The 72089-nt window shown below is 42.0% G+C and overlaps 5 protein-coding genes and 1 non-coding gene across 6 annotated transcripts; 2 read left to right on the plus strand and 4 right to left on the minus strand.

Annotated features, from left to right (window-relative positions):
- Window positions 1-5244: 5244 nt before the first annotated feature.
- LOC145937939 (uncharacterized) lies at window positions 5245-6258 on the minus strand. The gene has a single exon (XM_083041286.1). It carries the CDS (start codon window positions 6256-6258, stop codon window positions 5245-5247), a length of 1014 nt encoding a protein of 337 aa, XP_082897412.1.
- A 23206-nt stretch (window positions 6259-29464) lies between these two features.
- LOC145937940 (uncharacterized) lies at window positions 29465-31588 on the minus strand. Its single transcript, XM_083041287.1, has one exon. It carries the CDS (start codon window positions 31586-31588, stop codon window positions 29465-29467), a length of 2124 nt encoding a protein of 707 aa, XP_082897413.1.
- A 7803-nt stretch (window positions 31589-39391) lies between these two features.
- On the plus strand, window positions 39392-42476 carry LOC145937941 (uncharacterized). Its single transcript, XM_083041288.1, has 4 exons — window positions 39392-40360; window positions 40462-40578; window positions 40856-41169; window positions 41720-42476. The coding sequence occupies exons 1-4, from the start codon at window positions 39392-39394 to the stop codon at window positions 42474-42476; spliced, it is 2157 nt and encodes a 718-aa protein (XP_082897414.1).
- Window positions 42477-43679: 1203 nt separating this feature from the next.
- Trnaa-agc (transfer RNA alanine (anticodon AGC)) lies at window positions 43680-43751 on the plus strand. Its single transcript has one exon. It is a non-coding gene; the product is annotated as a tRNA-Ala (tRNA).
- Window positions 43752-44885: 1134 nt separating this feature from the next.
- LOC145937942 (uncharacterized) lies at window positions 44886-45635 on the minus strand. The gene has a single exon (XM_083041289.1). It carries the CDS (start codon window positions 45588-45590, stop codon window positions 44886-44888), a length of 705 nt encoding a protein of 234 aa, XP_082897415.1. The 5' UTR covers window positions 45591-45635.
- Window positions 45636-65312: 19677 nt separating this feature from the next.
- Window positions 65313-65893, minus strand: LOC145937943 (uncharacterized). The gene is made up of 2 exons (XM_083041290.1): window positions 65559-65893; window positions 65313-65484 (listed from the first exon to the last, which is right to left on the minus strand). Exons 1-2 carry the CDS (start codon window positions 65891-65893, stop codon window positions 65313-65315), a joined length of 507 nt encoding a protein of 168 aa, XP_082897416.1.
- Window positions 65894-72089: the final 6196 nt, after the last annotated feature.

Raw genomic sequence — 72089 nt, forward strand, 5'->3', positions numbered from 1 at the left:
TCTTCCAAGTGAGTTCCCGGACCGCAAAATTGATAACCGGGAATATGTAATTCGATAGGAAGTACGTTTATCGCACGATTAAAGAAACCACTACCTATTTTCGTTGACATTCGCCGCAATCTTTTATTAACGGTAGCGGACCGTCGATGTGCGTTTGCTGCCACGGTTGATTGTAATGTTTGTAACAGCAGCGTTATGTCCGAATCAGCTTTTATATGTTCGGGAAGCTTGTCCCACAATAGTTCCACGTAATTACCAAAGTTTTGCAATAAAATAATCTTGGGTATAAACTGTAACTGCTGGGCAGTAAGTTTGAGAATATCGCTCTTTACCGACAGATAGATTAACATTTTCAATACTGAGCTGTTTTCACCCAATGCACTGCTATAAATAGGCCCTCCATGACTCATTCATCTGATTCGAGATTTGCGAGTGAAAACATGCGGTTCGTTCTGCAAGCGACAATAATCAAAGTTACAAATTTCGACGATAAAACACGGTTAATGTCGGAGAAAGAAATAGGCAGACGTGGGGACATGTTACCGAATACTATATGCGGTATCATCTGCGGTCCTTCGAATTGTGGTAAAACTAACGTGTTGATTAGTTTGATAGAAAGCCCGCACGGCGTCCGCTTCGAGAACGTGTACGTATACTCGAAATCGCTTCAACAACCGAAATATCGATATTTGGAAAATTTGTTATCACAGATAGAGGAAATTGGTTATTTTACATTCTCTAATAATAGCGATGTAATTCCACCGAGCGAGGCGCTTCCGAATTCCATTTTTATCTTTGATGACGTGGCGTGCGATAAGCAATATACGATAAGTGAGTACTTTGCAATGGGGCGACACTCGAGCGTCGACTGTTTCTATCTGTCTAACGTACGCCAAGATATCCAAACATCTTATACGCGACAATGCAAATTTATTAATTTTATTTAAACAAGACGGGACAAACTTGAAACACGTGTACAACGATCATGTAAATACAGACATGTGTGACGTCCCGCCATTTTCGCGAAACCATATTTTTGCGCGCTACAATTTTTCCTGCGCCGATACTTGGAATTTAAGGATAACTAACAATTTTTCTCTTTGCACACGATTGTTTAGAGTAGAATCGAGCATTTATATTATTAATTACTAACTATACTAAATCTAGGGTCTTCCGTTATCTAGTTCTAATTAGTCACTACCAGGAACTAGCGATCCGACCAATCAAACGTCGTCCGAGACCCTTGAGCGTATACTTCAAAACTAACCAGCCGCTATTATATGGAACTAACTCTTAGCAATAAGAATAAATATTTTAATCATGACTAACCCACCCATATATAAATATCCAATATTAATGTTCAAAATTAAGCAATATAATAATACAATTTATGGAATCAAAACATAATAACTTGTCGAATTTCACTTAAAAATTTAATACTTACAGTAAGTTTTAGAAGCATTTTTAATCACTGACAGAATTATTATGAAGAAGGTTCCATAAATCTTTATCTTGCGATGCATTGTAATACCAAACTTGCGACAAGCATTTGATGAATTACTAAATATGTTCAAGCACTTAATATTTTAAAATTTTATCTGCAATTATATTTACGAAGCCTTATTTTCAGTCATTAAATGATTTCAATAACGAACCCAAGTTCATTAAGATTTATTGTGTAAATTATTAAATGAAGAGATTTACAAATGAGGCTCACGTAGATATAATTAAGGAGAATATTTTACTAGAATTAAGTCATCCGAGAACAAGAAAATTCTCGATATTACGTTGTGGAATCATAATTCTATAATTTAGAAATAATTTGATCTTATTCTATTGCATTTAAACTTAACCTTAACTATAAATTATCAAACCTTAAGAATTTTGATTAAATAACAAAATAAATTACACCTATAAAAATTGATTCCATAAGCGTATAAATGAATATTTAGCGAACTGTAAGAAACTTTAACATGTATCTATGCGCGGACCCCTCTAAAATCAGCTCACGAAAACAGCAAGTAATTAAAAACCGAAAAACTCTCTTTGATCATAGGCGACAATCTGCATCCGTTCGCTATCTCCCTTGCGCCATCGGATGCTAGCGTTTAAACCGCAAAAGAATTATAATAAAATCAGACGCTTCTTAGAATCGTCGCTTCTCATCTCAAGCGCACCGCCGAACTTCGATATCCTGTTCAGATTATCTAACGCTCGTAGATTGATAACTGACACCTAGAGCGCTTGCTCTTGCGGGTCATCGCATCGTTACCTCTTAAAGGGACATGTCATAACTGTCCGGAACCGATTTGATTCTTCTTCAAATCTGTTGTTAAATACACAAATCTAAAAGACACGTATTTTTTTATATGTGCGGATATTGAGTTTTAAGGGGTGAAACACCCCTTTAAAGAAAAACGGTATTTTTCTTTAGGATCGAATATCTTTTTTTTTTTTTTTGTGACGGTGGAGAATGCATTTACGCACACCCTGGTCCTCGAGGGAGGATTTAAACCAGGGTAGTGTGGGACTCGGGGACAGAAGGTCCTCCATACCGCACTAAACTCCACCGGTAGCCATTCCCCGCGCGTTAGAAGGTGCTCCCGGGAACCGCGTAAGCATCTCATCCGGGAGTTCCCGCGTTTGCATATGTCGCTCTCCCACGTGTTCCTTACCGCATTAGAGAGGGCCAGCGGCTACTCTGACCCTCTCTCTTTGTACTCGCCCGCTTTCCAGAGGCCCTTTCTCAGAGGGAAGCAGAATCCGTGTCAAGCGGGGCGGGCAGGAGGAACTGGCCCCCCTACCTCGCTCCCCCGTGGTCATCCCGGCAGTTTTGTCACCGATTATCGGGGGCGTCTTTCAGCTTCCCGTTCAGTGGCCCATTCCTATGGCGACGATTATAGGGTCCATTTTCTGGGTCCATTCAACGCCCATACCTTCAGGGTTGCCTCCACACCGGCCCCCCACGCGCGTCAGGGGAGCCCATTGCGAAATGCGCCCCCCCCCCACACCCCCGGGGCGCCGGCGCAGATAGTGGCCCTGTACATTCACTTACACAAACATACGTATTTGGGAAGTGACCATATAGGGGATGCTAAGGGTCAGGGTTTACCGTGACCCCCTGCCGCCCCGCCTTCTCTTTCTTCTTCCTCCCCCTTCGTCTCTTTCCTCCTCCCTCGCTCTCTCCGCCTCCTCCTTGCGGGAGAGTACCCTCTCGCAGTATACAAGTACCGCATCCCATCCCTTACGATCGCGAACCATCTCCCGCACCACGGCTGGTAGAGAGAGGTCCCCACCGATCGCGTCCGCCATTTTCACGCGCTCTTCCGCCCATGCAGCACACTCTGCAAGTGTGTGTTGTGCCGTGTCGCGCGCCGCGCCGCAATGGTGGCATCGCGCCTCCTCCTCCCTTCCGATTCGGCACAGGTACTCTCCGAAGCACCCATGCCCGGAGAGCACCTGTGTCGCCCGAAAGGAGAGTTCGCCACCCCCTCTGTCTATCCATTCATACAGGACCGGACGGATAGCCTCCACAATACCCCGGCCATCCGCTCTGGCCTTTCGCAGGTTTTCCCCCCATCTAACGACCGTTTCTCTTTGTAATCGAAGTCTCAATAGCTCTACGCCCCGTTTTGTGAGTTGTAGTCCGGTCTCCCTTAGTCTTACGCGTTCGTCATACATTTGAGCATATGACATTGCAACCATCTCGTACGGCGGCGTCCCGGCCAGCACCCCCGCCGCCTCAAATGATATAGTCCGATACCCCCTTATTGTCCTTATCGCCATTCTGCCGGCCATCCTCCGTAGCAGCGCTACAGCGCGTCGCGATCGGGCAAGGTCATTCGCCCATATCGGGGCCCCGTATAGGATAACCGATCCCACCACTCCCTGGAACAGTCGCCTAATCCTTCTCCCCGGGCCACCGAGATTAGGGAGCAGTCGGCTTAGCGCCGCAGCCACTCTACCGACCCTGAGCGCCAGTTGGCCAAAGTGTGCCTCGAATTTCCACGAGCTGTCCAGTATGAGCCCCAGATATTTCATCTGAGACCCCACATCGACCAGCCCGCGGCCCACCTTAAGTTGGAGAGGCGGCGGTCTCCTCCGGCCCCGGTAAAACCATATGGCCTCCGTTTTGCTATATGCCACCCTTAACCCCAGGGACTCTATCCTTCTAATTACAAGCGCGAGCCCTACTTCCGCCCTTATGCGTGTCTCCACCCATTCCTCCCCTCTTACGGTTAAGAGGGTGTCATCCGCGTAGCATGTGACGCCCAGGCCCGTCGGAAGGGCAGCCCTGAGCGCCACATCATACGCGATATTCCACAGAGTCGGCCCAAGGACCGAACCCTGCGGAACCCCCCTATCTATTTCTCTACGTCCGATGCCGCCCCCCTGTGTTGGGAACTCTACCCATCTATCCGCGAGATATGCGTGTATAACTCTTTGCAAGTACCCCGGCAGCTGAAAGTATTCTAGTGCTCTCCTTATGCAGTCCCATGGGAGGGAGTTGAACGCGTTGCTAATATCTAACGACACAGCCAACACTATCCCTCCCCTCCTCGTTGTCTCTTCCGCTATTGTTCTTACTCGTTTGGCGTTTATCGTCGAGCGTCCTTCCCTGAAACCGTATTGCGATTCGGAGAGTCCGCGCCCTCCCATATTTAAGTGTCCTTGTATTCGGCGGACAATTATCCTCTCGAATATCTTACTAACCTCTCCCAATAAGCAGATCGGCCTGTAGGCGGATGGAGTTTTCTCTGCTTTCCCCTCTTTCCTGAGCAGCACCAATTTGGCCCTCTTCCAGTTCTTCGGGAAGACGCCATCCTTCAGGCACTGGTCAAAGAGCTCTCTCAGCTCATTTTCCATCACCTCGCAGGCTAGTGACCAGGGTTTGCCGGGAACTCCATCTGGTCCCGGGGCCGCCCGTCTGGCGACCATCCTCTTCACCGCCCACCTTATTTCTTCTACCGTGATCTTATCTTTTGGTTGCCAGCCCCTATCGAGTGTCCTATGGGGCGTGCTCTGGTTTCCCTCAGCGGGTGGGAATAACCCGTCCAATATCCGATTCAGGTCCTCCTCGTCAAGTGTCTGTGTTATTGGTTCGCTGCCTGTAGCCAAGCACCATCTTGTATGGCCTTCCCCATGGATTTTCGTTGAGGGATGTCAGCAGTTCTTCCCATGCGTTAGCCTTGGCCACCTGGATCCCTTGCCGTAATATCTTCCGGGCTTCCTGGAGGATATTCTTTAGTTCTTCCTCATCCCTCGGTGAGCCACCCTGTCTTCGCCTTCGAGCCCTGGTAAGGTGCCTACGTGCGGCCACGCACTCCTTTCTTTGTGCCCCAAGTTCGCTGGACCACCAGTATACTCTTCTTCTGGGGGGGGGGGTTTCCCCACTCGCGGCATGGATGCATCACAGGCACTTCTCATAACTTTCTCGAGCCATTCCGCCTTTTCCCCCGCTCTCGTGTTGTTTGTGGGTGTCCATATTGCTGTTATAATTGCTGCCTTGAATTGTTCTTCGTCCAGAAGCTTAAGGGCCCACCTCGGGAAGCTTCCTTCTCCCTTTGCACCTCCAGAAGCGGAGGAGGAGATCTCGATACGGATGTATCTATGATCGGAGAGCGTCTCCTCCTCCCTTTCAACCCTCCAGCCTGCGATCTTTTTCAGTGCTGTCGCGGTGGCCAGCGTTATATCCACGATAGAGCCACCATTATGCCGCACGCAGGTGTACTCATTGCCCCTGTTAACTACCCTCAGTCCTGTTGTGGCAGCCCAGTCCTCCAGCAGTTCTCCTCTAGCATCAGTCCTAGGGGAGCCCCATGCTGCCGACTTTGCGTTGAAGTCCCCCAGTACTATCAACTTCTTATGGAGACACATTCTAGCCATGCGTTCCAGCTTCCCAATGTACTCTTCGTACTGCTCGATGCTACAATTGGGGGAGATATAACAGCCTATTATATGGAATTCCCCCCAGGATATTAGCACGCATCCTTCTCCTTGTTTCAGCATTTGGCTTGTCGGTGAGCTTGTTCCTCCCACGCGGATGATGGCCACCTGTCCCAGGCTGTCGCCTATCCAATCCGAGTGTTTCTGTGGTATTCTATAGGGCTCGGCGGCGACTATCAGGCCCGCTCCCCATTCTGCCGCACTCTGGAGGACTAGATCTTGTGCCCTTCGACAGTGGTTTAGGTTTGTCTGAATATGTATCTCATGCGTTGATCTGTATCTCCATCTCGACTTCCTCCGTCGTCGCTTCATTCTTCCCTTCTGCTCTTCCTTTTGACTCTTTATTTGGCGCTGGACTGCACACCAGATTCTCTTTTCTCGCCTCTGAGGACGCCTTAGGCGAACTCTTGCCTTGTTGCTTTCCACCTTGTGGCATTCCTCTGCTTATCTTCCCCTCTGTTGGAGGTACGCATCTCTCACTTCCAAGGCGGTGCTGGTGCGGTCTTCCTAGATCCTGGCACTGCGACCGACAGGCGCTCACAGCTCGAATATTCCCGTTTCAGCAGCAGAGCCGAGACCTGGATCTTCCAAGGAGTAAAGCCAAGGTACCTGTAAATAAAAAGAGAGAAATGTATATAGTTAGTTATAAGTTTATTTAAAATAATAATTATAAAGTTTAAAAGGAAAAAAGAATTATAATTAAAATTATAATTGGAAAAGGAATAAAAAGTTAAATAAAGTTAAAATGTAAAATAATATAAATATTTAAAGATAGAGTTTTGAATAAAAGAATAAGTTGTTTTTATTTTGTTTAGCAAACTTTAAGTTTAATAAGATTTTAATTATAGAATGCGCTAGAGTAAAAGTTAATTGAAATTATAAGAGCGCAGAAGGAATAGTTAATTTTGATTTATAATTAAAAGGAAAGATAAATCCTAGAGTTATTCTGAGTTGAAACATTAATTATAATATACGCACGATAGAGCGTACGAACAGAGGTTCGTAATATAATTAATAATAATCTTTTAATAATTAGAATAAGTTTGTAACGTTGGAAGAAAATGGAATATATGAAAACAAAATAAAAAAGAAAAGAATTAGAGAACGATCCGTATGATCAGTGCGAGGTCAATAAACGAAAGTTGACGAATCGTTATAAAACTCTAATGATGTAACCTTATAAATATTTGAGACACATTCCAATCATTAATTCAGTTAGGAAATTATTTTGAGTTAACGTAATGCAAAATCAATCATAAACAGGTGTTGAAAAATAAAGACACTGATTGGAAATTATTTTATAATTTAAAACAAGCAGACAGATGCTATTTATTTTTAGTTTTATTAAAATTATTAATTGACGTTATTTTTAGTTGTGAAAAATAATCACGGTTTGTAGTCAATTAATAATATTATTTTATCAGCATTATGTTCAAGGGATGAATGATTGAAGTGTGTAACTATGTAAATATATATGTACAGTTAGTTTTAAGCATTGTAATATACGCGAAGCGTCCGCTAAGAACGCGAAAAGGGAAATGACACGATTGGCTAGCGCGAGCGTGGTGGGGATAACTAGGTAACTACCAAGCGGCGAGCGCGGACCATAACGAGACGCCTGACGCGCGATTGGCGCTGAACGTAGAAAAAACACGTTCAAACTCGTTGACGCGAACGCGAAATAACTTGTAACGAAACGTGACGTGATATAAGTGCGAGAATTGTAACCGCGTTATTACCTGCCATAGTAAAACAGCGCGAGTTAATTTAATTGAGATTCCCTGTAATAAATCATAATTTCATTAAATATATATAACGTATTAGTGACAATAAAAATCAAGTGTTACTTACCTGTGATACTTACCCAATCCTAATCGGTTGAGTGACCATCCTTGTGAATGGTTGTCCTGTCGATGAATCCGGATCCTACGGGCGGTGCATCGATGTCCAACGGCGACCTGAAACAGAAAAAGAAGGAAGTCTAAATCGAGGAAATAGGGAAATTGGCCCGAAGAAGGATCTTTGGCCAAAGTTGTCCATCGTTACTTATTAAACAACCAAACCTTGGTATTTCCATTGGTTAAAATACCTGGCGACCGATGAAACTTGGCGAAAGCGTTGCAACCTGGGGACTGGTGAGTGATACGTACCACGCGTTACTCTCTAAAGACCGGTCACAGCACAACGGGCAGTTCACCGGGGCCAGGCAGTCTCTTGCCATGTGTCCTAGTGCTCCGCATCTATAACACTTGCCACTCCTATCCACCGTCTCCCTGCAGTTGCTTCTCACATGTCCAGTTTGCAGGCATTTGAAGCACTGCAGGGGTCTTGCCTCTAGGCGCTCGATCGTGGCCTTGGTCCAACCGATCCGCATAGGCCCTTTGTCCAACACCTTGGCTGCCATAGGCATCGGGCAGGACATCCACAAGGAATTCATTCCACTATTTGCTCGATTGATCTTGCCCACTCTTACGTCGTTGTGGCGTCCTTCACCCACTTTGGCTATTGCTACTGCCACTTCCTCCGCCGTTATCGAGTCTTCGAACCCTTTAACTCGGAGCTCGGCTCTCTTCATGGGCCTTGCCACCCTTATCCCTCTATTGTTGAATACCTCTTCTAGTTTGTTCGCCAGTAGGTCTGCTTTTCCCTCTCTCTCACTTCCATCTATTTCAAGGATAATGGCTCCTGTGATTCCTCTCTTATATTTAATATTTTCTATCCCCAGGTCCTCCAGGCATATGTTCCTCCTTGCCTCCGCCATAATCTCGGCGTTGTTCATACCATCCTCCTTGGTGGTCGTGATTGTGATCGCCGCCGTGTTAGGTGGTCGTACAGGCGGTCGTGCCGGTTGCCTCATGACCAGCGGAGCCCTTTCCCTCGGATTGTTTTTGGAGGGAGTGCCTTTGGCTCTCCTGCCAACTACGTGTCCATGGCTGATCCTCTCCAGCCACATCCTTTCTTCTCTCTTCCCTCGGCGTTCCCGTTTCATCTCTTCTTCTTCCCCGCTCAGTTTCCTTGATCTTCAACGCTGGGATCTTCACTGTTATGTTCTTCTTCTTCTCCTTCTTTTTATCCGTCACTGGGGTCTGCATTCCTTCCCCCTTGCTCCTTCCCCCGACCTCCAATCGCAACCCTGAGATTTTGGAGTCAATCATTTCTTCGATCCTTTTCAGGAATGCCTCCATGACGTCCTTGATCTTCTTTCTCGGTGGCCGGTCCTCTTCTTCGGGTGAAGGCAGATTTGGCCATGCGAGTTCCGCCGCTATCTCTTGCTTGCTAATTTCAGCGCGGCTTCGTCCTCCTCCGCCCAATGGCCTTTGCGGTAAGGGGCTTGATATACGCACTGTTCTTTTTAAGGCTTCAACTTCTGCTCGTAATTTCTCAACTTCTCTACTCAGTTCTCCATTTCTCCTCTCCAGGTCTTGGCTTTTCTTCGCTATTACGTCATTACCGATACTTCCCGCTGTTTGCGATCCAATTCGGTTAATGATCTCATTCGCTGCTAATCGTACTGTCTTCGTTGCCTTCCATATTGGCTTCTTGCTCTTTAAGCCCTCTGACTTTTTCGTAAGCCAGAGCACCTCATTCATCTCCCTTGTAATCCTTTTCTTTATTTCTTCCGTTGTCCAAGTAGGGAGCGTTGCCTCTAACTCTTTTCTTATCTCTTCCTCTGCTTCTGCCTGAGACCTGGTGACTGAGGGCTCTACTCCATCCCTCATGCTCTGAAGGAGCTCCTGGTCAGCCCTGATCTCCATTTCTTCTCTCTGCGCTTTTATCAGCATTTGTTTAGCTGCCGCCAATCCTACGTACTCCCCAGTGGTCGGGGGTCTTCCTTGTTTGAGCTTTCTCCTTCTTGTTTCTCCTACGTTCAGGGACTGTGTTGACCTTGCTGTAGAGTCCGATGATCCTCCGTCATCTTCCTCAGAACGTGTGAGGTCCGCCGAGAATTCAGTCGGGGCCCTAGCTCCCATCTTTCTTTTCCCCGTCTTCTCCACCACCTTCATCTTCATCGGTTGGGCCAGTTGTTCGATCCTTGTTATCTGTATAGCCGGAACTTTACTGTACTTCTCTTGGCTGTTCTCTTCCCTGTTGGACTCTCGCGCTTCCGCTTTCCTGATCTCCATAGGAGATCTCTTCACTGAGCCCCTTCTTTCAAAGGGGTTCTGCATTCCTTCATCCTGTTGTGTCTTCGTCGGAGGACTGAACTTTTTCTTTAGTCCCTGCCAGATAGATTGTTCCTTCTCTCTATTCTCATTAACTGGTGGAATGCCTGGTCCGTTTTCTGCCTTGTCAAGTGCGTAGTTTAAAGTGTATTCCATTGTTAGTTGCTCCCGGGTGTATTGCGGCTCCGTCCACCAGGATATACCCTCACCGGTCAGGATCTGCCCCGAAACGTGACCGGCCACAGATCCCTTCCGGGCCCCAAGTTCCCCCGGGGAGTGGACAAATGACTTGAGCCGGGGGGAATACGCGCACCCCGTCCCTGTCTCCGGCCCCTTACTGATCCGTGCGGGGTTTTACTTCCGCACGGGCTTTCAGGGGTCCCGCGCCTCCGACAACGCGGGCACCGCAATACAGCTCGCCAGGCTTGGTTATCCCGGGAGTGGCCCCATGGACGGTTGGGATGAGGTCGCCGCTCCCCGGCCCCATCTTGCCCGCCATGGCGACCAGCCTTCCTCGACGTCTTCTGGAGATGTCTTCATTGGCAGCGGTCCTACCTCCAGTCTGCTTCTGTAAAGAGGAAGCAGAGTTCTGTTCCCAGAAGGGGAACGGTGTGCTCTTGGTCCAGCGACAGTTTACCCGTCTGGCTTGGGAGACCCTACCAGAGACCGAGATCCCCGCCGGTATGGCTCCCCGGGATCATCACTGTCGCCTTCAAGCCCTCTCGCCACGACAAGGCGTCACACCACGAGAGAGAGGATCGAATATCTGGTAAACTATAAGAGGTAGAAAAAAAAGACGTACAACAAATTTTAATGGCTTGAAGAGTACTTTAAAGTTATATGAACAAAATTTTTTTATTTTTATTTATTTTTAAATACCCCCACCACCTAATTTTTTTTTTTCAAAATTATAAAATTTTTTTACCTAATTTAAAGCTTATTTTTTCCAAATTCAACCATGTGTAATAAAGTTATGTTACGAAATATCATTTTCGAAAATTAATTATAAACGCTCCCGTATATACACTCATCCGTGCTATGTGCGTAAATAATTACCGTCGAACAATAAGATATATAAAAAATGTTTATGTATAATTTTTATTTATGGTTTCTATGTATTTATAACTGCGTATTGTGTATATTTAGATTTAAAAAAATATATATTTGCATTTTATATTATTCACTCATTATATACATTACAATAATGATATTCGACAAAAAAATGTTTCAAGCATAATGACTTCTTGCACCAAGAACATTTTACTACAGCTATATTATTGCAACCTTCGATTTCACATTTTGTTGACGTTTCGTCTAAACTAAAGTGTACTGGATTTTCAAATTCGTCTGGTCTTTCATTCGTATAACCACTTTTAAACCACGAATATTTAAATAAGTTTTGATATCGTGGGGATGACAATTGATTATGTATCAAAGATTGCAATTTTATTATATTATTTCATTCATGTAAATTTATATTACTTTCCAACAGTAAAACCGTATCTGAAAATCTTTTAGCAAAATTTTTCCAAATTCTGAATCCATAAACATCTAATGGTTGTATTTTCCCTGTAGTTCCTTTCGGTATTATCATAGTAGTAATATGTGTTCCTGGAGGTGCTAATTTTTATAGAAGAAATTAAATATTAAAGAAATAATAAAAGAACTGGGGGTATATTTAAAATAATTCTTATTAATTATATTTAAAAATGTTTTTAAAAATTTAAATATACACAATACGCAGTTATAAATACATAGAAAACATAAATAAAAATTATACATAAACATTTTTTATATATCTTATTGTTCGACGGTAATTACTTACGCACATAGCACGGATGAGCGTATGTACGGGAGCGTTTATAATTAATTTTCGAAAATGATATTTCGTAACATAACTTTATTACACATGGTTGAATTTGGAAAAAAATAAGCTTTAAATTAGGTAAAAAAATTTTTTAAATTTTGAAAAAAAAAAATTAAGTGGTGGGGGTATTTAAAAAAAATAAAAATAAAAAAATTTTGTTCATATAACTTTAAAGTACTCTTCAAGCCATTAAAATTTGTTGTACGTCTTTTTTTTCTACCTCTTATAGTTTACCAGATATTCGATCCAAAAGAAAAATACCGGTTTTCTTAGGAGTGTTTCACCCCTTAAAACTCAATATCCGCACATATAAAAAAATACGTGTCTTTTAGATTTGTGTATTTAACAACATATTTGAAGAAGAATCAAATCGGTTCCGGATAGTTGTGACATGTCCCTTTAGTACAATTTATTGCGACATATTCCAAGAAAGCGTTTTTCTTAGAAACCTTCACCAAAAGGAAACTGCACACGACACTAAGACTTTTCTCGATTTTGATGGGTATATGAACCATTAATTCTTAGCTTCATCATTAGGGAGCGTCCCATTTGACCACGTTGATATTGACCACAGACTCTTTTGGCCACGTTGCTGCGCAGCGGGAGGGAACGAGCGGTAACCGAACCGCTGTCGTTTAAACGCTTGTGTCGCGCGAGCAAACAACGAGGAAAACAAACGGCTTTGTCCCCCGACTTTCGAGAGGTCCCTCTTTTGTTTGTCGTAAGACCAAAAAGCGATGATCTCACGTTTGGAACTCCCTCGAAGGTCGGAAGGATAAGGCCGTCTGTCCGATGCCGAAACCACTACGGTACTTGTCTCGCGACTACCGATACAGAGCAATCACAGAATTATATAGTAAACTTGCAAGCGCCTCCGACGGGCCGGTTGAATTCGCGTACTAGCCGATGCGTATACACTGTAAGATTTGACCAATACACTGTTGACTTGGAAGCGCAATTTTTCTTCTTTCACCTTTCTGACGTTCTGTTCACGCTTCCTTATATGGCACAAATTTTATTGATACATAATATATGTATATAAGTCGTTAATCGTATTTATATATTACATATGATAAATCAAATATACTAATGTATAATAAAAAATAAAAACGTAGTCAAGATTAATAAAAATGAATATAAAATATAATGTATATCAATTGTGTCTTTTATATTTTTTACTGTTCTTCGATTGTAAGAAGTAGGAATAACATTCTTTCTTTAAGTGCTGTTAGTTTGGGCAGTCCCGATGTGATATCAAGTCCGTGATAGAATTTTATGCAGTTTGCTGTGACCGCGAAAAAAATATCCAAATAGGATATCTGAAAAGAGAAATATGTGAGAATCTTTCACAAAAGCCAAACTGATCAATTCTACTTTAGTATATTTCTCAATTTTACAATTAGTACCAGAAAACATTATATTAATGAATTGATACTAAAATTAAGAAATTTATAAAAATGGAATTGATAATATTATGTGCGTATATATGTGTGTGTGTGTGTGTGTGTGTGTGTAGTTATTAAAGTTTGTAAATATTTTTTACGATTATTTTTGAAAGTATCTCTTAAAAAATCTATATTCTGGTAAAAGCGCGCGTCTCTACATAAGCAAACATTTTTTCCACAATTTCTGACAATATGTTTTTTTACAAATTTATTTTTTTTAACTATTCGCGTGTTAGTTAAGTAATTTTAACGTATGTTTTCTTTTATATTTATTATATATATACGTTTTACCTTTGAAAAATCATTTCTGAAGGGATATATACATATATATCGATCTTGTGCAAGATTAAATCATATTATTATAATCATATTATTCAACAGCTTACCTGTCCGAAAAAAAATCTCCATTTAGTTGCAAAAATGTTTCTAAAAAAAAGAACACCATTCTGTGATATATGTCAAGCGTGTAATATCCACAAGAGCATTGAAAATTGTCGTTCTCGATGTAATTCATTGATAACTCTGAAATAGTACATTAAACATAAAGTTATATTCAAACATAAAGTTATATTCAAAAGATAGAAGATTAAAAGATAGGAGATAATTACGTCGTCTGAATTCATGGAGAAGGGTGACCGTTTTTATAATACATGATTTATCTATTTCATTATCTCCTAATAAATTTAATTGATTTGCCAACTGATATCCTATTTGTAATGTATCATAATTTGTGTTGTTAATCTGTATAATGGGAATCCGATAAGACGGGTAAGCTGTAAAAGAAAGATAAATTAGATGCGTTAAATATACATATAATACTTTATTTATATACACCCCAATATGTATTATATACATATATTATATACTTACCCCAGTGATTGTAGTACCAGTAAGTAGATATATCATCTACATAATCTTCTTCATATTTAATATTACCATATTGTAATATAAATATGATACGGGTTCACCACCCATATCTGGTAGATTGTTATAAATAATTCTTTGTTGATTGTGTGTCATTTTAAGCAAATAGTCTGAAATAGTATAATAGATTTATATTAAAATATATATGCAAAAAAATGAGAGAGAGAGAGAGAGAGAGAAAGCTTCATTTATTTTGCGCTCTGGAATTTCTCCCCTCAAGCGCCCGCAAAACAATACATTACAGATATAAAAAGTAAAAAATACACTACAAAATATAAAGTAAAAGAGAAATACTATATACAAAAATACAAAGAAAATGAGAAATAAAGTAGATCACATAACGTTAATGAATTATAAGAAACAGAGAAGGAAAAATTTTGCATAGCTATCCATTGCACCTATAGTACGTGTGTATGTATGTGTGTGCAAGTGTGTGTGTGTGCGTGTGCGTGTGTGTGTGTGTGTGTGTGAGTGTGCATGTACAACCATATATATACCGGGTGTTAAATTTCAAACGTAACAGGTGGAATATCTCGTAAACAATGCATTTTAGAAAAAAATGTTTCCTACAAAAGTTGTAGGGTTTCGAGAGGGACATACCATAGTAATATTCATATGACCTTGGGCGGCGTCTCCAAGATCAAGTGGAGGTAAGAATACATTTTTTAAATGGAAATCTATATTTTTTATTATAACATCTTTTTCTACTAATTAACTTAAACAACTTTTATCTGAAGCATTTTTTTATTTACCTAATATTTTTTAAGATATTCAAGAAAAACTTGGTAATTCTTTCAACATGTTTTTCTATGTAAAAATTCCGTCTTTTTTATTTAAAGATTTATTAATAAAGCATTTTTTTTCTGAATCTTTTCCTTCTGTCATTTGACTTTCAATCAGATGTATTGTAGTCGATCAGAAAAAACACATAACAGATAGACTGAGCACTCAGTGTGTTTACATTTTTTGTTGTATCGTCAACGCCAATCCACGGACTTTCATATTTACGGAAGAAGGTGGGAATGTGTAACTTTTTAAATCAGTTGCAGTAGTGCGACTAATGTGGTCATTAGAGTAAATTGTGTTTCCATTTTCTATTCTTTTTCACTTGCCGTTATGGTGCGTTATACTGATGTGGAATATCGTGACATGCTTTTAATTTATGGTGAATGTAGACGAAATGCTAGAGGAGCTGCTAGAGTTTACCGTCAATAATACTATAATAGGCTCTATTATCCATCTCCCATGGTCTTCATTCGTGTATTTTATCGTTCAGGAGAGCACGGAACTTTTACCGCTCACCACAATATAAATCGGCCTCGTCCAGTTTGTAATGAGGGAATGACAATAAACGTTTTAGCAGCAATTACTGTGAACTCTCATTACAGTACACGACAATTGTCACGGGAACTTGGAATATCCAACGTAAATGTTTGGAATATTTTGTGTCGTCAACACCAACATCCATATCATATCCACTTACACCAAGCATTAACGCAGGAAGATTATAATAGAAGATTAGAATTTTGCCGATGGGCCTTACAGCGCTATGAAGAAGATGAAATGTTCTTTTCTAAAATATTATGGAGCGATGAAGCTACATTTCATAACAGTGGCCATGTGAATCGTCATAATCTTCATTATTGGAGCGACCAAAATCCTAGATGGGTAAGACAAATTGATCATCAACATGTATGGTCGTTGAATGTGTGGTGTGCCATTATTGGTGACACAATTATCGGCCCATTTTTCTTCGATAATATCGTTAACGGACGAATTTTTTTGAACTTTCTGGTTGAGGAACTACCTCCTCTTCTGGAAGATTTGCCTCTAAACCTTCGACAGAACATGTGGATGCAACTTGACGAAGCACCTTGCCACTTTAGTGTAATCGTCAGACAACACATGAATGTTATTTTTCCTGACCGATGGATAGGTCGGGGAGGTCCAGTGTCTTGGCCTCCCAGATCACCTGATCTGACTTGCCTAGATTATTATTTGTGGGGTAGAATCCGGGAAATTGTTTATGTTAATCCTCCAACTACAAGAGAAAATATGATAGAACGAATACGCGAAGCGTGCGGAAGAATTTCAAGAGACGAATTACAAAGTGTGCATAATGGTTTCCAACGAAAATTACAAGCTTGCATAGATGCAAGAGGACAACATTTTGAACACTTAGATTAATGAAATTTTCTTTAAAAAAAAAAAAGAATTTGGTTGATTTCGATACTCTTTCTAAAAATTCTTTTTGTAAAAATTCTTTTATTTTTAAATGTGAAGATTTATGAATAAAGTTTATTTCTTATTTGCTTCATTAATTATTTTCTTTTTTCTTTTTTGAGTCCTTTTGTTCCATCATTTGATCTTCAATATTGTACCGGATAAATATGAACAATTAAATGGACTGTATTTCAGTGAGATATAATTTGAGAGTAGTGAATGATCATAAATCTAGACAACATAAGATATACATATAAATATACATAACGACGCATAAAAATCATAAAATGAAATGTCACAATAAAATATACATATATGCGATAAACAATATTATAATATGGTTCATATCCTCTTTTTTTTTAAGAAAAGAAAAGAAACAGAATAGTTGAACTGAAGCGCAAATTAAACCACATAAATATAAAATATAAACTTAAAGCGCAATTTAAACTATATAGATATAAAATAGAAACTTAAAGCGCAATTTAAACCATATAGATATAAAATAGAAACTTAAAGCGCAATTTAAACAATATAAATGTGAAATAGAAACTCAAAGTATTAAAGCTCAAGTAAGACAAGGTAACTCTTGAAAATGCATTTTCAATATTGAATAAAACATTAGATCACCTTTTTTTAAAAAGGTAATGAATCAATATAAATAAGACATACATAAAATAACGCTGAATAATATAAATAACATGAATAGATGTGTTACCATAAAAGAACATTAAACATCATAATAATAAACCATACATAAGATGACGCAATTAATAAATCAAATATTATATGATAAAAGAATTTTGAACTTGAACAAATGTTATCATTAGAAGTGTAACGCAACCAAATATCAAATTAAAACCAATTTACATATTAGAATAAGAAATAATTAAACTCTTCTAAACAATAAGAATTTAAAATATTAAATGCGGAGCTCTCAAACAATGAATATTTATATTAGTATTTAAAGTGTGGGTTGCGAAACCACAATTAAGCATTTCTAGTATGGATACAATAACTGTGAAAACATGCAATAATTAAACATTAAAGTAAATTATAAGTACTCGTGATTGTAAGTCACGGAGCACCGAGAAATACCTGGATTCAACAGTCTTTAAGAATTTGACTGATTCAAGCCTGTATTATCAGATAAGTAATACTCGCATAATAGTTCCTGTCTCAGAGATCATCCGATGTGACTGTCTCATTAATATGGTTTTGAGCATTTTTCCTTGGGATGATGCAGCCTTTATAAACTTGAGAACGGACTGATTCCACCGTAAAAGTTCCTTTGGTATATAGAAAGGGCTTAGAGAACGGCACAAGACCGCTTGTATATTGCACAGCCCAGAGAACGGCACAAGACCGCCTGTTTATAGCACAGCCCAGAGAACGGCACAAGACCGCCTGTGTATGACAAGGGCCTTGAGAACGGCACAAGACCGCCTATGGATGGGCCCAGAGAACGGCACAAGACCGCCTTTTTATGAATGGGCTCAGAGAACGGCACAAGACCGCCTATTAATGGGCCCAGAGAACGGCACAAGACCGCCTATGGATGGATCCAGAGAACGGCACAAGACCGCCTTTGTATAATGAGCTCAAAGAACGGCACAAGACCGCCTTTGTATAGTGAGCTCAGAGAACGGCACAAGACCGCCTTTGTATAGTGAGCTCAGAGAACGGCACAAGACCGCCTATGTAATCTGTCAATCTATTGTTGTCGACACACCACTCGTATAACCTGCTCTCTTTCTTTATATTTTCTCAACGAGAGAAACCTTTAGAACATACTAGAATATTTCTTAAGAGGAGCAATTACTGGATCAAACCACTTAATAAGACGAAGAAGAAGAAGTGAACGAGAGCCGATCGCCAAACACACTATGACGACGACAGACAAAAGACGAACGTTAGAGCCTCTGCTGTTATGTGTTTGGAGGGAAATCTCTCGCTTCGCCCAGCAACCAGCGCCATACGTACGACTCGCCACTTTGAGATTGCGCGCGAGTTTTGAATCCATGATTTTGAATCTTTGATTTTTTAACAAATATCGTAAGCTGAATGTTGAAAGAGTTACCAAGTTTTTCTTGAATATCTTAAAAAATATAAGGTAAATAAAAAAATGCTTCAGATAAAAGTTATTCAAGTTAATTATTAGAAAAAGATGTTATAATAAAAAATATAGGTTGCGACGCCGTTGCCTCTCTCGAGAACGCCGCTCTCGAGAAAGCGCGGTGCAATATATATCGGGAGCGATATCTATCGAAAAGTAGGTAGGCGATACGGTAACGAGATAGGTAGTCAACGGTAATGCGGTACTTTACAATATAAATTCTATGCTAATAAATGGGCGCCAGGCGCGATTTCTCGCGCCACGGTAACGAGAAGATCTTAAGAAATTGGATAGAAAGGTCCGGCTGCGCCTAGCCCAGTATATGGTCGTGGGGCGCGGTTCTTTGGTAACGCAAGTGAGAGATTCTGGAGAGGAGGGGGGAAATTATTTGACACTCAATATTCAATAATTAGTTAACAAATATATTTAACACATAACATTAGAAGGACATATACAATTGAGACGGTAATAATCTCGAAGTTACAGGAAACGATTACCTTACGGTGGGAACCCACGTTCGATGTAATCGATACACGCGGTATATGAACGTATTTGAATCGAAACTAGCTACGGTAGCGAACAATAGGTGCGAGAAGGTAAGCGCGGTATACAAAAACTCCGGAATGTGGTCGCAGCACGCGCGCGAGACTACAGTCTTCACAATCGATATCTCGAAATGTCGGAATATTGAGGAACGGTAATTACGGTATTTACGAGGAGTTCCCAATGGCTCACCACGATTATATATAACGTTATTTGCCACGAAGGTCACTCGAACGGACAGGACGAGACGATATTTACGGAATCTTTACGAAATGTAACAAACGGTAATTTCGCGCTATATGTACGACTCTCGCCGAGTTCCTCGCAATAGATACGGTAACGGTAACTCGCAGAGAGCGACCACGCACAAATTCCGATGTTATTTAACGCGATCTTATAATTCCATCAAAAGCAACGATACGATACGATACAATACAATATAATTTTCGAGTCTTAACTTATGACGACTGTCGGCGGCAACTTTCCTGAGAGAGACACTTTCGCGGTACCCGGTATGAACCAGTATCGCGGTAACAATTTTCTGGAGCAACTATGCTCCGCTAAACGGAAACGGTAATTCGGTATAAAGCTATCGATTTTACTCGACAGACTTTAACCCACGGCACGGTAATACACGACACTAGCTGGACCGGGAACAATTTCTACTCACGAACTACCCGAGTGGTGGCTTACAATAAGTTCGCAAGGCTGATCGGTTGTCGTCCTGGAGTCCCTCTCACTCGTTCGGTACGCCAGACAGAAGTGACTCTCCGAGAGAGAGTCCTTAGGTCCCTCGAGCTCCGCGCCGATTTCCCGCGCATCCTATCGATATTCGGTCGCCGTGGGGCTGCCGGGATCCGCCCATCGATCCCTCGGCGCCCTCGTCCTTGTAACCGTGATTTTCGGAGACTCGCTTCCCGCTATTTCCGGTATCGTGGCGGTGTCACCTCCTAATTCTTGATTTCCGGGGTTTGAATTGATAGGCTGGCCGGACCGTTATCCAATCCTCCCCGCAGGTGTATATGGGCTGATATAGAGCCCTCTCTTCACTCTGCAGCATGAGGGGGGCCTCTCGGTATCCTCCCCGGTCGAGCTATTGCCCTTGTGACGGCGCTCAAAAGGCGTCACGTCACAACTCCCCCTTCCTAGAGGAGGGGTTCGGAGCTTCGGTAGCCGATATCCGCCACTCCGGCAGCACTTCCAGAGTATCACTTTCCGGACCTCGCAACTCATCTATGCGTTTCCTCTCTAGGTCTATTGATCCGACAGTATGTAGCGCGAATTCCCTTCTATTATCCCCCCCCTTCCTTCGCTGTTCGGTATCGGCGTGGGCCGCTCAGCGATCTGGTGCGCTCTCTCGCGCACTCGCGACCGCGAAAAGGAAAGTCCGGATTCTTAAGAGGGTAGGTGAGAAAACAGGCGAGAGTATTTTGTTTGTATTTATTTACGATGGTTTATTGTCCGGTATCACAGAAATAGCAAGGTAGGAGGGACCGAGAAAAAAAACTGATTATGGCGGTACCGAAAATTTATGAAGGAACCAAAAAATTAAAAAAATATAACGGGAAAAAAAACAAAAAGAGAAAAAAAAACAAAAAGAAACAAAACTACTATGATAGCGGTACCTAAGAAAAAGGAAAAAAAAACAACAAGAGCTAAACACAAAAAAAAAACAAAAAAAATTGGATAAGCGGTACCAGAAAAAAACTTTTTGTCAGGGCGGTACCTAAAGAAAGAGTCGGGGGCGGAAAACAACAAAAAAATCCCGAGACGGTTTTACTGTTCCCGTCTCTCCCGCGAGTGGTCCCGGTCGACGTCCCTCTGCCAGGGTCATCCGTCCCGGAGTGGATCATCGTCCCGCGCGGCTAGCACCGGGGAACGGGGCGCTCGGGGACCTCTCCCAGCGGTATATGGAGCCGTGCTTTGGTAGGTGGTACCGCAGCGCCCACAACCGCGGAGGGTCACCCCCCGCTGCCCGCACCCGTAGCAAAAGTTCCCCAGGCGTGGGAGGGGACACCCCGCATATGGGTGTTGGTCGGACCCGCAGTTCCAACACCCGCCGGGGTATCGTCCTCTCCTCGCTGGATTCCTGGGGGAGCGTTCCCGGACTCGGCGGTGAGGCCCGGGTCCCGCCCCATTCCGGCCTGGAGTGCTCCGTTCCGGGGAGCGAGGCGTTTGCCTGACCCCCTTGATGGGGTCAGGGGTTGCGGTCTGAGTAGCCCTGTCATTAACCTCCGCTGGTGAGGTTTGAACGAGGGCGTCCCGGGTGTGCGGGTATTCCCGCACTACCGCTCCCTCCCTCGGTGGTCCATCGGGCGGTTCGGACTTCTCCGGCTACTTCCTCGAGATCCATCCAGAATCCTTCATCGTTAAAGTGGATGAATTCCCACACCGGACGGTGTCGGGACCAGAATTCTCTCCAGAGCCTCCTAATCGCCCGGTGGTCCATAAGTGTGCGCGGCATCTACACGTCGAGGTCAGGAGGTGTGTAGGGTTTTATATCCTGCACGTGGGTTTTTCCTGCGGGTGATCCGTCCAGTTGTGCCAATTCGTAAACCACTGGAGAGATCACTCGCGCTATCTTAAAAGGTCCCTGGAACTTGTGTACCAATTTTGCGGCTATATTCTGAGCAGCGGACGATAATATGTGTTGACGCTTTAATATTAGATCGCCCACCCGAAACGTTCAATTGCGCCGACGCAAATTATAGTGGGAGGCCTGTTTCTCGTAAGCTTTATTTAAATTTTCGGTAACCCATTCGCGTAATGATTGTAGCTGTTTCATACGCGTCGCCCAACTCGCGGTATCTCCTGTCTCGATTTCGATAACTTCTTGACTACGTCGATGTAGTGAATATATCGGCTCCAATTCTCGACCGAGATTTAAGAATGCGGGAGACGATCCCAGAGATGAGTGTAAGGCGGTATTATAGGCGAAGCGGAACTCGGAAAGGTGTTCGTCCCATTCGCGGTGATCCTTCTCGATAAAGGCAATAATCATCGTTTTCAGTATTCGATTAACGCGCTCGACGCGATTGGCTTGAGGATGGTATGGAGGCACGGTAGTGTGTGTGATGTTATGATCTTCGGTAAATGTCTTAATCACTTTATTTATAAATTCGGTACCGTTGTCGGTTAAGAGGAACCTCGGAGCGCCCCATCGAGAGATCACCAAGTCACCTAGGGCTTCGCTAATTTTATTGCCGGTGGCGGCTCTTAAGACCCTACATTCTACCCATTTTGTGAACAGATCCTGCACCACTAAATTATACTGGAATCCAGCTTTACTGCGCGGTAGCGGGCTTATTATATCGGTAGCTATAGCGGTCCACGGTCCGTCTGCGATACGATGTCCCATAAGGCCTGCGGGGCTCGCTTGCTCGACCTTGGTTCGCTGACAGAGATCGCATCTTTTAAGGTATTCGGTAACATCGCGGAATAAGTTCGGCCAGAAGTACGTAACGGCGACGCGTTGATACGTTTTTTCTGTGCCTAGATGGCCTGCCTGTGGCATGTCGTGAGATTCTCTTAAAACTTCTGTACGGTATTCCTTCGGTATCACTAGCTTCCATCGATCTAGGTATTCTACTATCTCGGAAATTACGCGTTTGGGTCTTAAAAAGTATAGTCGCCCGTCGATAACCTTCCATTGCGTGAATTTATTTGGATTTGATACGACGTCTTTATATCTCTTACGGTACCATTCATCGTTAGTGTTTGTTAAGTCTACGGTATCCATGGCGGCGATTATTGGAATTGGGGTTATCGCGGCGGTCAGTGTTTCGTCGGTATCGTCTGTTTCAAACATTCGGGAAAGGGCGTCCGGTACGTGGTGTAGGGCACCCTTACGGTGTATAACCTCATAATCATACTCTAGCAGTTCCAGTGCCCACCTTGCTAGTCTGCCCGTCGGATTTTTCAAATTATGTAGCCAGCGTAGGCTACTGTGGTCGGTAACTACGGTAAATCGGTATCATTCCAAATATGGTCTAAATTTCTGTATAGCCCAAACAACTGCTAGGCATTCCTGTTCGGTAACTGAATATTTCTTTTCGGGATCTGACAGGGCTCGGCTCGCGAAGGCTATTACTCTTTCTTCGTCCTCCATTGTTTGAGTCAATAACGCGCCTAACCCCACGGAACTTGCGTCGGTTTGGAGGACGAACGGTATCTCAAAGTTCGGGCATGCTAGTGTCGGTGCCGTAACCAGCTGCTCCCTTATTTGTTCAAAGGCGCGAACTTGATCATCCCCCCATTCCCAGCGCTTGCCCTTCTTCAAAAGCCGGGTTAAAGGCTCGCTTAGGGTCGCGAATTGTTGGATAAATCGACGGTACCAAGAGGACATTCCTAAAAATCGACGCAATTGTTTAATATTTCGCGGAGCGGGATATTCCAGGATCGGTCGCGTCTTTTCGGGATCTACCGTTAGCCCTTCTTGTTGCACTATAAATCCCAAGTATCGCACTTGAGAACGACAAAATTCGCACTTATCCCGGTTTACGGTAAGGCCGGCGGTAACAATTTTATCAAGAACTTTTCCTAACCAACTCATGTGTTCTTCGAAAGTTGGCGTGACTATAACAATGTCGTCTAAATACGTGAACGCGTGTGGTTCCATTTCTGGGCCTATCAGGCGATCTAACAGTCTTTGGAAGGTTGCCGGTGCCCCGGTGAGACCGTACGGCATTCGCGTAAAATGGTATAATCCTTTTCTGGGAACACTAAATGCGGTAATCTCACGGCTATCTTTAGCTAACGGTATCTGGAAGTAGGCTTGACTTAAGTCAATTGTCGAAATATAGCGGGCTGAACGTAGTTTGTCGAGAATGCCGTTCATGTTCGGTAGCGGATAGGCGTCTTTTTTCGCTACGTTGTTAACTTTCCGAAAATCTAAACAGAAACGGTATTTGCCATTGGGCTTCTTCACCATGACAATTGGATTCGACCATTCACTAAAGGACGGTTCTATTATTCCCGCATCGAGCATTTTGTCGGTTTCGGCCCGTATGGCTTCCTGCACTTTGGGTGATACGAGATAGCAACGTTGTTTTATCGGTGGACTCGAGCCTACGTCTATTTTGTGCTCGGTGAGTTTGGTAACGGGTTAATGGAGGGTTCCGGTAACGTGTGTAAAAAATTTTCCAATACTTTCTCCTGTTCAGGGGTTAATTCCGGTAATCCGCAGTAAGAAGTTTCACGCGGAGCTTCTTCGGTAGCGAGACGGTAGCGAATATGCGGTGTTTTCGCGAAGTACCATTCGCCTGTGGCGAAATCTACTCCTATACCGAATTTAACTAGGAAATCTACCCCAAGGATGCACGGTACTGCTAAGTTCGGTAACAGGGCTACGGTAACCTCATGACACCGGTCTTCCAGTTCTATCGGTATTCTGGCTTCTTCTTTAATTTCTGCGATTTGACCGTTCGCGGTGCGTATCTGTAGGCCCCTATTTCTATCAGTGGGGATGCCTAACGCCCGAATAATCTTTATTCCTTCGCGGCCCAGCAACGTTCGGTTCGACCCCGAGTCCACAAGAGCCGCGAGAGGGTGTCCGCGTAGGTTGATATGGAAAAATCGCAAAGACGGTAGCGTATCGTTTTCTAAGGTCACGTACGAGTGCAGTAAGGTATCTTTAGTCCCGGTTTTCATGGGGTTGGGGGTCTCGCTTTCAGGGCTCGGAGTCGTAGGGACCCTTTCTACTGGCTCCGGCTGGCGTTTCCCGCACACGTGGGACAAGTTTGAACGGTAAAGTCCCGTTTACCGCAGCGGTAACAATATTTTCGCCGCGGCTCTGTACATCCGCGCGCTCGATGTCCGGTCTTATCACAGTTCCAGCACTTTATCGTGTTCGGTATATTCGCGGTATGGTGGATGGTCGAATCGGAAGCGGTAGCGGTAGCGGTAACTGTCGCGGTATCAGGCGTTACGGTAGTCGCGGTCGTAGTTTTGGTGGGGTTCTTCCTCTCCCTTTTGTTAGCGGTAACGGTAGCGGTAGCAACGGTAGGTGTATTCTTCCCCTTGCCCTTCGGGGCATGGTAGGCTAAATCCGGAAAGATGGATTGTTCCGGCGGTAGCGGGGGTCGGTACGTTTTTTCGGCTATTAGGCTCCTCTCGACTCGCGTGGCCAGATATTCCAACGTTGAAAAATCGGTAAATTCTTGCCGCCGAATAGCAATCTGCAGCCGCGGTAACATATTTCGATGTGCGAAATTTAGTTGTTCCGCCACGGGCCAAGGGGGTGCCATCCGATTCAGCAACGCGCGGAGACAGGTTAAATAATCGGCCGCGGCTTCGTACTCCCCCTGAGTCCGTCTAAATATCTCGTCGTGGAGCGCGTATTGGTAATCTGGATCTCCGAAGCGGGCCCTCCAGGCCGCCTCGAAATCATTCCAATTCCGCCAGTTTTCGCTCTCTAATCGCACCCAATACAACGCCATATCCGATAGAAACAACGGTAAACATTTAAAAAGATCGGCATCCGATATCGGTACAATCGCTCGAGCTTCCTTGATTCTCAGCAAGAAAGCTTCTGCGTCGCTACCCTGTTTCCCCGAAAAGTGCAGGTTCCATTTTCGCATCAGGTTGTATGCTTCCGCGGTAGAGGCGCGCGAAGGGCGAGGGTCTGGTGGCCGGAGGATATTGTAGCGTAGGGCCCGGGTGACTGGCTCGTTCCCCGCGGGGTTCACCTATTTTTACCACCCCATATGAGAAAAACATAGGATCCGCCGAGGTATCTCCCTCCAAGAGGGTGGTTTGGCTCGGGGTGGCGCCCTCATCGGTCAACATCGTGCCCGCGGTTTTGATAGAATTACCGTGGGTCTCTTCCTCGTATCGTAGGAGCCGCGCGCGTAAAACCGGCAAGATTCCTTGGGTGCTTAATCCCCGATCCTCTAAATGTTATCGTGCCTGTTCTACAGTTAGACTGTGTATCCACTGGTGGATGTCGGTATCTTTTTTCATGTGGAACGGTAGAGCTGACCGGGAGAACAAAAATTCGATTCGGTATCAAGTCACGGCAAGGTATTCCGAATCTCAACCAATCTCGCCAAGAGTAGTTCACTAACCCGTAAATAACTTTCTTCGGCGGTACAAGCGGTATCTCGACGAACACGGGCGAATTCGGTAACGGTATCAAGAAAAAAAATCGAATTCGGTAGCGGTAGCCAAATATTGAGAGAAGAGAAAAAAAAACGGTTATGTGGTGTCGACAAGTTAAAGTTAGCAAGGCAAAGAGGACACCAAAAAAATAATAACACGACCCAATGACTTAAGAAAATACAAACCCGAAATATAATCGAGATCAAAACAAAATTCGAAACAATGTGAACTTGAGCTAACCGACCGGCACGTTAACCAAAATGTTGAGCAACTTTGATGTTAACTCGAAAACAATGGTTGCCGGAGTAGTTTGAGAGGATAATAAAAAGACACGAAAAAAAAAACGCGATCGATAATACAATAGTGGCTGTGAACTTGAAAAAGAAAAGAACGAAAACTTTCAATATAATCGGTATTAGTCGTAACAAAAGGAAAGTCAAGCGTCTATTGATGGAAAAGCAAACAGAAACGATAAACGACCAAACGGTATCGGTAGAGCGAAAGAGCGCAAAAAAAATGATAATATATGACTACAATAGGTATAATAATATATAAATAATAGCGGTTATTCGAATAGCTGGTCTAAAGGTAATGTTTCGGCGGTATTAATCCGTGTTTATGCTGTTATATCGCGCCGAGGTCGGCAGCGTGTGCGAAAGCCGGAGATCGAAAGAGCGAGAAAAAAAAACACACCGCTGAGCGATCCGGCAAGCGTCAACACAACGCACGGCAAACCAAATATTTGTGGCACACAAATTCCAAGGTTACCCGATAAATTTTCAAACCATAAATTTTTCGAAATTGGACAGATACTTTACTTACTGATACAGTATCTCAACTCTAACCTTTTACCGGACTCACAGAACACCAAAAAAATTTTCACTGTAATTGGATTAGTATACGACACAAAGACACAATGATTATACGTATTCACTAGATGGACAAAAAAAATTGACAATCGGACAACACTCCCTCTCCAGATCTATCTTTCGCTACAATATAATTGATTATTCAAAAAAAAAATTTTTTACTTCGGTAAAGTCTCCAACGGCGTGGGCCCCACGTTGGGCGCCAAAATTTGCGACGCCGTTGCCTCTCTCGAGAACGCCGCTCTCGAGAAAGCGCAATATATATCGGGAGCGATATCTATCGAAAAGTAGGTAGGCGATACGGTAACGAGATAGGTAGTCAACGGTAATGCGGTACTTTACAATATAAACTCTATGCTAATAAATGGGCGCCAGGCGCGATTTCTCGCGCCACGGTAACGAGAAGATCTTAAGAAATTGGATAGAAAGGTCCGGCTGCGCCTAGCCCAGTATATGGCCGAGGGGCGCGGTTCTTTGGTAACGCAAGTGAGAGATTCTGGAGAGAAGGGGGGAAATTATTTGACACTCAATATTCAATAATTAGTTAACAAATATATTTAACACATAACATTAGAAGGACATATACAATTGAGACGGTAATAATCTCGAAGTTACAGGAAACGATTACCTTACGGTGGGAACCCACGTTCGATGTAATCGGTACACGGTATATAAACGTATTTGAATCGAAACTAGCTACGGTAGCGAATAATAGGTGCGAGAAGGTAAGCGCGGTATACAAAAACTCCGGAATGTGGTCGCAGCACGCGCGCGAGACTACAGTCTTCACAATCGATATCTCGAAATGTCGGAATATTGAGGAACGGTAATTACGGTATTTACGAGGAGTTCCCAATGGCTCACCACGATTATATATAACGTTATTTGCCACGAAGGTCACTCGAACGGACGGGACGAGACGATATTTACGGAATCTTTACGAAATGTAACAAACGGTAATTTCGCGCTATATGTACGACTCTCGCCGAGTTCCTCGCAATAGATACGGTAACGGTAACTCCCAGAGAGCGACCACGCACAAATTCCGATGTTATTTAACGCGATCTTATAATTCCATCAAAAGCAACGATACGATACGATACGATACAATACAATATAATTTTCAAGTCTTAACTTATGACGACTGTCGGCGGCAACTTTCCTGAGAGAGACACTTTCGCGGTACCCGGTATGAACCAGTATCGCGATAACAATTTTCGTCCTGGAGTCCCTCTCACTCGTTCGGTACGCCAGACAGAAGTGACTCTCCGAGAGAGAGTCCTTAGGTCCCTCGAGCTCCGCGCCGATTTCCCGCGCATCCTATCGATATTCGGTCGCCGTGGGGCTGCCGGGATCCGCCCATCGATCCCTCGGCGCCCTCGTCCTTGTAACCGTGATTTTCGGAGACTCGCTTCCCGCTCTTTCGGTATCGTGGCGGTGTCATCTCCTAATTCTTGATTTCCGGGGTTTGAATTGGTAGGCTGGCCGGGCCGTTATCCAATCCTCCCCGCAGGTGTTTATGGGCTGATATAGGGCCCTCTCCTCACTCTGCAGCATGAGGGGGGCCTCTCGGTATCCTTTAGCGCTTCCAGCAGATCTCTAGAATAGTTTATAGTTTAGATAATATCTCGGGATGGCGGTAGCGACGGGAACTCGATACATGACTTTTGGCACGGTATCCATTTACGGTAGTTTCCTCCTTGGATCTCCGGAATCGTGCTGCACATTTCGTTGAGGGATCCTCCACTCAATTAGTCGTGTCACGGTTATTTCAACTCACGTTCGCTCAATACGGTAACGCAGGAAATATTATACAAACAAAAATAAAAATAAAATATAATCTTTTCGCTTTAAGGTCGCTATCTCTCAGGGTGTGAGAAGCAACCCCAGGACGGCTCTCCCCTTCCCTCCCCGGTCGAGCTATTGCCCTTGTGACGGCGCTCAAAAGGCGTCACGTCACAAGGTTTCCATTTAAAAAATTTATTCTCACCTCCACTTGATCTTGGAGACGCCGCCCAAGGTCATATGAATATTACTAAGTTATGTCCTCCTTGAAACCCTACAACTTTTGTAGGAAATATTTTTTTTAAAAATACATTGTTTACGTGGTATTCCACCTGTTACGTTTGAAATTTAACACCCGGTATATATATATATACATATTTACATGTCCGATAAGAACAATCAGAACAATAAGAACAAGCATGTTAGAGAGAGATAACATATAATCAAGCTACTAAGGTAGCTGCATCACTCAAAACTGGCTACATCACTCAAGCCGGAGGCCCGTTTTCTGTTGACCAATTGAGAATCGCCTCAATATCCTCGTTGACCTTACTTATAATGTCGATTAAGTCTTTAGGTTTACCGTGTATATAGACTAGAAGGTTATCTGCATAGTAGCTGTACTGACAGTGTCTAAGCGCAGTACCGAAATCAGAAAGATACAATGTAAACAGCAAAGATCCCAGGACAGAGCCGTGTGGCACTCCAGTGGTTACAGGTGATGTTGAAGAAATCTTGTTTTCGATACCGTCCCTGACAGCTTGAGTTCGCTCACTCAAATATGAGTATATCCACCTCACAGTGTTATCCGAAAAGTTTAATTTCTTAAGTTTCCTAATCAATAATAGGTGCTCCACTCTGTCGAAGGCCTTGGAAAAGTCAAAGAAAACTGACACCGTTACCATCCTGCAGTCCGCAGCCCGTCTCACTTCATCCAGCATTCTTATCAGGCACGTTTGCGTAGAGTGGTTGCTCCTGTATGCGGATTGATGTGGATCATAAAGGCCTGCCCCCTCCATATACGTGCGGATCTGTTCGCTGGGAACCCTCTCGAGAGCCTTTGACAAAGTAGGAAGAATAGAAATTGGCCGACAGTGTTGGACAGATGTTGGGTTCCTGACCTTGGGAATCAGACAGATCAGCGCCGATTTCCACTGCGACGGAAAAACTCCGTTGGTCAGAGAGAAATTAAAGATGTGTTCTACTGTGGGCATTGCACAGCTTACTACCATTCTTAACATTGTTAGAGAGATCCCATCAATTCCACCCGCGTTTGATCTGATCTTGGTGATAGCTCTGCCAATTATTAGCGACGTCGCATAGCTCCAGTGAAAATCCTCCTCATTGAAACTCCCCCTGAGCACATCCTCCAGAGAGAACGGAGAACCACAGCCCACCGAGACAGTACGCTTCAAACCCCACACAAAGAACTTATTCAAATCTTCGACTGATTGTGAGTGTAAAAGGCGCACTTCGCCTCCCTTAGATTTAATAAGTCCGAGCTGCCTCAGTCCGCTCCAGACATCTCTGGCACTGCCCGCCCTGTTAAATATCTCAATGTAGTAGTCGCGTTTCGCCTTGCGCACGAGGCTCTGTGCTCTATTACGCAACGCTTTAAAACGGTTGTAGAGTAGGTCACACTTTCTTCTTCTCCAGGCTCTTCTAGCCAGGTCTCTATTTCTCATTGCCAGACGTATGTCTTCAGTCAGCCATGGAACCGGCAAGTTCTTGAAATGCATTTGTTTTAATGGAGCATGCACGTTGAAAGCCTCTAGTAGTTTAGTATTAAAAATGTCTATCTTCTCATCCATGTTATTAGACATAAATAAATCCGTCCAATCAATACCTCCAACATCTGTCCTGAAAGAGGCCTCGCTGAAAGTATGCCAGTCTCTGCAGAGAACTCGCCTCTCCCGTCGACGCTTTAGCTTGATATCATATTTAACAAATATAAGGTCATGTGCAGATAGATAAGCTGCTTCGTGTTGTCCATAATCCTTGAGCTTGTCCATGTCATCAATAATGCAGAGATCCAATGATGTACTAGAGTCCTTGAGGTGGTGAGTTGAACTATAAGGTACTAGATGCAGGTTTGAAGCGGTCACCAAAGTACTCAGCTGTTGGCTATCGAAGGTTGCCACGTTCATGTCCGCGTTGAAATCTCCGAAGACCACCGCATGCCTATAGCCAACATGAAATTCCAAAAATTCCTGAAAAAATTCGTTCAGGAAGCCAGAATTAGGAGGTCGATAGACCACAGCCAGCAGTAGCTTGGCTGAATTATTAGATGAAATTTCAGCGATCATGAATTCTGGTCTTGCATCCAACGATCCCGCGCAACTACGAAGAGTAGAGGCCCTAAGACCATCCGACAGATAAAAACCCACTCCTCCGCCATTTCTGCCCTCCCTGTCGCACCTAAAAAGTGAATACCCAGGGAGCCTGATTATGTCATCAGTGATGCCGGGCCTTAGCCACGTCTCCGACATACAGATTATGTGATAATTTGTCTTGGTGAAATGATGCCGAAACTCGTCAAAGTGCGCATAGAGTGACTGACAATTGACGTGACAGATCATGATATCCTCTAGGTCATTGGTTATGTCAGTCATAGTTGATATACGCTATCTTGTCCTCTATCTTCCGTCGCAGAATTGGACACTTCGCCGCATCCATCGCAGAATGCGCAGCGTCGCCCTTAGACCCATTGAGTCGCCTACAGTTGTGACATTTAAACGGCTGTTCCCCTCTCTTACAATCCCTCGTCTCATGATTCCCAGCACAGTGTGCACATGTAGGCCCCGCATTGCAAGTCGCAGCGAAATGCCCAAACGATAGACACCTGTAGCATGCGTGATTCTCACATGATCCGCAAAAGAGCATGCTGCATAACGCAAGTTGATCCGTCCACATTTAAGTAAAGTCTTACGCATGTCTGGTGTGACCTCTATTATACAGCTGGTTGTATGCCTGTCCTGTCTGGGTTTAAATATGTACACAATCTTCAGCCCCCCCGCCCGCTCAACACTCAGATTCTGAGCTACCAATTCGCTCTTGATCTCAGCAGCAGACATCTCAGTCGGAATGCCATGCACCATGAGCCTAGGATTTGTTTTCGTATTCTCACACACCCTGAGCCCCGCACCAACAAGACCAGGGTGCGTCCTAATCTTCTCAATGTCAGGTGAGAAGGCCTCAACCCTAACACCGCAATCCCGTGCGTATGACAATTTCTTGATCCGCAAACCACAATCGGCAGGTTTAAGGACTTTGCACAGGGTCTCCCTGGTTATCTGCGACGATGCATATTTGTCCCTTGCTTTTTCTTCAGGCATTACTAGGAAGCTCGTTGTGCTTGGCAACCCCACAGTGGGGCCTCGCGACACACACACCTCATCCCTCGCAGTGCCGGCGACGGCGGCATAAGATCCACAAGATCTCTCGCCCCCTCCCTCGGCTTCCCCTCCGGAGGCATCCTCCCTCGTTCCCCTTTCCTTTTCTCCCTTTCACCCAAGGTCACCGAGCGCCTCAACGATAACACTCTTCATGTCCGCCGTCGAGATATTCGCAGACGCCGACCGCTCATCCAACGTATTCATGAATACCGTTGACACTTCCATAAATGCATCCCTGCATGCACGGAATGCAGCCTCGATCGTCGCTCTCCTATCCAGCGATTCCTTGCCGGCCAAGAGCAGTCTAACTATCGCATAGGTGTGCCTGTCTACCGTTGCTCTAAGCGCATTTACCCGCCGAAAGCAATTAACCGGCCGAAAAAACGGTTTCTCTTACGATATTCCAAGATTCACCCCCCAAGGGGATGAGGTAGGCCGTAGAGAGGGGAGAATGATCCCATTGGATAGAGCATCCCTGGATCTTGAGAAAAGCCCTCTTGTTCGAAAGCCGTATCTCGCTCCGTTTGGAAGATACAAAATGAACAAGGGCGAGCTAGCCCGAAAATTCGGCTATCCATCTGGGGATTCCAGAGCGTACCATGTCGGTGCGTATTCCGTAAATTTGCATTTTCGACACTTTCGAAACTTGAAACGCTCATAACTCGGGAACCCGTGGGGCTACGAGGTCGCGCCAAGGCTCGTCGGAAAGGTATTGAATGCAGCTTTCCCACGAGCCTTGGCGCGACCTTGTAGCTCGACGCGTTTCAAGGTTACGGGACCTTGAAGAGGGCAGAAGGTCCTAGAATGACGTATCTCGAGAACGGCGAGAGATACGAGGTCGGACCAAAGGACCTTTTTTGTTCCTCGGGTAGGGTTTTCCCGAAGGGGGACTTGGCCCGACCTCGTATCTCTCGCCGTTCTCGAGTTACGGGGACTCGACACTTTTAGCGTCTCGCCTGGTGTAATATTATTTTTCTTCCGTTACAGATTATCATTGCGATATTCAGCATTGTTGCGATTTCCTGCTATTCACCAGGCTCTACACCAGTCTTTCTCAAGACTATCAGTCTTTTTCAAGACTAGTACGGCGGTCATCTTTGGCGACATAGGTAAGTATCCCTTTTTCAAATATATATATATACCTATAAGTAAACAATGCATAATACCTAAAATTTTTGAAAACATTATTACAATGAAATTGTCACAACTACTAAAAAACATAATCATTAAGGAACAGCATGGGTTCATGAATTCTCGCTCTACAACCACCAACCTGGTTTTATATCATGATTATATTGTTTCGGCGCTTGAGGAAGGTTTCCAGGTTGATGCGGTCTATACAGATTTTAGAAAAGCGTTTGATAGCGTAGATCACACGATCCTGATCGGTAAGTTGCGTGCCCTCGGTATAAATGGTAGGCTCTTGGAGTGGCTAGCGAGCTTTGTTTCTAATAGATCCCAAACCATAAAAATTAATAGCGCCTATTCCAGAAGTATTGCGGTTTTATCGGGGGTTCCTCAAGGATCACATTTGGGCCCATTACTTTTTAATGTCTTTATTAATGACATTAAAGAGGTTTTTGCTCACTCCAGGTTTCTGCTTTATGCCGATGACCTTAAGATCTTTCGGAGGGTATCAAATGTGGCCGACGCTTCCCAATTGCAGCGGGATCTGCATGGTTTGGAGGCTTGGAGTAAAACGAATCGGCTTGACTTCAATATTGCCAAATGCCATGTTGTGCATTTTAGTCGCGGGAGGGAAAAATTTACGTGTGATTATGTGTTGAATGAAACCTCTCTTTCAGCCGTTGACTCCATTCGTGATCTCGGCGTTATTTTTAGCAGCGATCTAACCTTCGATCAACACATCTCTCATATCTCGGGATCTGCATTTAAAATGCTGGGCTTCGTCAATCGTTCGTGTAAACTTTTCAACAACATTAATACGCTTAAGCTATTGTACTGCTCCCTTGTAAGGCCACATTTGGAATATGCTTCGATTGTCTGGGCTCCGTATCAGGCGAATCAGTGTGCCGTGCTTGAGAGGACTCAGCACCGTTTTCTTCGTGGGATTAGTTTTAAGTTAAACAGGCCAATGAGCATCTGTGATCATAATTATGATGGCGTAATGAGAGAGTTAAACTTGCTAACCCTGAAGGATCGGAGAGTCATGTTGGACCTGGTCTTTTTGTCTAAAATAGTGAATGGCTCTATTGATTGCCCGGACTTACTGGAGTGCATCGGGCTGCATGTGCCGGGCAGATCGCTTAGATTTAACCAATTATTTGCACTTGAGTCTCACCGTACGTCCTATGGGAAGCATAAGCCGCTAAACCGCTTATGCTCATTGGCTAATGACTTTGCGACTCACATTGACTTTTTTGTTATGAGTCCGGGCTCAATAAAGAGTGCTCTGCATCGTACTGTATTTGCCGGATAGTCTGTTAGCGAGAATTCACTTTCTGCTCCGTGTTTTACACCTTTCTGATATACCAATGATAACTGTGTTTTTTCTGTACTAGAGGGATCTTTTTCCCGTTTATATGATTAAATAAATAAATAAATAAATATATATATATATATATATGTAGGATTAGAATTATTTTAAAAGTAATATTAAATCGCGTGAATAATTCTCTCATAAACGAACCGATAATACCGAATATTCGTTTCAACCGTTATTTATTCGAGACAAACTCTGTATTATAATAGCAACGTAAACAAAACAGTGTGGGTCGACTCGCTTTGTTTCGTAAGGCAAATAAGTAAAAGAAAATAACTCCGAGTACCTTGACGAAGTCGACAGACAAAGCGGTAACCGAAAAGTCAAGAACGTTCTAGAAACCGAAGCGAAAGAAATAAATACATCCGATTTACCGCCACGGCAGAGAGTCCTTGCTCGCTTTCGATACTGCTAAGATCGCCGAATCACTTTGTAATTGAGTCAAATATATTCTTATTTTACCGTATAAGGACTTAAAAAAAATATTCATTGCTACCGTTCACATGTTCCTACAATTTTGGGGGCTCGTCCGGGATTGACGTGAGTTGATGCTGCGAGGGTAGTGAGCGGTCGCGACGTAAAGTCGAGAATTTCGACTAGTACCTATTTTTCGTGAGTTTCTGAGGATTGGCTGACGAGAGAGAATGGCGAGTGCTGAGCAAGATGCAAATAGTTTCACTGTCAACGAACTAAAAGATATACTTCGAGCGATGAGCTTGTCGACTCAAGGCGTGAAAACTGAGCTAATTGCCAGACTTTTTGAGAAAGATCCAGCGGGCAATTGGATATCGCGTGTGCCGAACAGAGGAGATGCAGCACGGGAGTAACGAGAATGGGGATGAACCGAGCGTGAATGATACCGATGTCGAGTATCTGCAGCGAGAAATGGAGCTGTGTCGGAAAGAGAAGCAACTGATGGAGCGAGAGCTGCAGCTAATGCGACGTGAGAACGAGCTGCTGAGACGAGCCACGCACGCAAAATGTAAATGCCGACGGAGGCGAGCGGAGGGACAACGCGACGCACAGTGTGATATTTTAACAATCTGGGGGGATTAAATTATTGCAACATATTTATCATGGTTTTCGTTGTTTTTTTAGGTTTATTACTTTTAAAATTTGTAATTAATTACATTGTTGCGTCTCTGGGGCGCGAGTGAGAATGAATGAGTGACCCGACGCGCTTGCGAGATATCACGAAGAGGTCCCACGGACGTAACAATATATTTTCTATTAATTGATAATATATAATAATAAAAACATAATAATATAATATTTTAACAACAATAAACAACTAACAAAGATTAAATTTAATTAATTTGCTGAACATTTTTTAATTAATTAAAATTATAATATTTATCAAAATTATTATTATGAAATGATTTATATTGAAATATCTAAATCACGTGGTTCTTCCAACAATTCCAAAACTTCTGGAATTATTTGTCCGCGTTTAGTTGCGGGAGGAGCACGTAAACTGGCAATAAAAGGATCTGAAGTGATTAATAATCTATGCAGTAAATCAGTGTTAGTGTCAAGTCTTGAAGTCTTTCTTGTGAAAAATTCTCTATATTGCCTACTATGTTTATTTCTTGCTTCTTGCGCTTCTTCAGAAAATTGTCCAATCGGAAGAATACAAGAGTTGAGAATATCTTTCCCATGGCAAAGAATTTTGTGCACGCTTACGGGCATCGGGTACCAAGAGTACTCTTACAGATATAGCTCTAATGTTTGCTTTGTGTAAATATCAAATTTTTCCAAATTTATTTGGAATCCACAATTAAGGGATTCTAATATGACACGAAACCGATTTATTAATTCTAAATTAAAACCTGTTATTTCGGCAGACTTCTCTGCATTTCTAAAGAAAGCACGAGCTGTATTCCCATCATTCGTGTTGCCTATTTGCTGTTTGGGCATATCTATTAGCAAACCGAACTCGCTCTTGAACATGTCTTACATATATTTCTTCTTTTGGGCGACTTTGTTTTTATTTTCAATACCTCGAACTTGCCAAATCTTAATTTCTAATCGATATGAAATGTGGAGTACGCATTCAAAAAATCGTATCCAAGAATGAAGAGGTGACAATCCAAATGAAAGGAAATTTCTATTTATGATCTTTTGTGAAATGATATTCATGTTGTTCATTTCTTTCGGTTTCGCTCCACACAAATAACATGTTTGTGTGGATGAACATGATGAAACAGCATTGCAGACTTTGCCATCTACCATACAAAAAATCAAAGTGGTTTTCACAAGTACTTCTATATCATTAACAAGAATTTTTGTAGGAAAAAGTGCTGTGATTTGATCTTCAATTTTTTTTACTTCCGTTGTTGTAACTTGTATTGTTTCTTTGGCGAAAAGAAACTTGATAGGACGACAATATCTTGTTGAAGAAGGTGCTGGTTTTGCTAAATAATTTTTTTAGAATCATTGGTGCCAAAATAAATCTGTATTGGTACCATAGAAATGCTGAATAAACTTTCATCAGAATATTGCTCATCGGAAAACTTCTGTCGATATCTATTTTGTTCTGAACCATCACAACCCCACTTCATAATTATATTTAAATTATTATTTGTTGTGAAATCCATGGACATAAGAACCTCTTCTTGAACTTGACATAATCGCCTTACAGTATGATCAATGAGTGACTGAAGTTGAACTTCAGCCGAAATTTCTGTGATAGTAATTTCAGTAGGGTAACAAATCTTTTTAGCCTCTTTCACCTTGTAATAAGGTGGATACAAATTATTTTTAATATTTTTGACTTGTTGGCGTATAATGTTGTATTGATTTGTTGAAAGATTTGCGTCAACTATAAGTGCGAGTGCTTGGTCCGCAGATAGACAGATAGATTTTTGTTCAGAAAAATTGCGAGCCTTCTTTATCTTAGTGCCTCTTGCAGGAGAAGCAGTAGCGAGCTCTTTGACAATCGAAGCGGAATCTCTTTTTCCAGACTTCCTTAATTTAATTTCAGTCGCTAGACACAATTCTTCATGGCTTGATGATTCTACAAGGCTTTTAACTTTGCGTTTTTTGGTTTTAGAGCAACACTCTTCAAAAGATTTTTTAGGCCTACCAAGCCTATTACTTAAATGAAATTACTTGTGAAGTACTTTGCAGAGCTTGAGCTACAGTATCAGGAAGATTAAGGTTTTCCTGAAGCCACGTAGAATTAGAATTTAAAAAACGTTTTCGATGTCTGCCCGATTTAGCCCATCTTTCTTGAAGTTTTTGACAAAAACTTCTAACTATGGTTTTTATATGAGTTAAAACATTATTTGGCAATACAGAATTACCCAATTCTTGCAAAATATATGCAATAATAGTATCCATTCTTTCATATTTCAAATTTTCGACCCATATGTCAAAAATAGACTGACGACGAATTTGTATAGCCATTCTGTAATTTATTAGGTTGCTGCAAAAATAATGTCGGTGATTTTAATCTTTAACTTAAAATGCATATTTCAGCTCGAATTAAACTTTATCAATTCTGTTACTTACAGCTTAATTTAAAATCATACAAAAAATTACTATATAATTTTCTTCTTTTCTATCTTTGTTTCTGAAGCTTTAAACGACTACAAATTAACCTCAATAATTTAACGAATGCAATGTTTAAGTAAACAGAATGAAGTTTGCGCTTTAACATGATATATAACATGAACATAGTTAAATAACATTCCAATTTATTCCAAAATATAGCACTAAAATTAAAAATTAATAAACAAAAATCGATATTATTGCACACAATCTATTATAAACAATTTAAAATCGCAAATCTTCGCAACATTTTTTTTATGTTCTTGATAGCAGATGAGTCAAGCTTTGGTAAACATGTAACACTAACATAGTATAATGCAGTATAATGCGTTGAAAACTTAATAATAACTTGAGAATTGCAGTTGAATCAATTAAAAAGAATTTGCGGGTTAATGAAAAACTATTTCAAAAAATATAAAAACAAAAATTTACCTTGATAATAGAAGAAAAAATGATACCGAAAAAAAATCATACTAAAGATCACACTTGATGAAAAAAATTTTAATAAAATACGTTTGTTGTTATACGTTTATATATTTAATGCGGATAGCTAGAGATTTTTAATAGTTTTGAGAATTTATATTGACATATCCACATATTTTCAAGAAATATGAATATTCTAGAAATAAAATATAGTTTTCAAAAAAATGTTATAAAAAAAAATATTAAATCCCTCCAGATTACTATAATATCACACTGTGCGACGGCGAGAAGTCCAGCGATTCATGAGACCGGCGTAACGAACATCAACGCAATTGCGGGCCTGTTGGGATATTTCGAGGGTGATAGCGGCACATTCGAGGCCTGGGAGAAGCGTGTCGGATCCCTAAGAAATGCTTACAATTTGACGGACGATTTAACAAGGATTCTGATCGGAGCGCGCTTAAAAGGCAGAGCGCAGGAGTGGTTTCATTCCGACGTACACTGAGATCGCTGTCGACGAGCTGTTACTCGAGTTGAAGAATATGTTCTTTCACGAGCTGGGAAAGGTACATATGAGAAAACAGTTTGAGCAGCGTATCTGGCGTAGAGATAAAACCTTCAATGAATATCTACATCAAAAGGTGATCATGGGAAACCGAATTAAAATCGACGAAGACGAAGTGGCTGAGTACATTATCGAGGGGATTCCGGATCCAGTTTTGCGAGACCAGGCACGAGTGCAACGGCTGCGGACGAAAAAGGCGTTGCTCGAGGCGTTCGAGAGAGTGTCGCTGCGAGGGAGGAATCAGCCCGGAGTCCAAGGAAACGCGAGAGAGCGGCGCGCCCAGGGACGTACCGAGAGAGAGGAGTCGGCGATGGCAAGGAGCGCGGTGCGATGCCACAATTGCGGGGCACAGGGACATCGTGCGGCGGATTGTCCGTCTAAAGCAAAAGGTACGCGATGTTTTGAGTGTAAAGAGTTCGGGCACATCGCGGATAATTGCGAAAAAAGAAAAACTAAAATCAACGAAGTTAAAAATATGCGCGATATTTCGAAACCGGAACGTAAATATTTTAAAGACGTGAAAATTAATAACGAGAATCTGGTCGCTTTGATCGATACAGGTAGCGATTTGTCACTGATACGCGAGGATCGATACGAAAAAGTGGGATCACCGAGTCTGACACATCGGGAAATCGTGTTCCGCGGTATAGGCGCACAAAATTTTAAAACGATAGGGCAATTTGATATCGAAATTAAGATCGATGACGAATGTCTTTTAACAAGCCTATCAGTAGTGCCGAATGAATTACTACAATACGATTTGCTTTTGGAGACCGATTTGATAGATAAAATTAACTTATACGTCGAAGAAGGAAAAATCACGGTGCGAAAACCTTGCGCGGAGGTACGAGCAGCGGATAACCTCCCTGAGATCTTTAAAATCGAGTTAGCGAGCGAGTACAGCGATGTCGATTTATCTCATCTAACGAGCGAATATAAAAGTAATGTAAGCGATATGATTAATAAATATCATTCTAACAAAAAGTGCGAGATAGAATACAAAATGACTATTGTGCTTCGTGACGACGAACCAGTTTATCTATATAGAGGCCTAGGCGTTTGTCTCCGTCGGAGAAAGAAAAAGTTAGCGCACACGTAAACGAATGGTTGACTACGGGCATTATTCAACCTTCGCTTTCAGACTACGCGAGTCCGGTAGTACTAGTAAAAAAAAAAGACGGGAGAAACGAGATTATGTATCGACTACAGACAATTAAACAAAATAATAATTAAGGACCGTTATCCGCTCCCGCTAATTGATGATCAATTAGATGCGTTGCAAGGGGCGTCGATTTTCAGCACAATTGACTTGAGAAACGGATTGTTTCACGTTCCAATACAAAAAGAAAGTAGAAAGTACACTTCATTTGTAGTTCCGGACGGACAATACGAATTTCTTTATGCACCTTTCGGTTTATGCAATTCTCCGGCGGTATTCCAGAGGTTCATAAACCAGATCTTTCGGGAACTGATTAAGAACGGCGTGGTATTAACCTCCGTGGACGACTTGATCATTCCATCGACAGATTTTGAAGCCGCGCTATTGGGCCTTAAGAAAGTTTTGTGCATAGCCGAGAATTTCGGGTTAGACATCAATTGGAGGAAGTGTAAATTTTTGCAAACTAAAGTCGAATTTCTGGGTCATATAATCGAGAACGGTTCGACGCGCCCGAACGAAAATAAGACAGAAGCCGTGACGAAATTCCCACAGCCGAAAACGGTAAAGCAAGTACAGAGTCTTTTGGGATTAACAGGGTACTTTCGTAAATTTATTAAAAATTACGCGTAAAGCTAGACCGCTTAGTAACTTATTGAAAATGAACGCGAAATTTGAGTTCGGCGTGAAAGAAAAAGAAGCTTTCGACAAATTGAAATTTATATTAAGCGAAAAACCGGTGTTAAAATTGTATAAACAAAAAGCGGAGACCGAATTACACACCGACGCATCAATGTACGGTTTTGGCGCTATTTTATTGCAAAAGTGCGATGACGATGGTGCGTTGCACCCGATATATTACGCTAGCGGAAAAACAACGGATGCCGAAACAAAATATACAAGCTACGAGTTGGAAACGTTGGCAATAATAAAGGCGCTGCGAAAATTTCGAGTTTATTTATTATGAATCAGTTTTAAAATTGTGACAGATTGTCAAGCGTTTACCATGACCATGAATAAAAAAGATCTGTGCGTTCGCGTCGCTAGATGGGCTTTATCATTAGAAGAATTCGATTATACCATTGTACATCGCCCGGGTAAAAATATGATCCACGTAGATACATTAAGCTGAAATCCATTACCTTGTAGTATGTTAATAAACGAATCGGAAGAAAGTATGGTTGCGAGAATTAGAAAGGCCCAGAAAGAGGATGTAAATTTGCGTGATATTTACTCACTGGCCGACAAAGGACAAAACGACGACTATGTAGTAAGAGGCGGACTGTTGTTTAAAGAAATTAAAGGCGATCTACAATTAGTTGTGCCTAAATGCCTACAAGCGCAGGTAGCACGAAACGCACATGAAAACGGTCACTTTGAAAAAACAGAAGCGCTGATCAAACGAAACTATTGGTTTCCTAACATGCGTAATATAATCAAAACAATTATTCGAAATTGCGTGAGTTGCATCTTGGCGAACAGAAAAACAGGTAGATTAGACGGCTATTTAAATCCGATACCTAAAGGTCATGTACCTCTCGAGACGTATCATATCGACCACCTAGGACCGCTTCCTTCGACAAAAAAAAGATATCACTATATTTTCGTGATAGTGGATGCATTTTCTAAATTTGTATGGCTTTTCACTACGCGATCGACCGGTACATCGGAAGTAATCGATAAATTGAATAAATTAGCTGTTCATTTCGGTAACCCGAGAAGAATTATTTCGGATCGAGGAACTGCCTTTACGTCGAACGAATTTCATGAATATGGTAAAAAGGAAAATATCGAGCATATATTAATTACGACGGGCGTTCATCGGGCGAACGGGCAAGTCGAGAGAATAAATCGATCGTTGATACCGGTATTGACAAAATTAGCCGCGCCTAAGCCAGACGAATAGTATAAATATCTGCATCAAACGCAACAATACTTAAACGCGGTACCGAGTAGAAGCACTGGTAAAACTCCATTCCAGTTAATGTTCGGAACTCATATGAGACTGAGAGATAACCCCGAGTTAAGAGAATTGATCGAAGAAGAAATGGAAGCAATATTCTGTGTTGATCGAGATGAGTTGAGAGAGCGAGCGCGAGAAGGTATAACACGTACACAAGCAGAAAATAAACGAAACTATGATAAACGGCGTAAAAAAGCGAGACACTATAGTGAAGACGATTTAGTAGCGATTAAAAGAACACAGGCAGGACCAGGGTTAAAGTGTGCTGCGAAATTCCTAGGACCTTATCAAATAATAAAAACTTTGCGTAACGACCGATATGTAGTAAAAAAAATTGGCGACCATGAAGGACCGATCGAAACCTCGACATCCGCCGATCACATAAAACCATGGCTGGAAAACGACGACTCTTGCGATGACGATATTAATTAAGACGAAATCTGAGGACAGATTTAATTGTCAGAACGGCCGAATGTAGGATTAGAATTATTTTAAAAGTAATATTAAATCGCGTGAATAATTCTCTCATAAGCGAACCGATAATACCGAATATTCGTTTCAACCGTTATTTGTTCGAGACAAACTCTGTATTATAATAGCAACGTAAACAAAACAGTGTGGGTCGACTCGCTTTGTTTCGTAAGGCAAATAAGTAAAAGAAAATAACTCCGAGTACCTTGACGAAGTCGATAGACAAAGCGGTAACCGAAAAATCAAGAACGTTCTAGAAACCGAAGCGAAAGAAATAAATTAAATATTTTTATCGGCTCTCAGTATTTAATAACTGAATGTGATTCTTAAATTCGGCCTAAGAGCCAAGCACGAAAATTAATTCTAATTTTTTCGGAACGGTATCTCTTGGTTTGAGATTACTAAGTTCCATCAAATTAATATTTTCCCGTTGTAAAAATTCGAGGATTATTAATTTGATGGAACTTAGTAATCTCAAACCAAGAGATACCGTTCCGAAAAAATTAGAATTAATGTTCGTGCTTGGCTCTTAGGCCGAATTTAAGAATCACATTCAGTTATTAAATACTGAGAGCCAATAAAAATATTTAATTTAGATTTGCGTCTCGACCGAATTCATGGCGCTATTTACTAACATCCACTATAAGGCAAAATGAAAAATATAGGATCGAAGGGATCTGAATAGCTTAGTGGTAAGAGCAGTCGCCCAGCAAGCGAAAGACGCGGGTTCAATTCCCGCTTCAGCGACTTTTTGGACCAATATTTTTCTCGCCTATTTTCCCGTTGTAAAAATTCGAGGATTATTAATTTGATGGAACTTAGTAATCTCAAACCAAGAGATACCGTTCCGAAAAAATTAGAATTAATTTTCGTGCTTGGCTCTTAGGCCGAATTTAAGAATCACATTCAGTTATTAAATACTGAGAGCCGATAAAAATATTTAATTTAGATTTGCATCTCGGCCGAATTCATGGCGCTATTTACTAACATCCACTATAAGGCAAAATGAAAAATATAGGATCGAAGGGGTCTGAATAGCTTAGTGGTAAGAGCAGTCGCCCGGCAAGCGAAAGACGCGGGTTCAATTCCCGCTTCAGCGACTTTTCGGACCAATATTTTTGTCGCCTATTTTCCCGTTGTAAAAATTCGAGGATTATTAATTTGATGGAACTTAGTAATCTCAAACCAAGAGATACCGTTCCGAAAAAATTAGAATTAATTTTCGTGCTTGGCTCTTAGGCCGAATTTAAGAATCACATTCAGTTACGAAAGAAATAAATACATCCGATTTACCGCCACGGTAGAGAGTCCTTGCTCGCTTTCGATACTGCTAAGATCGCCGAATCACTTTGTAATTGAGTCAAATATATTTTTATTTTACCGTATAAGGACTTAGAAAAAATATTCATTGCTACCGTTCACGTGTTCCTACATATATATATACAGGGTGTCTCAGACCACCCGTATCACCCTATTATATCGAAAACTGAGCGCGGCAGACAAAAATGTTTCAGACAAAAGTTGTAGGGCTTCAAGTAATGCATTACATAGTAATATTAGTATGACCTTGAAGAGTGTTGTCAAGGTCATATAAAAATGACCTTGAAATTTTTAAATGGAAGTACCTATATTTCATTCCATATTCTTGTAGCTTATCTCAAGAGCTTTTCAAAACACTATATGTAAGTCTCTTTTTATTAAATAATTTTCGAGTTATGGAGCTTGAAAGTTACAGTACCGCCGGCGTTAGCATTACTCAAAGTCTATCGCGCGGAGGTTGCCCGGTCGGATTTACATTTCTTTTGTATGTGCGCGCGCGTATGTCTGTGTGTCTGTGTGTGTGTGTGTGTGTGTAAATGTATGGCTAGATGCTACATGTGATTAGGCCTGATGTTCGAAATGTTTACCGTTTACTTCAATACAAGCACGTATTCTTTTCTTGAAATTATTTGTTGCATAAAGAATTTCATCGGCATCTAAAGAACGAATAGCGTCGCGTATTCTATGAATCATATTATCTCTTGTCGTTGGGGGTTCGCAGTATACCAGATCTTTTACTCTTCCCCACAAATAGTAATCGAGAACACTGAGGTCCAGTGATCGTGCTGGCCAATGATGTGGGCCATATTTGCCTATCCATTTGTTTGGAAACATATTGTTCAATCGTTGACGAGCAACTATAGATGTATGCGCTGGGCATCCATCTTGCTGAAAAAACATGTTTAGGCGTAATTGTAGAGGAATATTTTCAAGCAAAAGCGGAAGATTATTTTCAATGAAATTGGCATATCGAGCACCGTTTAAGTCCTCTTCAAAGAAAAACGGTCCAACGACATGTTTTTCAATAATTCCGCACCAAACATTGACTTTCCAAACATGTTGATGGTCAATTTCTCGGAACCAATGAGGATTTTCTTGTGCCCAATAACGACAGTTCCAAGTATTTACAGACCCGTCACTTTTAAATGTGCTTTCATCAGAAAATAAAATTTTCTGATGAAAGTTTTGTGGTTGTTGACGTATCCAATTGCAAAATTCAAGTCTGTTTCTAAAATCGACAATCGTCAATGCTTGGTGAAGACTCATCCTGTACGGATGCAGCTTGTTTTCATGAAAAATCCGGTGGATCGTGGCACGACTAATACCAGAATCTTTTTCTCTACGCCTTAATGAATCGTGGGGATACAATTGAGCAGATGCAAGAATTTCTGGCGTCCTTTCCTCTATAACTGGGCGTCGAATTTGTCTACCTTTATTGTGATCAGGTTGAATAATGCCTTTATTAATAATTCGTTTACTTAAGCGAGAAAAAACATTGTATGAGTGAGGAACGCGATCTGGGTATCGTTCTCGCCACAATCTTGCAGCTGCTCTAAATTGACCACCACATTTATCTAAAATAAGCATCATATCCGAAGCTTCTGCGTTTGAATACGACATAGCTGATTAATGAGAATTTCGTTACGTGCTTTTCTGCAAGAGAAGATCATTTTTCTTCGCTGGAGAGCCTGTTAATAATTCCGCTTAAGTGAATTTTATGTACGGATTAATTGTTACGCCATGCGCCGCCTAGCGGTGCTTTTTGCCGATGAAATTCTTTATGCAACAAATAATTTCAAGAAAAGAATACGTGCTTGTATTGAAGTAAACGGTAAACATTTCGAACATCAGGCCTAATCACATGTAGCATCTAGCCATACATTTACACACACACACAGACATACGCGCGCGCACATACAAAAGAAATGTAAATCCGACCGGGCAACCTCCGCGCGGTAGACTTTGAGTAATGCTAACGCCGGCGGTATTGTAACTTTCAAGCTCCATAATTCGAAAACTACTTAATAAAAAGAGACTTACATATAGTGTTTTGAAAAGCTCTCGAGATAAGCTACAAGAATATGGAATGAAATATAGGTACTTCCATTTAAAAATTTCAAGGTCATTTTTATATGACCTTGACAACACTCTTCAAGGTCATACTAATATTACTATGTAATGCATTACTTGAAGCCCTACAACTTTTGTCTGAAACATTTTTGTCTGCCGCGCTCAGTTTTCGATATAATAGGGTGATACGGGTGGTCTGAGACACCCTGTATATGTCCAGGGGCAGTTTCCATGACACTTTCTTCCATGAAGAGGCAGTTGGCTACATTTGGCAGTTTTGGCGACCGTCATCAAAACTATTGCGGTATTAAGGCAGCTATGATGACAGTCGCGAAATCTACCTATATACTACTGAAATATTAAAAATTTAATTTTGCTTATATAATTGCATATTTATCTAATGTTACTATTCGTATACTATCATTTTCGTTGTTATATAACAGAATATATTTTTTGGTGATTAATATAAATTAGTTTATTGTCAATAGCAATATGTATGTTATTTTGTCGCCAAAACTACCAATCTGCGAAAATCATTGTGATATAAAGGTTGTTATGGCGACAGTCATGAAATCTACCTAAATACCACTGAAATATTGGAAATCAAATTTCTTTGTCGCCAAAACTACCAATCATTGATATGAAGGTTGTTATGGCGACAGTCATGAAATCTACCTAAATACCACTGAAATATCTAAAACAAGAAATTAAAAATTATATTTAAAATTTAGTGTATTTAAAATTATATTAAAAATTTTTTTATATATGTGCATGAGAGTAATGTAATATAATAATCATGAAAAGAGAAAAGAATAAAGTGTCAAAGTTATTTAGTTCTCAATTACATAATTTAGATTACGGTTATGGAAGGTGTGTGCTACAATGACGTATATACATGTATTTTTTTAGTATATACGTATATACATTGTTATGCTAATTTATATTAAATTGTTATTATCAGAGAATTACATTTACATTATTACATTCTAAAAGAAAATGTGTGGACAAAGAATAAGTATTAAACAGAAGTTTTGAAAGATTAGATCTCAGCAATAGCGAAGTGTAACTTCTAGTCAGTTTTCTTTAAATCAAACTGATAATCAAAATAAATTTTTCATTATCTTATATTTATACATGCATCCTGTTTCTACTCTTGCCTATCTTCTCTCATGATTCTGTCTCGTTAATTTTAGTTATTTATTGATTGTTAGAACAGAAAAGTGTTCAGACTATTTTACACATCTATTTAATTGATTACAAGTGTAATTTTGTGTAAACATATTTTATTTCAGCGTATTTTGCAAAAATTTTTAATAAAATTTTTGTATTTTTGTATTTTTACACTGTCGTCATAAATGTAAATATCTGCAAGTCCTCAGGAGTCTTAATAACTATTTCTTTTAATATCTCTTAATTTGTTTAGGATAGGCTTCAATAAAAAATAAACGGTAAGTGTTGAAAGATATATATATAAATAAAGAATATAATACAAAAATCTTTTTAATTAAAAAATACTTTACATTAAATCTTCTTTTTCTTTATGTCCTTATTTTGCCTCTTTCTCTTGCTTAATCTGTAAACAATATGTATATTTATATATATATACATATACAATGTGTATCTTTGTTAAATATATAATGTATAAATGTCTTTCTATAACTATAATTATAAATGTCTTTCTATAATTATAATAAAATTAAAAATATATGTACATATAATTCTGAAAAATTGAAATTTGGTCAATGCAGTATATATGTCAATAAGATTGCGTTTCTGTTCTGATGTATTTGAGAGTTTGTGATGAAAATTCATTAGATTATACTTAGAATGTTATTACTTCTTTCCAAAATATGTATCAAACTAAAGGAGAGGATCTGTCTAACTTTATGAATTCTAAAAATAATTTTTAAAAATTATATGTAAAATCAGATTTTTAAGTATAAAACATCGATTTTTTTATATATACATGTAGGGAATTAATTCGTAAACGATAATAAGGCTTGTGTGTGGAAAAATCTTAAATAGTTTGTGACGTGACGTTTTTAACGCCCGTCACAGGGCCGGCACGGCCCGGCCGAGGAAGGGTCGAGAGAGAGGGCGAATTTTGGGTCGGCGAGCGACGAACTTTTCTTCGTCGACTCGCCTTTAGTTCATTAAGTCCAATAGATTTACCGAGTGGAAGTGAGTGGTCAAAGAAGGCCCGGATGTATCGAAGGGGAGCAGCCATCGTGGGATGGCGGAAATTTGCAGCAAGAATGGACGACCTGGGTGGAAGCGGTGCGCTCGGGGACGCCGAGTAACACGGAACAGTAAGGTATTTATTGTCCATAAATCGAATAAGTACGTAAGGGCCCGTTACTGCCGGATACGTTTTACAGCCTCGGATAGCGGACGGAATTAAGCGGAGGAGCCCATCAAAAGGTACCAACATCCCGAGACAGGGATGGCTGCTCCAGTGGAGCCGCCGGCACCGTCCCGAGGAAAGCGGAACCGTCGGAGACTGATCACCTCTCGGCGGGTTCCCCCCCCCGCAAGTCAACAGCCAATAGAGAAGGAGAGAAACAATTATTCGGAACGTGCAGCGAGCAGCCACATTATCCGCACTAACATTCCGAAGAGTACCGAGAGCCGTTTCGAAAAATACCGGGGCAACGAGGCCCACAAGGATCGACTATCGTCGACAGAGGATCCAGGATCGATTATAGGCGGCGCGCGCAGCGCCACCGACGCCGGCTACCGGCGTGCCGTGAGCCCAGAGTCGGACACTGTTCGACGAGACGGCGGCGTGCGAACCACGTGCGACATCGACGGACGACTAATTATTGTAAGGCCACCACTTCGAAGTCTCGGTAAGAGCGAACTCGGCGGGGACTCGCGTCTCCAGTAGCACGGTTAAGATTGTTATCGTTGTCATTGTTAATTACGTTTGTTACCGAGCCCTCGGGAGTGTCCGAAACGCGAGGCCCGTACCGAGATTCGCCATTAAAGTAAGAACTGCGCAGCCTCTCTCTCTCTCTCCGTGGAGAGCCGTACCGAGTCGACAGTCCAGAATTTTGTGTATAACTGTTAGTTTAATTAATTATCGAGTTTCGTTTCTGATTGTCTTGTGTCGAGTATTTGAGTCTTGTAAGTTGGGAAAAGTCTTTCTCCCCCGCCTCCTCGAGTGAAGGATAATCCGGGATATGTTCCCCTCGGTAGCGATAAATATCGAACCATAATTGTGTTATAACACCTCGAGTGTCGAGGATCTACCGAGTCACGAGGACGTAAATACGTAATGTGAAACTGCAATCAATTGTCTAATGTGAAATATATTTAATTAACTTTTATTTAAATTTATCAGTGTGCCGATTTAATGACTCTCCTTCTCTCCGAAGCCCCGAGTATGATTCCCCGCAATAAGAATCCCGCCCCTCTGCCAATTAAGAAACTGAGTTACCGAGCTTAAGCCGTCACTATCGTAGAATTAACTATCGTGTTATTTTGAGTGGTGCGGCCTGACCGTACCTGGCGCCCAAGCAATCTGTCGAATTTTGTGTGTCGAGATACCGAGAACAGTGACGAAGTTGCGCGGCACGGGAAGGAAAAGTCCGTTGCAAATTTGGCGCCCAACGTGGGGCCCGAGGGAAAATTATTTTTAATACCTCGGTTAATTCAGAAATTTGAGACTCGGTTAAGCGACGGAGATAAGGAGAGGAGTCAGGAGAGAGATAGGAGATTTCTTTGTGTTGGCTATCGCCATCGCACAGCCGTTCCATATTCCCCGAACATTTTTCGTTTGCCTAATTGTTTCCTCAAGATTTTTTTTTCTCTGTTATTTATGTGTATTTTTTTTTCTTTCTCGCCTGTATTTCTTTAATTAATATATTTTGAGCTGGGAAAAGATTTTCCTGTGAAACGGTTCTTGCCGAGACGAATAAACCCCGAATTTAGAGTGCCATCGCGTATACATTGTTTCTCCCTCGAGGTGGAGAACCGCTGCGCGGGCTCGGGCACGCATTCCTTTGAAGCTCGCGCGCGGCACGGTAAACACCGCGTATCGGTTACCTACAATAATATTGTGTGTCCTTATATGTCTCTTTGAGACTCGGTGTAATGAAGAGAATTCGAGTAAAGTCATTACGATTGTATAGTATTGGGAATATAATTTTCGGCGGGAATGTTCGCCTACCGGGGACAGGGTAATTGAAGGATATATATATATACTTTTTTTTCTTTCCCTCTCGCTTCAGTTCTATTTTTTGTTTGGAATAACGCTGCATCTTTTCATTCAATAATTTTTTTTCTGTTATATGAATCTTATCGTTGGTAATAAAATATTTAGAGTAACGAAGTGGAATCGAAGGATTCTGTCGGGTGATATATTTTCTTTACTCCCAATATTTTTTTTTTCTCTCTCTTTCGGTGTGTCCCCGCGTGTACAGTTTCGTGAGCACTCCGACTTGATCGGATACATTGGAATGTTTAAGCATAATAATTTCTTTTGGGTATTATATGTGTGAGTTAGCGCAAGTCCTTGAATGAATCACCAAGGATACTCCCGAAATATTTCGACGCTCGAGACAAAGGAGCGGACTCTCTGTATTTTGAGACGGAACGATTGAGATCACGGTTGCGGAATTTGATGTATTGGGTCGCGTTGGGTTGGCGAGGTCGAATAATAGGGAGGTAATATTTATTTGAGATTCGGAACTCGACGATCTCGCGGGACGGAAAAATATTTAAGGCGTACTGGTTCCGTCTCTTATCGCTCGGTGACGTTCGTACTGGGTTTAAGAACGAGAGATACGCGTTGATTATCGCCAATATTTCTTTCTCTCGCGATATTTCGCGACAATGACCACTAAAGAGAGCCTGGGATGGATATGCGCTCTCAAGGTGGACGAGCTGAAGAGGGAACTCGCGACTAGGGGATTATCAGTGAAGGGGATTCTCCCCACCCTCCGGAGTAGACTGCTTCGATTCGAGGCTGCGAACTTAGCCGGGAAGGAACACGTATCTACCCCCGAGATATCCGATAATTCCTCCGATGACGAACCTAAAGAGGAAGAAGGGGCGGTCGGGGGGGAGCCTAGGCAGGTACCGAGACGACCCCTGACACGGGTGGAGGTCCCGACCCCCCCCGAGTTGCGAAGGGCCCTTAACCCACGACTACTTCGCGGTAGGGCAAATACGGCAATGGACGCGTATAATATTATGAGGAAGTGGAACCTCAACTTCTCCGGGGCCCGGGATGGGGAAGCGGAAGCTTTCCTAATTAAAATAGAGCAGGGTCGTCAATTAATTCCTTTAGACGATGAGGAAATTTTTAAGTGTCTGCCCTTCTTTCTATCGGGCACCGCGGCTCACTGGTTCCGATTGAATCGACATCTTTGGCATACTTGGGGAGCCTTTGAGGCCGCATGGCGTTCGCGTTTCGGTTGTCCAAATTTTCAGTTCATGTTAAGGGATGAAATCATGCGCCGGAAACAGGGGGAAGATGAGCCGGTGGCGGATTATATAACCTGTATGCAGGCTTTATTCGAACGCCTAGACCCCACATGGAATCTAGGCGAGCAACTAAACTACGCCCACCGAAATATGCTACCGAGATTGCGCGTCGCGGTACGCCGTACCGAGATTTACGACTTTCGCTCGTTGGAAACGTTGGCCTCTCAGGTAGAAGAATGCTACGATCTAGACAAGCTACCAGTCGCGACGCGTTCTATTTTCCCGGAACTTGCCTATCGCGCAACCCCGCGATCCTCGAAAAATTCTAAGACGATTACCGCGGCAGGAATATCCGTACTGAAACATCAAGGAAAGAAGGGCGGGGCTACCGAGACGGGAGGGGGGCCCTCCGCGAACGGGATATCGGACGCCAATTCCGAGCCGAAACCCTCAACTTCCGCCGCGAATAATACCCGGTTAGCCGAATTGATATGCTGGAACTGTGAGGGGAAGGGACACCGATCGCGAGACTGTAGGCAGGCGCGAAATCTCCACTGCTATCGGTGTGGAAAGAAACAACACACGCTGCGTACCTGCCCTAAATGTTCGGGAAACGGGGGCGGGAGTCGGTAGAACGGGTCCTAACGACTCCGGTGGAGAAGACCCGCGAAAATGTAAATTCGGCCAGCATTCAGTCATACGTTACGTTGGATGATACCGAGTTTCCGCCATTGCAATATTTTAATATACAAATACGAGGAAACCCGTTGACCGCTCTGGTAGATTCCGGTTCTAGTAGAACGCTCTTCGGGAGTAAAGGCATTCAATTGATTAGATCTCTCAAAATGCCCGTGTCGCGATACCAAGACGGAAAATAAGGACAGCAAACGGTCAGATAGCGCGAATCGGCGAAATTTGCGAAGTACCCCTCCGGTTAGGCGACGTCGAGCATAAACTTATGGTAGGGTTGCTACCGGATCTGGCAGTTTCCTGTATTGTCGGGATGGATTTTTTGTGCAAATTCGGCATAGGGTTAGATTTGGCAAGATCCGAGTGGTTCTTTTCGCGGCAACCTACCGTCCGCCATCAGTTCGATTCTACCGAGAGAACCGATTATACGTGCAGCGGACTACCCGAACTCACCATAACCCAACGAGAAAAGTTAGACGAATTTTTAAAAGAGACCGTCCCGATACCGAGCGAAACTCCCGGGGTAACGTCACTTACAGAACACTGTATCGACACCGGATCTAATAGGCCGGTCAAACAACGTTGCTATGTAGTTTCTCCGCGAATACAGGAGGCCATCCGCGAAGAAGTAGATAAGATGTTACGCGCGGGTATAATCGAGCCTTCGTTCAGTGAATGGTCAAACCCGGTGGTGATGGTGAAGAAGTCTAACGGGAAGTACCGATTCTGTCTAGATTTTAGAAAGGTAAACGAGATCTCGAAAAAGGACGCATACCCTCTGCCTAACATGAATAGTATTTTGGACAAACTTCGGGCGGCCCATTACATTTCGACTCTCGATCTCAGTCAGGCCTACTTTCAGATCCCTTTAGCGAAAGGAAGTAGGGAAGTCACCGCGTTCAGCGTCCCGGGTAAGGGGCTGTATCAATTCAAACGGATGCCGTACGGGCTCACTGGAGCCCCGGCCACGTTTCAGAGATTGTTAGATAAATTAATCGGTCCGGAGATGGAACCATTCGCGTTCGCGTATTTGGATGATATAGTTATCGCGACTCCTACTTTTGAAGAACATTTAGTTTGGTTGAAGCGAGTCTTAGCAAAAATAACAGCAGCGGGTTTGACAATCAATCCGGAGAAGTGTGAGTTCTGCAAGTCCCAAGTAAAGTACCTTGGTTTTATCGTTCAAAGGGAGGGACTCACAGTTGATCCGGAAAAGACGCAACCCGTTTTAGAGTTCCCGATACCGAGAAACATCCGACAACTCAGACGTTTCCTAGGAATGGCCTCTTGGTACCGCAGATTTATACCCCAGTTAGCCACGATTACGGAACCTTTGACCCGTCTACTTAAGAAAAATAAGCGATGGGAGTGGGGGATAGAGCAGTCTAACGCGGTGCAATCTATTAAAGAACACCTCACAACGGCCCCGGTTTTGGCATGCCCGGATTTCGAAAAACCTTTCGTGTTACAAACAGACGCCAGCTCGGTAGGAGTAGGAGCTGTTTTGACGCAATCTTTTGGGGAGGGGGAGAGAGTGATCGCTTTCGCGAGTCGAGCCCTCGCAGACCCCGAGAAAAAGTACTCTGTTACCGAGCAGGAGTGTCTAGCCGTTGTGTGGTCCATTAAGAAATTTAGACCGTATCTAGAGGGCTACCGGTTCACAGTCATAACCGACCACAGTAGTTTGAGATGGCTCCATAATTTAAAAAACCCCACGGGCAGGCTAGCGAGGTGGGCCCTCGAGTTACTAGAATACGACTACGAGATCGTACATAGGAAAGGCGCACTACACCATGTGCCTGACGCCTTATCGCGAAGCCACGAGGGGGAAGTTAATGTCGCTTTGATCGCGCCGGCCGAAATCGTCGATATCCCGGATACCGAGAGTAAAGATAAATGGTACAAGCGACGGTACGTACAAGTAGTACAAGAGCCGGAGCGATACAATCAGTGGAGAGTCCTAGACGAGCGATTATATTTCCTAAGATCGAAACCGGTTATTTCAGAGATAGTGGAGGATTTGGATAGGTGGAAACTGGTATTATCTTGCGAATTGAGGGGGGAGGCGTTACACGAAGCGCACGATGTTCCCCAATCCGGACACCTCGGTATCGATAAAACTTATCAGCGTCTGGCAGTATCGTACTATTGGCCGCAAATGTTTCGAGACGTAGTCAAATACGTAAAGAGATGCGATACGTGCCAGAGGACTAAGGTCGAGCAAGCCAACCCTGCGGGACTTATGGGTAGGCGGATCCCGGAAGCGCCGTGGACGATAGTCGCAGCGGATATTATGGGACCGTTACCCCGGAGTAAATCGGGATTTCAGTATCTCTTGGTGATTCAAGATCTATTCACCAAGTGGATAGAGTGTAAGACGCTTAGATCGGCGAACGGATCGAAAATAAGGGAGGCTCTCGAAGATCTAGTAATTTCGCGATGGGGGACGCCAAAATTTCTATTAACGGATAACGGTACCGAGTTTGTGAATAGAATAATAAAGGATTTCGCCGACAATCATAAGATAACTCACACGACAGTTCCCCCGTATCACCCTCAAGCGAACCCAGTAGAGAGAGTGAATCGAATTTTAAAAACTATGATCGTCGCGTTTATCGAAAGAGACCATAGAGAATGGGATAAACATATTGCTGATTTTAGATTTGCCTATAACACAGCCGTGCATTCCTCGATAGGAACATCGCCGGCCTTTTTGAATCTGGGGCGGGAATTAGTACCGAGGGCAAGGTTGCGAGACCGAGGTAACAGTATGACTCAGGTCGAAGCAGCAGACCCCGCGGCTTGGGCCGATAGAATGAACCGCCTCCAGGCGATACAGGAATGGGTTACCGAGAATTTAGAGGGGGCACACCAAAGGCAAGCGTCGTATTATAATCTGCGGCGCCGGCCCCGCGTTTTCAGTACGGGGGAGCTCGTACTGAAAAAACAGCACGTTCTGTCTTCCGCCGCGCATAACTTCGCGGCGAAACTGGCACCTAAATTCGAGGGTCCCTTCCGGATCGGCAAGAAACTATCCTCCGTAGTCTACGAGTTGACTCGCCTAGACGGGTCGATCGTAGGCAAAATCCATATTCAAGATCTTAAACCATATCACACCCCTGACCCCAACTAGCTTTTCTCGAAATGGATCCCGCCCGGGTCGTGTGGCAGCGCTTTTTGGGGAGGTACGACCACCTCGTGGCGTACATCGCGGAGAACTGCCCCGAGTTCTGGAGCGACGTAGCGGACGTCGGAGAGACGATCCGGGACCTGCGGGTGACTACGCGAGGGGCAGTAGTGCGGACGTTCCCATCCACCAGGGAAACGGGCACGCAAACCGCCCGATCAGGGCCGGAAATCCGCGGCCGCCCGGAGAGTCGCAGCGTGGGGCTGCAGATCCCTGTGATGCCGTGGACCAGGGAGAGGGCAGTCCAAACGGACTGGCCCTCCCTAAGGGATCGAGCCACTCAGGCGGGTCCCCCGGGGTCCACAGAGCGGGCCACGCAGACGGATCCGACTAGACCAGCCACCATACCGAGGGAGCGAGACAGAGGGGTCCGTGGGCCGATTACCGAGGAGCTACCGCGCGGCTGTTGGAACTGTGGCGGCCGCCACCGAATGGCAGCCTGTCCACAGCCGCGACGGGCTGATTTTTGCTACGGGTGCGGGCGCGTCGGGGAGACGGTGCGCTCCTGCCCACGGTGCGGCCCCTCGTATGAGCCGGACGCTCCATCGCAGGACGACCGAGGCCCGCGGAGGACCCAAGCCGAGGAACGAAATGGCCGTCGACGAGAGTCGCGTCCCACCCCCTACCCCTCCTGGTGCTAAAAGGAGCGGCCCCCTCGCGAGAGTTTTTTTTTTTCTGTTTGCTTTTTGCGTGTTTGTTTTGTTTTTTTTTTGTTTCGTACCCACCCCCGCTAGTCTAAGCCGTTGTTTTTTTTTTGTCTTTTATCGCTCGGCTGTGATCACCTAAGGGTACTGATAGGTTTTTTTTTTTTTTTGTTTTTGTTTTTTTTTGTTTTTTTTTTCCTTTCTCCTTGTATATAAGTCTCCTACCTTTTTTTTTATTTTTATATGTATCATTTGTACAAGATCAGCGGAGACGCAATAAATAGATATTATGCAGATGTTGTGTTTAACCCTAGACCCTCCTGACTCGTTTGAATAAGAATGGTCGTGCTCTAGAATTTCTGTATAGTAAGTGTAGGGACTTAGACGGTACAGGGAGCTCCCGGAGAGAATTGGGGAGAGCGCTTAGTTCAGGTGACGTTTTGGACGTCCTGGTGAAATGGGTGTTTTGGCTTCGGGTTGGTGGTCATCGACGTGCGTCGGTGTCCAAGACCGCCTCGGTCCTCCCCGGGAAGGGGGGAGTTGTGACGTGACGTTTTTAACGCCCGTCACAGGGCCGGCACGGCCCGGCCGAGGAAGGGTCGAGAGAGAGGGCGAATTTTGGGTCGGCGAGCGACGAACTTTTCTTCGTCGACTCGCCTTTAGTTCATTAAGTCCAATAGATTTACCGAGTGGAAGTGAGTGGTCAAAGAAGGCCCGGATGTATCGAAGGGGAGCAGCCATCGTGGGATGGCGGAAATTTGCAGCAAGAATGGACGACCTGGGTGGAAGCGGTGCGCTCGGGGACGCCGAGTAACACGGAACAGTAAGGTATTTATTGTCCATAAATCGAATAAGTACGTAAGGGCCCGTTACTGCCGGATACGTTTTACAGCCTCGGATAGCGGACGGAATTAAGCGGAGGAGCCCATCAAAAGGTACCAACATCCCGAGACAGGGATGGCTGCTCCAGTGGAGCCGCCGGCACCGTCCCGAGGAAAGCGGAACCGTCGGAGACTGATCACCTCTCGGCGGGTTCCCCCCCCCCGCAAGTCAACAGCCAATAGAGAAGGAGAGAAACAATTATTCGGAACGTGCAGCGAGCAGCCACATTATCCGCACTAACATTCCGAAGAGTACCGAGAGCCGTTTCGAAAAATACCGGGGCAACGAGGCCCACAAGGATCGACTATCGTCGACAGAGGATCCAGGATCGATTATAGGCGGCGCGCGCAGCGCCACCGACGCCGGCTACCGGCGTGCCGTGAGCCCAGAGTCGGACACTGTTCGACGAGACGGCGGCGTGCGAACCACGTGCGACATCGACGGACGACTAATTATTGTAAGGCCACCACTTCGAAGTCTCGGTAAGAGCGAACTCGGCGGGGACTCGCGTCTCCAGTAGCACGGTTAAGATTGTTATCGTTGTCATTGTTAATTACGTTTGTTACCGAGCCCTCGGGAGTGTCCGAAACGCGAGGCCCGTACCGAGATTCGCCATTAAAGTAAGAACTGCGCAGCCTCTCTCTCTCTCTCCGTGGAGAGCCGTACCGAGTCGACAGTCCAGAATTTTGTGTATAACTGTTAGTTTAATTAATTATCGAGTTTCGTTTCTGATTGTCTTGTGTCGAGTATTTGAGTCTTGTAAGTTGGGAAAAGTCTTTCTCCCCCGCCTCCTCGAGTGAAGGATAATCCGGGATATGTTCCCCTCGGTAGCGATAAATATCGAACCATAATTGTGTTATAACACCTCGAGTGTCGAGGATCTACCGAGTCACGAGGACGTAAATACGTAATGTGAAACTGCAATCAATTGTCTAATGTGAAATATATTTAATTAACTTTTATTTAAATTTATCAGTGTGCCGATTTAATGACTCTCCTTCTCTCCGAAGCCCCGAGTATGATTCCCCGCAATAAGAATCCCGCCCCTCTGCCAATTAAGAAACTGAGTTACCGAGCTTAAGCCGTCACTATCGTAGAATTAACTATCGTGTTATTTTGAGTGGTGCGGCCTGACCGTACCTGGCGCCCAAGCAATCTGTCGAATTTTGTGTGTCGAGATACCGAGAACAGTGACGAAGTTGCGCGGCACGGGAAGGAAAAGTCCGTTGCAAGTTCTTTAATTGTAATGATATGTGGTACACGTCGAAATCAATATACGATCTAATCGATGGTCGGGCGAGATCTGCCTGGTCGCTTCGTTCGCCGAATCTTTTCTCCGATCTCACTGCTCTCGAAGTTTCTGTTATTTTTTCGTTTGTCCTCGACTTCATAATAGGATAATAAATAATAGGCGACAATACTCGGTTATAAATCTTAATCTGACCTACAAGTCTCATCGCAAACGTTGTGACGTGACGTTTTTACGCCCGTCACGGCCCGGCCGAGGAAGGGTCGAGAGAGGGCGGATTTTGGTCGGCGAGCGACGAACTTTCTTCGTCGACTCGCCTTTAGTTAGTTAAGTCCCGTAGGTTTACCGAGTGGAAGTGAGTGGTCGGAGAAGGCCCTGATGTATCGAAGGGAGCAGCCATCGTGGGATGGCGGAATTTGCAGCAAGAGTGTACGACCTGGGTGGAAGCGGTGCGCTCGGGGACGCCGGGTAACACGGTGAAGTAAGGTATTTATTGTCAATAAATAGAATAAATACGTAAGGGCCCGTTACTGCCGGATGCGTTTTACAGCCTCGGATAGCGGACGGAACTAAGCGGAAGAGCATATAAAAGAGTACCGACATCTCGAGACAGGGATGGCTACTCCAGTGGGGCCGCCGGCATCGTCTCGAAGAAAGCGGAACCGTCGGAGACTGATCACCTCTCGGCGGGTTTCCCCAGCAAGTCGACAGCCATTAGAAGAGAGGAGAAGCAGTTATTCGGGACGTACAGCGAGCAGCCACATTATCCGCACCAACATTCCGAAAAGTACCGAGAGCAGTTTCGAAAATACCGGGGCAACGAGGCCCACAAGGATCGACTATCGTCGGCAGAGGATCAAGGATCGATTATAGGCGGCGCGCGCAGCGCCACTGACGCCGGCTACCGGCGTGCCGTGAGCTCAGAATCGTACACTGTTCGACGAGACTGCGGCGTGCGAACCACGTGAGGCACCGACGGACGACAAAAGATTGTAAGGCCACCACTTCAAAGTCTCGGTAAGAGCGAACTCGGCGGGGACTCGCGTCTCTAGTAACACGGTTAAGATTGTTATCAATGTCATTGTTAATTACTTTCGTTACCGAGCACTCGGGAGTGTCCGAAACGCGAGGCCCGTACCGAGATTCGCCATTAAAGTAAGAACTGCGCAGCCTCTCTCTCTCTCCGTGGAGAGCCGTACCGAGTCGACAGTCCAGAATATTGTGAATAAATGTTAGTCTAATTAATTATCAAGTTTCGTTCTTTTGATTGTCTTGTGTCGAGTCTTTAAGTCTTGTAATTTGGGAATGTCTTTCTCCCCCGCCTCCTCGATTGAAATATAATCCGGGATATGTTCCCCTCGGTAGCGATAAATATCGAACCATAATTGTGTTGTAACACCTCGAGTGTCGAAGATCTACCGAGTCACGAGGCCGTAAATAAGTAATGTGAAACCGCAATCAATTTTCTAATATGAAATATATTTATTTAACTTTTATTTAAATATGTCAATGTGCCGATTTAATGACTCTCCTTCTCTCCGAAGCCCCGAGTACGATTCCCCGCATTAAGAAGCCCCTCTGCCAATTAAGAAACTGAGTTACCGAGCTTCAGCCGTCACTGTCGTAGAATTAATTATCGTGTTATTTTGAGTGGTGCGGCCTGACCGTACCTGGCGCCCAAGCAATCTGTCGAATTTTAGTGTGTAGAGATACCGAGAAAAGTGACGAAGTTGTGCGGCACTAGAAGGAAAAGTCCGTTGCAACGTAAATGTTTGTTGTTTTATTTTTCTTTATTTTCGAGTTCGCTTTTATTTCGCTTTCGTCCTACACTATTATATACTTATTTATATTTAAAATAGACGGTTTCGGGTAAATTAAATTCCTACATTCGGCCGTTCTGACCATGGAATCTGTTTTCAGATTTCGATTTGGCTATCGTCGCAAGAATCTGATGCTTCTATCCATGGTTTCATGTGATCGGCGGATGTCGATGTATCGGTTGGCCCTTCGTGACCACCAATTTTTTTGACTACATATCTGTCGTTATGCAATATTTTGATTATCTGATAGGGTCCTAAAAATTTCGCAGCGCACTTTAAACCTGGTCCTAATTGAGTTCTTTTAATTGCTACTAAATCGTCTACGCGATATTGCTCCGCTTTTTTACGACGCTTATTATAGTTTCGTTGATTTTCCTCTTGTGTGCGCTCTATACATTCTCGTGCTTGTTCTCTTAACTCATCTCGATCATCGAGGAATTTGTCTTCCTACTCTTCCTCGATCAATCCCCAATTAAAATCCTTTTAATTCGGGGTTATCTTTCAAACGGATATGGGTACCGAACATTAACGGAGTTCTACCCGTGCTTCGACTCGGTACCGCATTTAAATATTGTTGTGTCCGATCTAAATACCTTATACCATTCTTCTGGCTTAGGAGCCGTTAATTTTGTCAATACAGGGATTAGAGTTCTATTTATTCGCTCTACCTGACCGTTCGCTCGAGGAACGCCTGTGGTAATAAGTACATGCTCGATATTTTCTTTTTGACAATATTCGCGAAACTCATTTGATGTAAAAGCGGTTCCGCGATCGGAGATAATTCTCTTCGGATTCCCAAAAATGATTGCTAATTTCTTTAATTTATCTATTACTTCTAGTGAGCCGGTTGATCGCGTTACGAAAAGCCATACAAATTTTGAGAACGCGTCAACAATGACGAAAACATAACGATACTTTTTTTTTGTCGAAGTAAGTGGTCCAAGATGATCGATATGATACGTTTCGAGAGATACAAAGCCTTTAGGTATAGGGTTTAGAAAGCCGTCTAATTTATCTGTTTTTTTGTTGGATAGAATACAATTTATGCAATTTCGGACAGTTCTCTCGACTACATTACGCATGTTAGGAAACCAATAGTTTCGCTTAATTAACGTTTCGGTTTTTCCGGCCGCGAAATGACCATTCTCGTGAATATGCCGAGCTACCTGTGTTTGTAAACATCTCGGCACGACTAACTGTATGTCACCTTTAATTTCTTTAAATAGCAATCCGCCTCTCACTACATAGCCATCACTCTGTTCTTTGTCCGCACGCGAATAAATATTTTGCACGCTCGCATCTTCTCGCTGAGCCTTTCGAATTCTCGCAATAATACTTTCTTCTGTTTCGTCTATTAGCATATTGGATGGTAATGAATTTCGACTTAAGGCATCTACATGTATCATACTCTTGCCTGGGCGATGCACGATAACGTAATCAAATTCTTCTAACAATAAGGCCCATCTAGCGACGCGAACGCACAAATCTTTTTTATTCATTGTCAAGGCGAACGCTTGACAATCAGTCACAATTTTAAAATTAATTCCTAATAGATAGACTCGAAATTTTCGTAGCGCTTTTATTATTGCTAAGGTCTCTAATTCATAACTTGTATATTTCGCCTCAGCATCTGTCGTTTTTCCGCTCGCATAATATATTGGGTGCAGAGCACCGTCGTCGTCGCACTTTTGAAACAATATAGCGCCGTAACCGTACATCGAAGCATCGGTGTGTAGCTCCGTTTCGGCCTTCTGCTTATATAATTTTAATACTGGGTTCAAACTTAATGCATGTTTTAATCGATCAAAGGCTTCTTTCTCTTTTGTACTAAATTCAAATTTTTTGCATCTGCTTTTAACAAATTACTTAGAGGTCTTGCCATTAGTGCATAGTTTTGGATAAATTTGCGGAAATATCCCGTGAGATCAAGAAAACTTTGCATTTGCTTCAGATTTTTTGGTTGCGGAAACTTCATCACGGCTTCTGTTTTCCTTTCGTTAGGACGTGTCGAACCGTTCTCGATAACGTGGCCTAAAAACTCGATCTTTATTTGCAAAAATCTACATTTACCCCAGTTAATGACTAACCCTGAATTCTCGGCAACGGACAAAACTCTTTTTAGGTTTATTAACGCGGTTTCAAAATCTGCAGATGGTATAATTAAATCATCTACGTATGTTAGAACTACGCCGTCTCTAATCAATTCCCTGAATACTTGGTTTATGAATCTCTGGAACACCGCCGGAGAATTGCATAAGCCAAAAGGTGCGTACAAAAACTCATATTGCCCGTTCGGAACTATAAAAGAAGTATATTTCCTACTCTCTTTCTCCACCGGAACGTGAAAAAATCCGTTCTTTAAATCAATGGTACTGAATACCGAGGCCTCTTGAAGTGCATCTAATTGGTCGTCAATTAACGGAAGAGGGTATCTATCCTTAATTATTTTTTTGTTCAGTTGCCTATAATCGATGCATAATCTTGTTTCTTCCGTCTTCTTTTTAACTAAGACTACCGGACTTGCGTAGTCTGACAGTGACGGTTGAACTATACCGGCGGCTAATCATTCGTTCACGTGTGCATCTACCTTTTCTTTCTCCGACGGAGACAAACGCTTAGGCCTCTGATACACCGGTTCGTTATCCCTAAGAACTATAGCCATTTTAATTTCGGTCTCGCATTTTCTATCGGGATTATATTCGTCAATCAAATTTTTCACAATAACTTTATGCTCGCTGTTCACGTGGGATAGATCGACATCGCTATTCTCATTCGTGAGATCGATTTCAAATATTTCGGGGAGATCATCCGACGCTCGAATTTTCACGTGTGGTTTTTGGATCGTAATTTTCCCTCTTTCAATATATAAATTAACTCTATCAAGCAGATCGGTCCCAACAATATATCATAGCGCAATAAATTATTCGGCACAACAGATAAGCTTATCGGAAAAGATTCGCCATCAATCTCGATCTCGGCTTTAAAATGACCTTTAATTTTAAAGTTTTCTACTCCTATACCGCGAAACTTGATTTCCCGGCGCGTCAAGTTCGGTGAGCCTAATTCTAAATACTGCTCCTCGCATATCAATGACAAGTCGCTGCCTGTATCTATTAGGGCAACTAAGTTTTTATTATTAATCTTGACCGCTTTAAAACATTTATGTTCCGCTCTCGATATGTCGCACATATTCTTTGCCTCATTGACGCTATTATTTTTCTTTTGGCAATTCGCCGCAATGTGACCGAACGCTTTACAGTTGAAACATTTAGTACCTTTCGCTTTGGAAGGGCAGTCTATCGCTCGATGGCCAGGCGTCCCGCAATTGTGACATCGACCAGGCCTCTTGCCGCCTCTCTTGGTTTTCCTTCTCGTTACGTCCCTGCGTTCGACGCTCTCTCTCATTCCTCTGCGCTCCCTGCTGACTTCTCCCACGTAGCGATATCCTCTCGAACGCCTCCAGTAACGCTCTCCTTGTCCTAAGGCGCTGGACTCGCGCCTGATCTCGCAGTACTGGATCAGGGATCCCCTCGACCATGTACTCTATCATCTCATCCTCGTCGATTCCCATACGATTCCCCATTATCACCTTCTGATGCATATACTCATTGAAGGTCTCTTCCTTTCGCCAGATGCGTTGCTCGAACTGTTTTCTTAGTTGCACCTTGCTCAGTTCGTGGAAGAACATACTTTTAAGTTGGATCAGCAATTCGTCGACGGGTATCTCTGCATAACTTGGATTCGAGTGGAACCATTCCTGAGCTTTTCCTTTTAGCCGAGATCCGATCATAATCCTCGTCAAGTCATCTGTTAGCGCGTAAGCATCTCGCAGAGATCTAACGCGCTTTTCCCATGGCTCGAACGTGCTGGTGTCACCCTCGAAGTATCCGAGCAGGCCCGCAATTGCATTTATATTAGTTGCGACTGGCTCATGAGAAATCGCCGGACTCCCGGTCGATGCAACGTTCGCTGGCTCGCGATGGTCGTCCATATTTCGCATCTGTCTCAGTAATTCATTTTCTCGCCGTGCAATCCGCAGTTCTCTCTCCATTAGCTCCTTCTCCCGTCGATATAATTCCATCTCTCGTCGAAGGCTCTCAGAATTGTCGTCACTTGTACTCGCTCCTCCCAAACTCTCGATTCGTCTCTCCTCTCTCTCACTCACTGCGTTCGCACCCTCCAAAATCTCGCTCCGTTCTCCCTCTCTCTCACCTGGTACTCGTAACATCCACTTGTTTGCCGGATCCCTGTCCCGGATCCTTGCAATCAACTCGGTTTTAACGCCCGACGTCGAAAGGCCCATCTCTCGCAAAACTTCTTTCAGTTCATTCACTGTAAAGTCGCTGGGATTCTTCCCCACACTCGCCATCCTCTCTTGCTTCGTAGTTCTCGCAAAAATATTATTGCTACTCAAAACTCGTCGCTCTTTCAAACTACGTCGCGTCGCGAATATCGTCCACTGTTCCCCGCAGCGTCAACTCACGTCAATCCCGGCTGAGCCCCCAAATTGTAGGGAATTAATTCGTAAACGATAATAAGGCTTGTGTGTGGAAAAATCTTAAATAGTTCTTTAATTGTAATGATATGTGGTACACGTCAAAATCAATATGATACGATCTAATCGATGGTCGGGCGAGATCTGCCTGGTCGCTTCGTTCGCCGAATCTTTTCTCCGATCTCACTGCTCTCGAAGTTTCTGTTATTTTTTCGTTTGTCCTCGACTTCATAATAGGATAATAAATAATAGGCGACAATACTCGGTTATAAATCTTAATCTGACCTACAGGTCTCGTCGCAAACGTAAATGTTTGTTATGTTTTATTTTTCTTTATTTTCGAGTTCGCTTTTATTTCGCTTTCGTCCTACACTATTATATACTTATTTATATTTAAAATAGACGGTTTCGGGTAAATTAAATTCCTACATACATTTTATAGATTACATTGGCTAAATTTCAATTTTCAATTTTCAAAAACAATTAAAAACATATTTGTTTCAAAATGCACACATACATAGTCAAATCAATATCGCCCACTGATGACATTCGTTACATTTCCAAAGAGGAAGTGGCCCTTTTACTTCTATTGGAAGACGTTTTATACAATAAGAGCAATATGCATGTCCACATCTTAAAACCTTCATATTGTCCTCCGTCAATAGAATGTAACACTTATTGCATACTGGTGCAGTTTCTGCAACTGAAAGATATCGATTAATTTATCATGATATTTATGTGTATAGAAAATAGTCAAATATACATATATATTATGTAGAAACTTACGATTTCTAGAAGCTGTTCCACAGGTTAAACATGACCATAGACATTCGCCCAACATATTTAATGTACAGGTCGTGACCCTCAAATCTTTGGGAAAAGTTTCCCTTAATACAAATGCTAATCGTTTCATTTCTTGATAAATAGTTTCCCGAAACGGACGTATATTTTGATTAATTTCAACGACTTCATCGTCTGTAAGATGCACGCTTTTACATAAATTATGTTTATTACAAGTAATACTAGTACACTTTTCAACTTCATGTCGTATTTTGCATGGATTTCTTTGACATACACGCAGCATAAAATCACGACAAACCATGTTAACAATGAAAATTAACTATGAAAATAAAGGACACACACTAGCAAAATAAAGTAAATAAAAATAAATGCAAAATTAATAAACGAGATGAGCAAATAAAAAACGATAAAAGCAAAAACAACACGAGCAAAATAAACAACACAAGCAAAGTGAACAGTAGGTTAGAGTTGCTACTGTTCTTTTTCGAAGAACTTCTAGAGTTCTTATAAGGCTGGGTTCACAATAGGTGATTTATGCCCTAAGCCTTAAGAAATTGACCAATCACAGTCGAGTATTCTCTTCATGCTCGATTGTGATTGGTCAATTTCTTAAGGCTTAGGGCATAAATCACCTATTGTGGACCCAGCCTAAGGCCTAGTCTACAATAGAGTCGTAAGGTCGTAAACGTAAGAAATTGACCAATCACAGTTGAATTCGAGGAGAATAATCGACTGTGATTGGTCAATTTCTTAAAACTTAGAGCTTAAATTATCTATTGTGGACTCGGCCTTATGGTCAGTTTCTTCAACGTCGGATAACTTTATTCTCCGGTTAAACTATATTTTTGTCTCTTTTTAAGAACGTATCTGAAAAGAGACAAAGATATAGTTTAATCGGAGAATAAAGTTATTATCCGACGTTGAAGAAACTGGCCATTATACCAGTTTGCTAAATTTGCAATAGTTATTGCGTTATTAATTAAAATATCTAAGTGAATGAGCACGTGGAAAGCGGTAGACCGGAATTGGTTATAGCCATGTAAGATGGCTTATTTTTTTACGTCTCTTAGTAATGAAAGCATCATCATATTTTTCGGCGCCGTGACATTGCTCGCCGCTTGCTGCATGCTTGCTCCACCTCTCGCTGAGATGATGCTTCCGTTAGAGACATATATATATATATATATATATATATAGACCCGTATTCATAGTCTGATCTTATATTGAAGATCGTCTTAAGTCCGAACTTGATATGCTACGCAGCCATTTGATTGGTTGAAGTCAACCTCTGACCAGACTTAAGACGATCTTAAATATGAGGTGGGGAGCACAGACTTTTGCATAGACGCATAAACGTATGCATAAGAAATTCGATTGATACATATGTGTACGTATCATAGGTTACATAACCTTTCGTTTCACATGTGATGCATCATGTGAACAAGAATAAATGATGCATTATACGCATTACGCATCATGCGTGAAATGGAATGTACCCAATTACCTATTGTTAACTACTGTACAGAGTTGTTATTAAAAAGTAATATAAATAATAAAATAATATGAATAAGGGCGGAAAACCCAGACATTCTTTCTGGACAGAAGAAACTTTTATTGAAAAAAGAAATGATAAAGGAAAAAAGTCATGATATAACAAAAATTATCGATTTTATTAATTGGTTTAGGATATTAAATAATATATGCTTTGTTTATTAACTACATTAAACACTGTACTATTATATACTGCACTTACATTTTCAATTTCACTTCTTTTTTGTTTTTTATTTATAGACTGCATATTGCATATTTAAAAGATCTGTTCTTTATTAATGGTTAATATACAGATTTGAAGTTAGGATTAAATATCAAATTTCATGCATAAGTTGTGTTCCAAAATTTACTGCTAGTGCTGAAAATCTATAATATACATAACGTGAACTATAATTTTCAGCGCTGGCAGTGAATTTTGGAACATAGCTATAATTTGATACGTATCCTACATATGATACGCAATCATACGTATTATACGTAGGATACTTCTGGAATGCGTATCAAACCCATCCCTGCTTATGCATACGCCTATGCCAAAGATCGGACTATATGCGGGCCATAAACAAGTAAGTCATCTTATATGCCTACCGATTCCGGCCTATCGCTTTCCATGTGCTCATTCGCTCTGATATTTTAATTAATAACGCAATAATTATTGCAAATTTAGCAAAATGGTATAAGACTTTTGTCTATTTCCATTCTATCTCCTCACGAGTGTTGGCATAAGGCTGGGTCCACAATAGGTGATTTATGCCCTAAGCCTTAAGAAATTGATCAATCACAGTCGAGTATTCTCCTCATACTCAATTTCTTAAATCCTGGTCTACAATAGTTATTTAAGCTCTAATAGCGAATTCGATTGGACGCACTAGTGCATACTGAGTGCACATAAAGGTTATCGCACACAGTTTCACAATGACAAGTAATTAAATAAATTAATTATTTAATAATAAGAACTATTATTATCATTATTCATATTGAACAACAATAATAATATCTCTTACTATTAATTATTTTACTTTTTTAATTACTTATATCATTGTGAACTTATGTGCAATAAACCTTTAGGCCCGTTCTACAATAGGTGTCGTAAGTCATAAGACGTAAGAATTGACCAATCACAGTTGAATTCGAGAAGAATAATGGATTGGTCAATTCTTACGACTTACGACTTACGACACCTATTGTAGAACGGGCCTTATATGCACTCAGTGCGCATTAGTGCATCCAACCGAATTCGCTATAAGTCTTAAGAAATTGACTAATCACAGTTGAGAATTCTCCTCATACTCGACTGTGATTGGTCAGTTCTTAAAGCTTAGAGCTTAAATTACCAATTGTAGACCAAGCATAAGTCTTAGGCTGATGTCCCATGGAGCGGATTGCGCGAAAGCGGAACCAGCGGATCGCCAATCACGGAATTATTCCCATAGAGCTCGACGAAGGGCTCTATCGGAATAACTCGGTGATTGGCGATCCGCTGATTCCGCTTCCGCGCAATCCGCTTCATGGGACATCAGCCTTAGGGCATAAATCACCTATTGTGGACCCAGCTTAAGTGTTCAGGGACACTCTGTATATATATTATTATATTAATAATATTTAATATTAATATTATATTAATATTAATATTTGTTTAATATTAATATTACAATATATATAATATATAATATTATTATACTACTACAATATTATTACATACATTTTTTTATTTATAACGCCATGTTTTGTCGAACTATCAACTCTGTCCAGACTCTTACTATAGGAACTCTAGGTATTGATTGTGAGTAGCGCGCTACGCTTTGCCCGCCTATGACAGCCTATGAGCAGATCATGGTCGTGCTTTCGCTAAACGGATTATAGTATAACTTTCAGTGAATGTTGTCGTTGTTAACATTATTGCTCTTGTCGTTAACATTATTGCTCTTGTCGTTTTATTTTGTCCTTATTGTCGTTTATTGCCATTTGCTGTTGTCGTCTTATAAGAAAAGATGTCTTATTACGGTTTAAGGTTAGAAAAATTTATAAATATATTACAATTATATTATTCTTTTTAATTAATTATATATCTTACTGTAACAAATTTTTATTTCAGGAAGCCAATCGTCCAAGATTGCGTAAAATTTAAAAATAATTGCTGTTTTGATCTAAATTGTAGTTTTTTGCATAGATATAAATATTGTTTTCAATATCAAAATACTACATGCAGCAATGAAAGATGCCAATTTTTACATTGTACTAGCGTGGAACAACTTCGTTATGAGACGACAGGAACAATGACTAAGCATATTAAAAGAGAAATTGGGCGAACTATGCAACATTCTAATATATGTGGCAATTATAAAATGAAGACTTGCAACCGGTTAAAATGTAAATTACGACATATCAAATTAGAAGATTTAAAATCAATGACATGCATTATATGTACAGAAAATATAATTGTTAAAAATTTTGGTACTGTGGATTGCGGACATGTATTTTGCTTTAATTGTGCCTTACGAAGCTTATGTGATGAAGATAAACAACAACTGAATGTACTATGTCCAGTATGTAGATGTGTAGGCGAATATATAAAACTATATTAAATAATCTTAATACTTTTCCTGTGTTTATTATTATTACTAATTACTGATTCTAAATTTTAAGAAGTCAGTTTTGTAGATAACTAGTGTGTTTTTTATTATAATAATATAGGTATTAATAGTAAATATTTTAGTAGTAAGAAAAGTATTATAAGCACTGTTTTATTTTTATATTTTTGATATCTAAAAATTTATCAATATTTAATTTATACTTTATTCAATTTACTGATATTTTATTCTGTTCATTTATAATGGCATATTTTAAAATATAAAACATTGATAAGAAAGCAGAATATTTAGTATTTTTTAAAGAGTTGCACGTACATTGTTCATAACAAATTGTCTATCAATTGCTGCTTAAATATAAATCGCAGTTTAATATCAAGATTATAATAGTTGAATTTAAAATTCAATGTATATAAAAATTAATGTTAGCTAATTTAGTTATTCGCAGTAGCAACGATATAAATTTCCTAGCTTATCCTTCTTATATCACTAATAAACTAAAACATATGTTCTAATTAAAGAAACGCAGTATGCTTTTGCATGAATATTCACCACGGTGTGAGAGATGGATCGTATACAACTGTTGCTTAAGTAAAAATTTGGATACATGTTAATATAAGTAACAAAATCTTCAAATTTTTTTTAAACTTATTCTCATCAAATAAATTAAATATTATATGGACAGTATGCGTTAGTTAGTTGTTCATTATTTTTATTCTCTCCATTAGGTTTATTTAATCATTCATAAATTTAAGTATTATTTAAGAAATATTAATTGTAAGTAAATATCGAGTTGTAAGTAAATCGTAATTAATCGTTAAAGAAAATATGTTATCGTTTGTGTCATGTTTTATCTTGTCTTTTGTCTTCTATTCTATTATCACTTGCTATTATAATTTTATAAGAAAAGATGTCTTACTATGGTTTACAGTTAGATTTTTAATGTCTTATAATTATACAACTCTTTTTAATTCATTATCTCACAGTGAAAAATGCTTAATTTATTTCATAAAATCAATTATTCAAGATTGCATAAAAGAAATAATTGCTGTTTTAATCTGGATTGTGGATTCTTGTAATATTCCATAATATTCCATAATATCCTGTAATATTCCCTGTAATCTATAAATAATATGTATGTTTTGTCTTTTTGTTAAAGATATATATAAATATATATAATTTATAAATTCATTCCTGTTTCACTTATATTAAAGTAAAAAATGTAGACCGCCTATGACGACTTAAGACGATTTTATATAAAATAGGACTAAAAATAGCGCCTTTATAGTACACCAGGGGTACTTTCCGATTCACGCATGATGCGTATGAAGTGACAGAGAATCTATAATATGCGTGACATGAACTATAGATTTTCTGTCACTTTATGCGCATCATGCGTGAATCGGAAAGTACCCCAGTATGCACTATTAGGCCGAATTCATACCTTGGCAGAAAAGCAGAAAGTAGAAAAACAGAAACCAATCAGAACTCGCGCTAGTAGTAAGCTTACTAGGTAGTAAACTTGGTGGTAGTAAACTTACTACCAACGCGAGTTCTGATTGGCTTCTGCTTTTCTACCAAGGTGTGAATCCGGCCTAAGGTCCGTTCTACAATACGTTGTATGTCGCAGTCAGATGTCAGAACACAGCCGATGGTCTAATGAGAATTTGTTTTCGAAAAAGAAATTCTTTCATTGGAACATCGGCTGCGTTTCGACATCCGACTGTGATGTACGACGTATTGTAGAACAGGCCCAGACAGCACAGAATATCCAATGGACGTCCAGTTTTGGTTTTTATTTAGTCCAAATGTCCATGGATATAATATGAATGTTTTAAGAATATCCATTATTAGACGTTCAAAGTATAATATATTATATTTAGACGTTTTAAAAACATTCATTTTACGTACAGCACAGAACATTTCATTTACATTGCAGCAATATTATAATCTTACAAGTTGCAACGTAATATTGGAGAGACATTATAAGAACATGTAACTGTAATATTTTAAACGAAATATTACTGTAATATTCCAAAAATATTATAAAAACAGTATTCATTAATCATTCCCAGTGAGAAATGGTGGTCGAATCAATGTCTATTCGATGTCGAATCAACGTCAATTTGGTCGAATTGATGTTGAATTGACGTCGATTCGACCAATCATTTCTCGCTGGGTTAGTTCTTTTATTTACCGCTATGTGACGCACGAGGCGCTATCTTTCCCGTATTTAAGATTTGTTATGAGAATTATATATAAAGCTTGCAAATATTGAATATTAAGATTATATAATATCCGAATATCTAAGTATTACGGATAAACAAAATGAACTTACACAGTTTCAACAATTTTTTT

This window comes from Prenolepis imparis, unplaced genomic scaffold, assembly GCF_030444845.1.
Source record: "Prenolepis imparis isolate NDT839.2.m4 unplaced genomic scaffold, iyPreImpa1.0 SCAF_6, whole genome shotgun sequence".
In the NCBI taxonomy this organism is placed as follows: domain Eukaryota; kingdom Metazoa; phylum Arthropoda; class Insecta; order Hymenoptera; family Formicidae; genus Prenolepis; species Prenolepis imparis.

Coding starts and splice junctions, on each gene's coding strand:
- LOC145937939 (XM_083041286.1), bottom strand. CDS start 6,258: ATGAAGCGACGACGGAGGAAGTCGAGATGGAGATACAGATCAACGCAT.
- LOC145937940 (XM_083041287.1), bottom strand. CDS start 31,588: ATGACTGACATAACCAATGACCTAGAGGATATCATGATCTGTCACGTC.
- LOC145937941 (XM_083041288.1), top strand. CDS start 39,392: ATGTTCTTTCACGAGCTGGGAAAGGTACATATGAGAAAACAGTTTGAG. Junction 40,361..40,461: donor CGAGCGAATATAAAAGTAAT/GTAAGCGATATG, acceptor TTATCTATATAG/AGGCCTAGGCGTTTGTCTCC. Junction 40,579..40,855: donor ACGCGAGTCCGGTAGTACTA/GTAAAAAAAAAA, acceptor GCGGTATTCCAG/AGGTTCATAAACCAGATCTT.
- LOC145937942 (XM_083041289.1), bottom strand. CDS start 45,590: ATGAGTCTTCACCAAGCATTGACGATTGTCGATTTTAGAAACAGACTT.
- LOC145937943 (XM_083041290.1), bottom strand. CDS start 65,893: ATGGTTTGTCGTGATTTTATGCTGCGTGTATGTCAAAGAAATCCATGC. Junction 65,485..65,558: donor CGTAAGTTTCTACATAATAT/ATATGTATATTT, acceptor AGTTGCAGAAAC/TGCACCAGTATGCAATAAGT.